Source organism: Medicago sativa, chromosome 3 (assembly GCF_051527215.1).
Source record: "Medicago sativa cultivar Bolivia chromosome 3, Bolivia_mono, whole genome shotgun sequence".
Classification (NCBI taxonomy): domain Eukaryota; kingdom Viridiplantae; phylum Streptophyta; class Magnoliopsida; order Fabales; family Fabaceae; genus Medicago; species Medicago sativa.
The window spans coordinates 20383801-20446292 of record NC_140751.1 but is presented as its reverse complement, the minus strand read 5'-3'; the positions used below and the strand labels follow the sequence as shown (position 1 = coordinate 20446292).

At 35.2% G+C, this 62492-nt stretch overlaps 4 protein-coding genes, 2 long non-coding RNA genes and 1 other non-coding gene across 10 annotated transcripts; 3 read left to right on the top strand and 4 right to left on the bottom strand.

Moving 5' to 3' along the window:
• Nucleotides 1–6879: 6879 nt before the first annotated feature.
• On the top strand, nt 6880–7221 carry LOC146936277 (uncharacterized). Its single transcript, XM_085749184.1, has one exon. The coding sequence runs from the start codon at nt 6880–6882 to the stop codon at nt 7219–7221; it is 342 nt and encodes a 113-aa protein (XP_085605310.1).
• A 13749-nt stretch (nt 7222–20970) lies between these two features.
• Nucleotides 20971–23301, bottom strand: LOC146936276 (uncharacterized). The gene is made up of 2 exons (XR_015030526.1): nt 21323–23301; nt 20971–21278 (listed from the first exon to the last, which is right to left on the bottom strand). It is a non-coding gene; the product is annotated as an uncharacterized LOC146936276 (long non-coding RNA).
• Nucleotides 23302–32819: 9518 nt separating this feature from the next.
• Nucleotides 32820–35150, bottom strand: LOC146936275 (uncharacterized). Its single transcript, XR_015030527.1, has 2 exons — nt 33172–35150; nt 32820–33127 (listed from the first exon to the last, which is right to left on the bottom strand). It is a non-coding gene; the product is annotated as an uncharacterized LOC146936275 (long non-coding RNA).
• Nucleotides 35151–36100: 950 nt separating this feature from the next.
• On the bottom strand, nt 36101–41188 carry LOC146936273 (uncharacterized). The gene has a single exon (XM_085751211.1). The coding sequence runs from the start codon at nt 39296–39298 to the stop codon at nt 36116–36118; it is 3183 nt and encodes a 1060-aa protein (XP_085607337.1). The 5' UTR covers nt 39299–41188; the 3' UTR covers nt 36101–36115.
• LOC146936274 (small nucleolar RNA R71) lies at nt 38685–38791 on the top strand. Its single transcript, XR_015033681.1, has one exon. It is a non-coding gene; the product is annotated as a small nucleolar RNA R71 (small nucleolar RNA).
• A 7035-nt stretch (nt 41189–48223) lies between the features above and the next one.
• Nucleotides 48224–52751, top strand: LOC146936272 (uncharacterized). 2 transcript variants are annotated; one of them, XM_085751207.1, is made up of 5 exons: nt 48224–48299; nt 49207–49356; nt 49800–49868; nt 49999–50105; nt 51275–52751. In XM_085751207.1, the coding sequence occupies exons 2-5, from the start codon at nt 49209–49211 to the stop codon at nt 52529–52531; spliced, it is 1581 nt and encodes a 526-aa protein (XP_085607333.1). In that variant the 5' UTR covers nt 48224–48299; nt 49207–49208; the 3' UTR covers nt 52532–52751. The 2 variants fall into 2 exon arrangements, with proteins under 2 accessions (XP_085607333.1, XP_085607332.1); XM_085751206.1 differs by having other exon boundaries at nt 48224–48304; nt 49205–49356.
• A 643-nt stretch (nt 52752–53394) lies between these two features.
• LOC146936271 (uncharacterized) lies at nt 53395–58550 on the bottom strand. Of its 3 annotated transcripts, none has more exons than XM_085751209.1 (5): nt 58423–58550; nt 58041–58068; nt 56562–57895; nt 54956–55377; nt 53395–54215 (listed from the first exon to the last, which is right to left on the bottom strand). In XM_085751209.1, the coding sequence occupies exons 3-5, from the start codon at nt 57463–57465 to the stop codon at nt 53532–53534; spliced, it is 2010 nt and encodes a 669-aa protein (XP_085607335.1). In that variant the 5' UTR covers nt 57466–57895; nt 58041–58068; nt 58423–58550; the 3' UTR covers nt 53395–53531. The 3 variants fall into 3 exon arrangements, with proteins under 3 accessions (XP_085607335.1, XP_085607336.1, XP_085607334.1); XM_085751210.1 differs by having other exon boundaries at nt 58041–58054; XM_085751208.1 differs by lacking the exon at nt 58041–58068.
• Between the last annotated feature and the right edge of the window lie 3942 nt (nt 58551–62492).

Here is a 62492-nt window from a genome sequence, read left to right as displayed (position 1 = left end):
GTAGATAGAAAAGTCGTGCTTTTTTCTTCTCTCTACTGTAGTACTACTTCATGGTCATGATTCATTGAATGTGATCAACTAGCTCATTCAACCACTGGCTTATAAAAGTCAATAAAAGATTTTTTCCAACAAAAGCATGGACTTTAAAATGGTTTTTTTTTGTTTTTATATCTTCTTTTGACAACATTGGTTATTCTTCTTCTTAATTAACTTGGAGAGTAAGAAAAGTTCTAAGCTTTTAATTTAGGATTAAATTTATTTATTTATTAGATAGTTAATCAACTTATATTTTTTTTCATCTCATTAATAAAACTATAGAATCTAAAAGTTTGATAATAGCAATAATGTATTTTATTTTAGTCAAAAGGAAGATTTATTAAATAAAAAGACTGAGATACAAACCGAATAATATTAGACCCGACCCAGTTACAACTTAAACAACGATACAATGATATAAATCAGACCTAGAGGATCAACTCTGATATATTCTAACTAAAATTCACTAATCACACCCGCAACATAGGGAACCTGCGTACGGGCGTGAAACCAGATTAAAAAAAATATGAAAAGTGAACATCTACGAAAAACAATTAGGGTTTAATTTCGATGAATGGATCAACCGCCAACACGGTATCAAAATCCAAGTGTCAACAACTTCCTAAACAAAGCAACATGCCTAAAAGCTCTTTCGAGCATGACGTACCAACGTGTAGGCAGACAAGACGACTTAAAACTTGCAGATCTCAACAAATCTGGAAACACCAGAGAGTCGAAAAAACAATAGGTTTCAAACATACATGTAAGAACTCAGATCGAGAGAGATGAGCCTAATATGTTAGTAACCAGACCCTTTCGGGTTAACAGAACCATATCCCTTCAGTTTTTTTAAACCAAACCACATCAAAAAGAGGCCAAAAGTTTTCAACCACCCGATCTCTTATCACGAACATCAGGAACATAAACGAAAAACATACTAGACGCCGGTGACGAACATCCGGTTACACACAAACACCACCAGCGACCCAAACAAACACAAACCACCAGCCTCAACAGGACTCCACCTACCGACTAACTCTTCGGCGCGAACTAGAACCACACCAAAACGTAGGCGCACAAACCCGGAATCGAAAACACATCAAAAAAACGTCAGAGATCCTATGAAAGCAAATAGCCCACCAGTAACAGAGGACGAACGAACAGAAAGAGCGGACGCGATGTAAGTAAAGTATGGTTAAAAATTGTTCCACCAAATATAATTTACTTTGTTTATCATAATATTTAAATTGTTTTTTGTTGACAGAATCATAATATTTAATTTGTACTTTAAAAAAAATTGCATATTATCTATATGTAACTTATGTAACTATTTCTTACTTTGCAAACATAGTATGTTCCTCCTCAAGGTATCAAGTTTGATTCTTTCTAGTATCAATTTAGATGAACTAATTTAGCACTCTAAAATGTAATTAATTAGCATTCTAAAATTATAAATAGTATAAGAGAAACAAATGTTTTAGATTAAATGTGAAACATGAGAAGAGTACAGTTTAGAAGAAGAAATCAAACACAATTCAGAAGAAGAAATCAAAGAAGAACCAAGAACCACATAAAAAACAAGTGAACACAACTACATAAAAGGGTGTTGGTAGTTGGGGAAATTAAGGGTATTGGGTTGGTTGGGTGATTAAGACAATTTCTAGGAGACTGCGGTTGCTGTTCTAGCTAAACAAATGCCCTGTCTCTGGTCTTTTTCTATGGTTCTCAATATCATGACATTATTGTGTGATGTAATGCCTTAGCTAAACTTTTGTTTTGCCGAGTAAATACCGAATCATTCAAAATTTATAGATATTTTCCTTTCAAAATTGTACTATTGATTAATGAATTAAAAATTTTGTTTTTAGAGCACATGTTAAGGAATACAAAAATAGAAATATTCTCTCAAGTTTGTGCATTCTATTTATTACATATTCAAAAATTAAATTCAATATACACATTTCAACAAAATAAAATTACTATATTTGATTCATTGACTTGTACCTTAAGGCACAAGTTAGTTTTTCCCTTAAAAATGAAAGGTCTTAACATGTGCTCTTAAGTCATTTTCAAAACAAATAATTGGTAGTCTTTATCTATTTTTTTAAGAAATTAAACTAGTCCATCTAAAATAGTCATTGTATGTTAGTTACGTGTCTTTAGCTTTGTTGTAATCAACCCTACAATTTTTCTTATTTTCATATATTTTTACCATCATCAATAAAATAAACTTTTATGTTTTCTCCCTGTATTTTTTGAAAAAATAAAAAAGTTTTCTTTCTATTTTCGTCCAAAATAATAATAATGAATATATATATATATATATATATATATATATATATATATATATATATATATATATATATATATATATATATATATATATATATGTCTACGACAGATCATCACCTATCAAAATCAATTTGTGTCTAATGATATAACTAGTAACTACTAGTCTTCCAATATCACTCATAAGTTCATTTAACCTGTGACTACAATTTCCTCAATTTCGAACGAGAGTCAAAAAGGGATTTTTTGTCGTGTTGAGTGAAAGTCGTTTTTTTGTTTTTATTGTGACTGAAAGATGATATACATTTAATATTTCTTTTGAAAGATACATTGAATATTTTTTTTGATTACTTCATGATCATGATAGATTGAATGTTTCGATTAAAAATGATAGATTGAATGTGTGATCACTGTCTTGTTGGCCCACTGGCTGATAAGAGTAAATAAAAGTTTTTTTTAACAAAAACTTACCTGAATTCAAAAACATTGTGAAGAAAATATGTGTAAATAATCATATTTAGGGTACGTTTGGATCCATGGAAACAGAAGGGAAAGAAAGGGTATGGAAAGAAAGTGAGTGGATACAGTACTTTTCCACTGTTTGGCAGGACAAAGAAAGGGTAGGGAAAGAAAGTTTTGAGGTGGGACCCACACTCAAAAACTTTCCACAGCTGCAAGGACGGAAACAAGGGAAATGAACCAACTTTATGGAAAAATGACCAAAATAGCCCTGATATTACATGTTATTTACATTATGCCATTTTTTAGAATTAACGTGTGCTGTGCATGCATAGTACATTATAGAATTACGATTTTGACACGTGTGCTGTGCATAGTACATTAACGATAAATACTTAAATTGTTTTTTGAGAGAATTGTTATATCTAAATTAAAATATATTTAAATGTGTAGATACAATATTTAATTTAAAATGTAGCCAAAACATTTTAAGGATACAATTGTCTTTTTAGAAATATACACATCACTCTTTCCTTTCACTTTCTATTCCACTTTCTTTTATACCAAACAACCAAAACAATCCTCTCACTTTCCTCACTCTTTCTTTCCTCATATAATCTTTCCTCACTCTTTCTTTCCTTTCACTTTCTTTGAGCATCCAAACAGACCCTTAATGTTATAAGTACTTTTGGATCTACCATCTCAATATTCAATGGTTCATAACCACTTTTTAACAAGGTTGGATAAAACAATGAGTAACAGTGTAAATATTCTAAGATTTAAAAATCAATTTGTAACAAACAAAAATTTAAAGAACCAATTTGTACTAGAAAAAATAAAAATTATACATCTAATTTAAAAGATGGCACAAGACATTTGACCAAAACAGTAATACAAGAAAAATTCCAAGCTTCAACTTTAATTTAGGATTTAACTTGTTTATTATTTAAGTGCATTAAAGGGACCATCTCATCCCTTCAAAACAAAGTACCACCTCATCTATATGATCTCATTGATTAAATTTAGAAATTTAAACAATTCTTTTTTTTTTTTTAACTCGGAGTTGATATTAACTTTCGAAAAAGTATATTAATTTATTTTTGTTCATCATAATATTTATTGCTTCAAAAATGACTGTCTATCAAACATATATATATATATATATATATATATATATATATATATATATATATATATATATATATATATATATATAGGTGACTCTTCTTATTTTGCAAACAAGCACTGCTAAATCAATCTAATGGAATTATATACGTTTAACAATGGGTTTGCTTTTATTTTATAAACCTTTAGTTTGTTCATGATACCTGAGTTTAGGAACTCAAATACTAGTTTTATATGGAGAGTTGGAACGAATTGCCTACCTTCATGCTCTAGATTAGTTAACAAAGTGGTCAATATCGACGCCCAATGTATGTGTTGTAACCGATGTCTGCAGACAATAGAGTTCTTGTTGCTACATTGTGAAAAAATATGCAAATTTGGCAGCATCTGAGGCTATGGGATCATATTCAGCCCTAACGGCGCAGCTTGTTACATGTTTGCTTTCTATTCATGTGTAAGTAATTCTTGATATAAATCCAAAATTAAAATTGTTTAGTTCACTTTCATGTTAATGTATACCAACAAAAATCATATAACGCTAAAAGTCTTTTGTATTTTGATTGTTTTATCGAAAGTGGAGCAGCATATGTTTGCGATAGCAAGTTTGAGTATATGGAGGAGTAGGAATGCATCGGTTTGGGAAAATATGACCGAGAGTGCAGCTAGAGTAATTTATTGGCAAAAATGGCTATGATGCTTGTCTACAACCCCCTGTTTAGAATGGTGAGACGTGGCAGCGACCTCCGCACGGGTTCATTAGGTGCAATATTGACGCGTCTTTTCTAAGTAACACAATACGGTTGGAACTGGGATTTGCTTAAGGAACGAGTATGAGATGTTTATGGGAGCAAAGACTTTGTAGTTGCATCCTATTTTGAATATTAATGAGGGTGGGGCTTCGGACTTATTAGCAGCAATCAAATGGATGCGAGAATTAGAGTTCAAGCAAACTATCTTTACTCTGGATTTGAGAGTGTTGTAGACTCTTTGGACTAGCCAATTGATTGTAGAACCAAGGTAGGTTCTATTTTAAGTAAATGTCAGGGGCGTCCCTGAGGGGGTGCAAACAGCTCAAACGAGCTGGGCCTCCCTCAAGGATGGGCCTCAATTTTTTTATACCCAGTAGTAATAGTGTCTCCAATAAAAAAATAATATTGCTTTTTAGGCCCCCTTAATATCTCCATTCCAGCAACTTCCATTCCAATCATAGATGGCTGGAAAAAGACTTCTAGGCAACGGTCCATTAGGAAGTTCATAGTTTTTCTACTCTAGAAGCATTAGTTTTGCCACATTATCTACTCTAGATAATTATCACCAAATTGACCTCTTAATAATCTTACATGTCTAACCTCACCAAATATACAATACGAAGAGTTGATTGATGAATTTGCTTCAGTAAATACACGTAGGAAGTCTCTTTTTGGTGCGAATGAAGACTCTTTTTGAAGGTATTCGCCTAAACTCGTTTTATATTATCTATTGCTCTTTTAAAAAAAATACTTTTGATTTTATCACTGGCCTCTTTTCATTCCCTGAGCCGAGCCTCCGAATTCTCAGGGACGGCCCTGGTAAATGTCGAAGTACTTTATCTTATAATTCTGTAACAACTTTAATGTTGAGTTTTCTAGAAGAGATATTAACACGATTGCGCACAACCTTGTCAAAGTAGTTATATACAACGTCAGATATCAACTTTAGTTTGACATTCCCCTTTATGTTGATCTTTTGATTTTTAATGAAAAACGTTAGTTTTCTGTTGTCAATACAAAAAGAATTTAAATATAAACACTCAATGTTGCTCCCACTGCCTCATATTAAATGTGACTTTAACTTATGCATATACTTTAAAAAAATTATAAAGTGTAATCTCTCCGGTTTTAAACATAAACGAAAGTCAAAATGTATTTAACCTAAATTAAAATTAAATACATTTTAACTTTAGTTTATATTTAAAACCGAAATAGTACTTATTTTTATGATAAACTGAGATTCATCGATAAAATTACTCTTATATTAATAATGTAGCTAGCAGAGTAGTTAGATATAGAATGAGATTAAAAAAAAATGAGTATTAGGGAAAAATAATAATTAATTGATATTATTAGTTTTATAAAATAATATATAAATAGTATTAGAAAAGTAAATATTTTAACTTCCTCTAAAAAAGAAAGTAAATATTTTAACTAGAGTCATGAAGGGGAGGGTTACAATTTAGAAGAAGAAATCAACGAAGAAACCAGAACCACACAAAAAACAAGTGAATAGAGGGTGTAGGTGATTGGACGAAATTAAGGGTGTTGGAATGATTCAAAGGTTATGACTTATGACAATTTCTAAGGTCTCAAAAATTCTACGAGGCTGCAGTTATCTTTGGTCTATGGTTCTCAATATCAGGAATGCCTTCTAAACATTTTTTGTGGGGGTAAAATTTTTGACAGGGAGAATCATTTAAAATTGGGTTAAATAATTTTTAGCAGTCATTTAAATGGGTTTTGGTTTATCCCCTGTAAAAAAATTAGATTTCTCTTTGTAGTTTAAAGATTTTTTCGTTTCGAACACTCAATAGATATGAATGTCCATATTGGTGTGGCATGTTGACTGTGCAGTAACTAATGAAGTGGCATGTTGATTTGACTTTTTTTTTATTTCTGTTCCATTTATTTTTTCCACCAGTATTTTTTACTAATTAACATTTATTTTGAAAAGACAAAAATATGTTGGAATGATGAATAGGGAACGAGTGTTAGAAGGATATATTCGTGAAGGGGTTGGTGAGGGTGTTGGGAATTGGTTTGGGGATAACATTAGGCGGGTGGTGGGCGATGGTAGAAACACTTTATTCTGGCACGATATATGGTGGTGGTGGTGGTGGGGGGGGGGGGGGGGGGGGGGGGGGGGGATACTCCTTTGAGACTTAAATTCCCTCGCCTATATGATTTGGCTTTGAATAAAGAGTGCACGGTGGAGGAGATGGAGAGGTTAGGTTGGGATGTTGGGAGGAGGGCGTGGGTGTGGAGGCGCCGCTTATTGGCGTGGGAGGAGGAGAGTGTGGGGGAGTGCTCTGTTATGCTTCTCAACGTTGTTTTGCAGGAAACAGTTCAGGATACATGGCGGTGGCTTCTCGACCCTATTCACGGTTACTCGGTTCGGGGAGCTTATCACTTTATCACTACTTCAGGGGCAGCTGTTGACAGACATTTAGTTGATGACGTTTGGCATAAGACTATTCCTTCAAAGGTGTCGTTGTTTGTGTGGCGTCTCCTTCGAGACAGATTGCCTACCAAAGATAATTTGGCAATGCGAAGCAACTGACACGGGGTGTACAGCAGCATGCGGCAACACGGAAACAACAAAACATTTGTTTTTGGGTTGTGATATTTACAGTTCTCTTTGGTTTTTAGTGTTACATTGGTTAGGGATTTCATCGGTTTTTGCGGATGAGCTTCGACATCATTTTTTGCAGTTTATGCATATGGCTGGTTTGCCTAGATTTACACATCATTATTTCAGAGTAATTTGGTTTGCTTCTGTTTGGGTGATTTGGAAGGAAAGGAACAACCGCGTGTTCAATAATGTGGCATCTATCCCTTCTATTCTCCTGGAAAAGGTCAAGCTAAATTCATTCTTATGGTTGAAATCTCAAAAGGCAGTTTTTAGTTACAGTTATCATGATTAGTGGAAACATCCGCTCTTGTGCATGGGTGTCCACTAGATTATTTTTGTCTTTGGTTGGTGTTTTTTGTTAGCCTTTGCTATGTAAATACTGTTGGGTGTTTCACTATTTGCACACCTTGTGCAGGGTGATTCATCGTTGTTAATATATATCATTTTAGTTTGTTCAAAAAAAAAGGATATATTATCAGAACACCATGAACATGATGAACAACTTGATGAAAACGATGACAGTGTTTATGGATTTGTGATGAACACGGTGAACAACTTGATGATTTATAGGTTTGTGTTTTTTGTTGGAAGAAAATGATGAATTTTATTAACTCTTTTAAAGTAATCAAAAGGATTTTTTGCAATACCAACAAAAAAATATTCTTTGTAATGCTTTTTTAAATAAATTTTAGTAAACAAAAGTCATCTTGACGCTAAAAAAATTTAAAAAAAAATGAGATGTAGCTTAATTACACACGTGTATTTAAAAATTGATAAAGAAATTAATTTACACAGTCAACATGTCACATCAGTGTTTATGCACATTCATATGTCTCGAGGATCCAAAACGAAAGAATCTTCAAATTATAAGGGGAATCTAAAAAAATATTGTAGGGGATAAACCAAAACTCGTCAAAATGACAAGGGTACACATTATTTATCCCTTCAAAATTTAAGGATAAATTCAAAACTAAAACTGCAATCAAATGATTTTAGTTGCTTCATAGATTTTTTTAAAAAAAAAATATATGTTAATTCTCCGATTTTCGAAGGAAGAAGTACTTAATAATACAGAGTTTAGCCAAGATGTAAATAAAATTTGACGAAGAATTATTTAACCCAATAATCGTACTTAGGTTTTCTTGGCAATTCCTTTGTTCTTCTCAACAATTCAACATTTGCTAGAATTTATTAATCACTTGATCCCAATTGTTTGGTTATTCAAAAAATTTTTTTTTTTTTGAATAAATAATAATAGGAAATATATTAATACTTTACAAATAATTATTGTTATTTATTGTTGTAATTTTTGAATTAGATTTTTGGGACATCCATTGATATTTTAAATAAATAACTAGCATGTAAATTGACACTACGTTGTTTTATATAAGTAATTTAAGTTAATTTTTTTTGAATAATTATTTAAAATAATAAATAGCTCCACTGTATAAAAAGAGATAAAATTATAAATAAATAGTTTAAATGAATGAAAAAAATGTTATACCAAAATTTGGTATCTCTTTTATGTAGATATTAAAAAAAGAATTGTTCCCGTAAGCATAACTCAGTTGGAGGGGACAATACATTGTTATATGCAAGGGCTCATGTTCGAACCCCGAACACTCCACTCATTTACCTAAAAAGTGAACTTTAGTAACTAGGCTACTTAACAAAAAAAAAAAATTAATTAAATAAAGAATGATAAAACTAAAAGGACAAAATAAATCAATACTTGATATCAACTTCGTCTCACATATGAAAATGTCAAGACTAATTTAGGATCACGAGAAAATTTTGGAGGGTCAAAGTGAGTCTCTATTCTAAAATTTAAAACAGAGAAATTAAAATAAAAATAACAACCATTTTCCAATGTGTTTCTAAATTCAATTAATGGATTGTGTAGCATACAAATAAATCTAAGAAACATCAAAACAAATAACATAAGATAGAATCAATCAGCAATTTTTTCTCAAAAGTGGCCAAAGTCTAATTTCAGTAAACAACTAAATTTATTCATTTTGATAATATGAAATGACCTAAAATGTAAACAACTTAAATGCTGATAAGAAACTAGTTATTACAAAGTTTCATATTGTTTTGAATTGATTCACAAACTGCTTGATTCGATTAACAAATAGAATCATTTCAAATTTTTATCGAACCTTGGCAAATACATGTGATATATATTTATTATTATTATTTTAAGCAAAAGGAATGCAGATGGAGAACCAACTGTAACACCTAGATAAATATATATAAAAGGAAACAAGTACAAAAGGAGAAGGGGACCGGGACAAACCACTATAAAGTGATAAAAGTTAAACCAAAACTAGGAGGCCAACACCAAACTCGAAAAAGAGAAGATAACAAGAAAATAAAAATTAAAGAAACCAAAAGAAAAATAAAAAGAGCAAGAAAAGTAACGAACTCAGAGAAAATCTTCAAGTCAATTAGGTAACCTACCCCTATAGTTGGTATTGTGAACCTGAAAACCCTTATTCAAATTCTTTTTTCTGGCCTTTGAAACCACTTCAGTGAAGGGCTCCTTCGTAGCAGCTGCACAATTCCTCAGATAACTGATAGCAGTCGCTCTCTCTTATTCATTGGTATAGAACTGAGGACCAATGTTTATAGCTTCATTTCCCTTCTAAACACATTGCCTCAAAATTTTCAAGTCGTGAGCGACGTAGGGATTTGATTTGTCATCAGTTACAATATCATTCAATTTTTTCACTGCATCACTCAATTTTGTCATTACATCACTCCATGAATCAACCAAGCGTGTATTAGGATAATACTCCCTTTGTTGTTCACTGTTAGCTGAACCAAATAAGTTGGATCCAAAGACATCATGAATAGCCATTTTACAGTGTTGTTCAGTAGAAACACTCAAATTCTCATTATCGTTCACACCCATGTCTCATGGATGCAAGTTATCAATACTTAAACCTTCCCCATCAACAAAGGTGGTATATATTAATTAAAGAAAAGATAAAACACAACTTTGATCTTTCCTTGACACCGATTTCAATCCTATGACTAGACGATTGGAATGGCATATGGCTTAACCAATCGTCCAGTGGGTGAAATTGGCAGAAATAAAATACAATTAATATATTATTACTTTTAAATTAAAATATCAATTTTTAATATATTAGATAAATCATACACAATTTATTTTCTCTCATTCTCAATAATTAAACACAACTCTTGGAGTCACGCACTTCACTCCTAAACAACAACATCAACTACTTGTATGAACCACCGATATATCTTACAAAGAACACACGATCTCCCTCATTCTTTTGATGTTAAATATGACTTTTGAAGTCATCCATTTCAATCACAAACAACATGTTGATGAAGTAATTTTTGCATCAAACAAGATAAGTATTTGTGTATCGTCTCCACAGGGAATAGTGTGTTATCAATGATAGTTTAACATCGATTATCATTCAAAGTATTAAGAGTACTTGTTTGTTTGAATTGAAATGTATCTAGCTAAACTAATTGCAAAAAGTAAAAGTTGAGATAAATAAGGATTGAAACTTGTTAGGAGTAGCGTTCCTTAACCAAGCGTCACACGTAACCTAATTGATCCATATGAATTCTAGCTTCATAAGCAACATTATCACAATCAATTCTAAACTATCCTTCGTGTCCAAAGTGATATAATTATTTCTAAGTTATCGTTTAAACATTCGTGTCCAAATTCCTTAAACGATAACAAAGTCGATCGGATAACCTAATCGACCGTGTCCAGCCTGGTTAAGTTATACGAAAGCATTTAGCTCTTGATTATGGTGATTATCGCAAGATTAACAAAGATGTCAAGTAAGTTAACCTAAGATATATTGCTATTCTAGCTCAAGATTCAAGAGTTTGTGTCCAAATCATCTTTGAATCTCATTGAAAGCATTAACACAAGAATAACAACAATATTGAATATAAATTGCTAGAATCATATATTGCAAGATAAAAAGGATTACATGTTTAGCAAGATCAAGTACCTCTCATCCCAACAAAGGGTATTTAGCTACTCATCATCATGGAAGCCATGCAAGGATGGATTGAAAAGGAAGGATTCATTACACTTGTGATGTCTCAACAAAGTATTAAGATCCAACTTCCAAAACCAATCTTACTCAATGAAGAACTACCTTACTTCTCTCTATGAAAATATCTAAACTAAAACCTAAGAGAAGCTAAGAAAATATCAAGCTAAGATATGACAAGACTCTCTCCAAAGAGTAGCAAGTGGCTATATAAAGACTTCTGCCCTGCCTGAACTCGCAGATGCGAGCTACATCACTCGCAGATGCGAGTTGCTTGCCTGGACCAATGATACGCTGTCACGTCATAACTGAGGGGATCAAACCGCCCTAACTCGCAGTTGCGAGTAAGGGAGCTCGCAGTTGCGAGTTGCTCGCATCTGCTACTCGCAGTTGCGAGTGTGAGTGCGAGTTCCTTCTCTCCTGGATCAGCTTCTGCCCAAATAGTACTTTTTCATGATTTTGATCTTAAATCAATGTCTTGAGGCTAATTCCTGCACAAAAGGATAGAGTAATGATAAGTAAAGCGTAATAAGGCATTTAACGCTTATTTCTCGGCTTTTCCTTCGATATCTTGTAAAACAAGTAACAAAAAGTGTATGAAATATAACATGAAAATAACACTTTTTAGCACTTATCAAACTCTCCCCAACTTAACTCTTTGTTTGTCCTCAAACAAAAGATTGAAAATCAAACAAGTTAATAACAAGACACAAGTACAAAAGGCTTTGAAAACATCTTCAGATGAATGATTTAAAAGTGAATGCGCGGGCAAGTCTAAGTTTCCAACTAATCTAAAATTCTACTACTAACATGAGATGAGTCCTAAGTACAAAGTTCATGTCAAACATTTCAAAACAATAATATATTTATTTACGAACCACACCTAACACACTTCTATGAAAGTAGATAAACAATTGAAATCAAATGAATGAGGGTTATGAACACACATCCGGCAATCAAGTTAACATTCCAATCAAGTTATGTGTCCATCCAAAAATCGTTTCAAAAGGCATAAAAACATGGATCAAAAGGTCTTTGAGGGTTATAACTTGGCTTGGCTACAAAAGAAATGTCATATGTGGGGCAATTGAAATCAAAAAGCCTATCAAAGAGGAACATTCCTTGTATCAACCATTAAAATTCACAATCTTTCCTACCAATCATTACAAACCCTTGGTGCTTAAACATGAGGCACTTTGATCTTGACAACTTATTTTCTTTTTGGATTTTTCTTTCTTTTTCTCTTTTTCTTTTCATGTACACATTGCTTTTCTTTTCTTTTTTGTATTTACAACAACATGTTGTCTTGATCAAAGATAAATTTACACCATAGTACTTGACATAAGATTTACATCTACCTTCTCTCCCCAACTTGAATCAATCAAATACCCTAATTGAATGTTCCTCTACTCTAAGGCAAAAGGGACAAATAATATTGAAATTTGCGGGTTCAATAATTAAAAACATATCAGAGTCCTAAAGTGCGTCAAGAATGAACTGAATTTTGAAAAATTTAAAGGCAACTTCATCAAGCATTGTGCTTATGAATTGACAGTTCATAATTGATGACTCCGATTCATTTGGCTCAAGTGGGTTAGCAAGTACTCGCTCTTCTCACAAGGTAGGCTATTTGTGGTCAAGTAAGTTTCACTCATAAACAAAAAGGTGCCTTGATCACTTCCATGCCTTCACACAATTTAAAACAATTATTGGATTTAACATAACACAAACGAGTTAAACAATGAAAGCCGGTCTCCTTGCATATGTACAAATATTTGAGGTTTCCTCACTTTAGGCTAGTACTACGTGGTTCACAAATAAATAAATTATTGTAAAGAACTAAATGAAATGAAATTTACGCAAAGTACTCGTTCCATATTCGAGTAAAAACCTAGAAAAACTGGAAACTTGTACCTTGGCTTTGCGCTTTAATCACAACTATGAATTGTTATCAATCATCTGAGATTTGAAATTAAGCAAAAGTGATACGCAAGAAACTTCCACAATTTTTAAATTAAAACCAAATGAAGTACTCGAAACATGCTAACACATTATTATTCTACAAAATAAAATTAAACCATACTAATATAAATACGAACTTAATAATACTAATTAAAACGAAATAAAAGTTACCAAACATCAATAACCGAGATACTTAACAAAGTAGCAAAATACGAGTACATGTGCTAAAATAAAAACCAACAGAATATTGTTCACAAAGTAGCAAAAAGAAATAACAACTAAGGAAGACAGCAAGAATTGACTGAAAGCTTAATAAAAAAAAAATCATTCAAAAAGAACTAGCTTTCAAGTCTTTTCTTCCTCCTCAAGACTGCATGCCATCATCATCAGACCCATGGGGGGTTGACGTAGCACTGTGGACCATCTCTGGATCATCCTGCTCATTATCACCACCTAGATCATCAACATGCATATCTGAAGAACCACCCCCTCCATAGACAAATGGCCTGTCCCCAGGCCAAGCACAATAAGCCTGAAAAGCCTCTGGCAAAGGAACCTGATGGTCTGCTAACTGCGGGTAACCGGCATGTAGCTGCATCCGGTACAAAGAATCATGCAATGAAGTCATCGCCCTCTTGTTAGCATCGAGGTAGTCCCCGGCAACGGCGCCATTTTGATGAAGTAATTTTTGCATCAAACAAGATAAGTATTTGTGTATCGTCTCCACAGGGAATAGTGCGTTATCAATGACAGTTTAACATCGATTATCATTCAAAGTATTAAGAGTACTTGTTTGTTTGAATTGAAATGTATCTAGCTAAACTAATTGCAAAAAGTAAAAGTTGAGATAAATAAGGATTGAAACTTGTTAGGAGTAGCGTTCCTTAACCAAGCGTCACACGTAACCTAATTGATCCATATGAATTCTAGCTTCATAAGCAACATTATCACAATCAATTCTAAACTATCCTTCGTGTCCAAAGTGATATAATTATTTCTAAGTTATCGTTTAAACATTCGTGTCCAAATTCCTTAAACGATAACAAAGTCGATCGGATAACCTAATCGACCGTGTCCAGCCTGGTTAAGTTATACGAAAGCATTTAGCTCTTGATTATGGTGATTATCGCAAGATTAACAAAGATGTCAAGTAAGTTAACCTAAGATATATTGCTATTCTAGCTCAAGATTCAAGAGTTTGTGTCCAAATCATCTTTGAATCTCATTGAAAGCATTAACACAAGAATAACAACAATATTGAATATAAATTGCTAGAATCATATATTGCAAGATAAAAAGGATTACATGTTTAGCAAGATCAAGTACCTCTCATCCCAACAAAGGGTATTTAGCTACTCATCATCATGGAAGCCATGCAAGGATGGATTGAAAAGGAAGGATTCATTACACTTGTGATGTCTCAACAAAGTATTAAGATCTAACTTCCAAAACCAATCTTACTCAATGAAGAACTACCTTACTTCTCTCTATGAAAATATCTAAACTAAAACCTAAGAGAAACTAAGAAAATATCAAGCTAAGATATGACAAGACTCTCTCCAAAGAGTAGCAAGTGGCTATATAAAGACTTCTGCCCTGCCTGAACTCGCAGATGCGAGCTACATCACTCGCAGATGCGAGTTGCTTGCCTGGACCAATGATACGCTGTCACGTCATAACTGAGGGGATCAAACCGCCCTAACTCGCAGTTGCGAGTAAGGGAGCTCGCAGTTGCGAGTTGCTCGCATCTGCTACTCGCAGTTGCGAGTGTGAGTGCGAGTTCCTTCTCTCCTGGATCAGCTTCTGCCTAAATAGTACTTTTTCATGATTTTGATCTTAAATCAATGTCTTGAGGCTAATTCCTGCACAAAAGGATAGAGTAATGATAAGTAAAGCGTAATAAGGCATTTAACGCTTATTTCTCGGCTTTTCCTTCGATATCTGATATCCTCCGCAAGTGCACGGAAATATCGGTTTTAGTATAAAAGATGTCGAATCCCACAGAGACCAATGTCAAGTACCGTTATCTATTGTCACGTTGTTTATCTAAGGCGATGCTAATTAATTTGGTTGCAATATTGGGAAGAAAAAAAAAACAGTTTTAATTAATTTTAATGACAAGAGCCCGGAATATAATTCGCGTCGACCGTAAGTACTTGTTAAGTTATATTTTATTATTGTAACAGGACAATATTTTCTTGCGTAAAAAGAATTAAATTAAAGGGGTCGCCAGCTTTCGCATGTACGACACCGAATTTTGACTTTGTAATCTATTCGACCGCTTTCGCGTGTACGCCTTACAACTTCAAAACTCTGTTTGAAAACTAATTAATTTACGCGCGAAAAGTTATTTTTAGTAGAAATTTTAATTTAAAGGTACCGTCGGCTTTCGCGCGCCCGGTACCATATTTTAAACTCACAAGCGCCAGCTTTCGCGTGTACGACCATAAGTTTAAAATAGCCTTTTTGAAAATTAGAAATTTCTAAATTAATTAAAGAAAACGCTTTCGCTGTATTTCAAAATCAATTCCTAAAAATTCTACGGTCAGATACAGGTTTCACTCTTTCGATATGAAATCGGTATCCCTTTATTTCAACTTTCGCTGTAAATATTAATCGTTAAAAATCAGAATTTTCAGACTTAAAAATAATTCCTGTTACAATTTATAATCATACAATTTAACAGAGTACCATTGATACGACGTTCATCACATTCCGGACTCTATAAAAATCTACTCACACATAGTTATATTAAACATACAAGGTGTTAATTTATTCATACTAAAAGCAAATAATTTATACCTGTTAAAATCTGGCCACTTTAATTGAGTATAAATTCCCTCGAACAATTCTATGCAGACTGCATATTTTAGTACCGTACTGCAAAATAATGGACTAAACAAACAAATAATAACTAGGCACAAACACGGTGAGATGCTTGTACCTACAGTAGCCAAACAGAAAATATATAGTACCCAAGTAAATGGAGAAACATATATATAGAGAGAGAGTACGGCGCACACCAGGCAGCAGGCAGCAAGCAATTATTAAATGGAATTGAAACCGAACAGTGATTCAAGCAATGAAAATATATGGATAATAGGACAATAACAATTCTCCATTAAAGTAGATATGCACAGCACACACATATAGAGTAATTGGGATTGGAATATTAAGTAGCAGCCCTTGAAATGAAGGGAATGACAACAGTGGTAATGGAAATTATATGTGCTTATACGGTTGAATTGAAATTGCAAATGAACAAAGTACTCAAAGCTTTAAATTACAATAAACAACAAATTGTATTCTCCAATTTGTAAAAGCTAGAGCTGAATCATAAACTAGGAGCTAAACAACATGAAGCTCTCCTCTTTTTCTTGTGCGTTCCTTGTTCTTTTTATAGAGTCCAAGTCTTTTTTTTTTTTTTCTTTTGGAGCAGCAGACAAGAAAGCTGAAAAAATGGAATGTTTTGCTGCACAATTTAGGGAAATGTTTCTTGGCTGATCTGTCTTGGGTTGGGTGTGACATCAGCATGATGTCATCACTAACTCAAGTTGCTCTTTTCACCTCCTTCTTGATTCTTTTACTTTTAACACCCTTGTTACCTGAAACACAACGAAATACTAACCAGAAGACATACAAAACATAATAAACGACCCTAAAATAAATAAAAATTAAATTATTTAGACAATGTATTTTGCGTGTTATCAAACTCCCCCACACTTGAATCATTGCTTGTCCTCAAGCAATTTACTTGCAAAGCTGACATTCGACAGTAAGATAACAATTACCTGATCAAGTGATAGTACCCAAAAGTTCAACACCATACTAGCTAAAGATGAGCTAGTTTGACTTGTACACATCCACCAATTCACAACTCCACGCAACAATATAAAAATGGTTCACACACAGTCGACATGCAATCTACATATTACCATATGCTTGAAAAGTTTCTAAACGTCAATCAAAATCAATATCAATGCACACTTTGAGGTCTTTAAGGGTTATAACGGGGCTTAGGTGAAGGTGGGATAATATTTGGATAAGTAGGCTACACAAGATTTGAGTTAGGCATTCCTACGGAAGTTAAGCACAAAATTCAATCCATCATTCAATCACCTTTTGGAACAACAATACTTGCAAAGGTACTAGAGAATACTTGTAACTTTTGGGACAATCGAGTTTAAAGTTACTCGGATTTTCAATGTTTTGTCCCTTTTTTTCATTCTATTTTTTTTTTTTTGATACACCATTTGTGTGTATTTTTTTATGATAATGTTCTTTCTTTGTTCTCTAGTACCCCCACCCCAAACTTAATTAATAGCAACCCTAAACTTATTGTTTAGCAACATTTTACAATGCCTAACTCAGAAAAACAATATGGGACAAGTCCTAAAAGTCTCTAAGCTTGTAATGTAGTTTGTCACCGAACAAAAAGTTCTAAACCTACCGGCTCAATTTGGCTAAGAAAAGGATAAAATATAACAATTAAAATCAGGGTAGGCTTCAAAAAAGCTCACATGACCAAGCACTTTTGCCTCAGTGTGCTAATGACAAAGATCAATCAACAGTAGAGAAAAATTGCAAGTTCTAGAAATGTAAATGCATGGAACACTCTATATAAGTAAATTGGAAAAATAAAATTTGGCCATGAACCTTACAGTTATGATATCTGGGAGTTGTGACTACCTATCTTTAACTGCCGTACACTTCGCCTTTGAAATCACAAGTCACTCCTCCTTTTGAACTTTTGGAATATCACTTGAACAAACATTTGTTACTAAACTGGAAAAAGTCAAGTAAACAAGCAAATTCACCAATAATAAACAAGTTCAAGAACACGGGAGAATTAGACAACATAGCAATAACTACACTTTTTTTTTTTTTTTTGACTCGATAATTAAGACTTAGACTGTTAAGGTGGGAAATTCCTCCCCCACACTTAAAACTGACATTGACCTCAATGGAAATAAATAAAAATAAAAGAGAAGGAAAGATACTACCTAGCAGATCAATCATTGTCTTGGTCACCTGGGGGCATCCCATGATGCTAGATCATCCATATATCCTTGTCAATTCTGACTGATCTTTTTATTCTTAAAAACAAAATAAACACAAAAATAAAATAAATAAAAACTATGGGTTGCCTCCCACGCATCGCTTCCTTTAACGTCGGTAGCTCGACGCCTTACTCAGCTTTCAGGGTTTTGTCAAGGCGTATTGAACGCCTTTCTCAACATCCTCTCCAGAGGTGTAATGTTTTAAAATCTGGCCATTCACAGTAAATGGGCCGGTGGATTCACTCCACACTTCGACTGCACCAGAAGGCGTTACTTTTTTCACTTGAAACGGCCCGGACCAACGAGAGCGGAGCTTTCCAGGGAATAATTTCAACCTGGAGTTAAACAGTAATACAAGCTCCCCTTCTCTAAATTCTCTCCTGATTATACGCCTATCATGCCATTTTTTTGTTCTTTCTTTGTAAATTTTGGCATTCTCATAGGCATCTAATCTTAGCTCTTCCAACTCATTCAACTCTAACACCCTTTTTCCCCCGGCAGATTTGTAATCCATGTTAAGGGTTTTAATAGCCCAATATGCTTTATGCTCAAGTTCCACCGGAAGATGGCAAGACTTCCCATAGACTAATTTGAAAGGGGTGGTCCCAATAGGCGTCTTGTAGGCAGTTCTATAAGCCCAGAGTGCATCATTAAGTTTAGCGGCCCAATCCTTCCTAGAAGTTGAGACAGTTTTCTCAAGGATGGTCTTAATTTCTCGGTTAGAGACTTCCACTTGGCCGCTTGTTTGTGGATGATACGGGGTTGCAACTCTGTGCCGCACTCCATACTTTGTCATGAGGTTCTCGAATATTTTTGATATAAAGTGAGATCCACCATCACTGATGACAAGCCTAGGGACACCAAATCTTGGGAATATGACATTTCTGAACATCTTAACCACTACTTTTGCATCATTAGTGGGAGAGGCAATGGCCTCGATCCATTTTGACACATAGTCAACAGCAACAAGTATGTATTTATTTCCCATCGATGTTGGAAAAGGACCCATAAAATCTATTCCCCATACGTCAAAGACTTCCACTTCCAAGATGTATTTTTGGGGCATTTCATGTCTCCCGGAGATGTTTCCAGTGCGCTGGCAACGATCACATTTCATAGTGAAAATATGAACATCTCGAAACATGGTGGGCCAGAAAAGGCCAGCTTGAAGGATCTTTGCAACAGTTTTAGACTTACTCATATGTCCTCCACATGGTGAAGAGTGGCAGTGGGTCATGACACTTTCTATCTCCTCTTCTGGGATACATCGACGGAAGATACCGTCAACACCTCTCTTAAATAAAAGGGGGTCATCCCAGTAGTATTGCTTAAGGTCATGGAAAAACTTTTTCTTTTGTTGATAGGTCAGATCGAGGGGCAGAACTCCAGCAGCTAGGTAGTTGATGATATCAGCGTACCATGGAACTGTAGTTTTACCCAAAGCTAATGCCTCATCTGGCTCCTTTTTTATGTCTGGACTTCCTTCCTCTAGGAAGTCTACAAGATGACCATATATAGGTGCCTTGGCTCTAACAAATGCCACCAACCTATCATAAGGGAAATGGTCATTTATGGGCAATTCTTCCACTTTACCATCATTGATCCTTGACAAGTGATCCGCTACTACATTCTCTGTTCCCTTTTTATCTCGGATCTCCATGTCGAACTCTTGGAGCAGTAGTATCCACCGAATAAGTCTCGGCTGTTATACCCTAATTTTGGACCTAAAAATACTTGTCCAATTCTTCTTTTCTTGCATTATAAGTCATCTGATATGTCTCTGATCAATTGCATCTTTCTCTGCATTTTGTTTCAATGTTACTTGCAAAATTCATGAAAAAGGGTATTTTAGTCATTTCCTGCATTCAATTCATTTTAATCTTTGAAAATTGTTTGAGTCTTTTAAATTGGTTTGTATAAGCCCTTGTTTCAATCTCATGTCAAAATTCATTTCAAAAATATCAGTTAAGTCATTTTTTAGTCAGTATAGCCCCTAGGGGCATTTTAGTCATTTCCTGTGTTAAAATTTCTTTCAATCTTTTAAAATTTTGTTTGAGTCCTTTCAAGTAGTGTGAATAAGTCCTTATTTCAATTCTATGTCAAAATCCATTTTAAAAATTGCATTTAAAGTCATTTCGAGTCAATTTTGCCCCTAGGGGCATTTTAGTCTTTTCACGTGTTAAAACCCTGTTTAAATTCTAAAAATTGTCTCTGAGTCTTTTAATTCGCTTGTATAAACTCTTGCTTTAATCCCTTGTTAAAAAATCATTTTAAAATTGCATTTGAGTCGTTTTTAGTCGTTTTAGTCCCTAGGGGCGTTTTGGTCATTTCACATAAAAAACTCTTGTCTGCTTCGTTGTTTTTAATCGTCTCGCTTTACGTTAATTTTCAATTTACTTTTTTCAATTCAATTTTAGTTTTAATTTTCATTTTGGTCCTCGTACTTTTGTTATTTACATTTTAATCCTTTTTAAGTGTGTTAAGTCCAAGTGCCACGTGTCCAAATGTTATTGGTCTTTAAAAGTTTGTTACAAGTCAAGTCCACATGTCATTGTCTCATTGGTCCATACATTCCTTTCATCCCCTATATAAGTCAAAGGTCCAAGTCAAAGTCTCACACAATTGATTATTCAATCATTTTACACAAAAATCATAAAAAAATCAATTTCTTCCTTTTCCCTCTTCTCCCAAACCGTACCAACCTTCTTCTTCCTCCACCATAACAAACTTTCTCATCATCCATAACCACCACTTCCTCCACCATAACAAACAACCTCCATCATCCACTTTAACCAACCTAAACCACCTCCAACCACCACAATCTCCACCCTAACTAACTTTTTTTCTTCTTTTCTTCACTTTCTCTCTCTAACAACCACCACAACTTCATCTTCAACCTCACTTCAACCTCCATAACCACCACCTTCAACCTCCATAACCACCACCTTCAACCTCCACAACCACCCTAACAACCTTCAATCTTCACCAATTCACTAATATCCATCATCATCAATCTCCAATTCATTGATTCATCCGCACAAATTCGCAAAGAACAAGCTCATCACAATCGGTTCACTATCAAGCCTTCACAAATACACAAGTTTCGTAGAAATTTGATGGAGAAAAGATATCCAGAGTTGTCTGAAGAGATTCTTTCGGATGAGAAATGGTTACCACTTCTTGATTACTTAAGCACCTTTGGAATTAAGGAATCACAATTCATCCAAATTTACGAGAGGCACATGTCATCATTTCAAATTAATGTATGTTCTGCACAGGAAAGGATAGATTACTTAATGAGTCTTGGGGTTAAGCATAAAGATATAAGAAGAATCCTTTTGAGGCAACCACAACTTCTAGAATGCACGGTGGAGAACAATTTGAAGACTCACGTTGCTTTCTTAATGGGTTTGGGCTCTGTGAGTTGATTTCCTGTGTTCTTTTTCTTGCTATTCTATACCTACTAATTGCTAATTGAACCTCTGTTACATTCAAAATTCATGATAAAAATTGCAAAAAAATTCTAGTAGTTTCTTGACGCATTTTTGATAAATTTTGATGTATCTTGCATGTTAAATCTTGATCACAACATGTGAAAAATATTTTGGTCTTTTATTAATTCCATGTGTTGACTTTTTGTTCAAATCTTGATAAGAATTTCTAAAGTCTTGTGAAGTTGTTGTGATCAATTTTTGGCATTTGATACTTGTTTTTGGAATGCAATTACATGTGGAAACTTGCTTCAAAAATATATGTGTTCGTGTTTTGTTAATTTGTGCACTTTTTGTTATGTTTTTTGTGAAAATTGTGATGTGATTTTATTCTTGAATTTTGATGCATAAATGTGGTCTTGAATATGTAATTTTTGGAGTGATTTTGTCCTTTATTTTTTGGTGTATACTTGTTGTTTTGTTTGTGTGGATTTTGTGGATCCTTTATGTTGTGAATAATGTGAAATATGCTTGAGAAATAAAAGTGCATAAAGAACTTGAAAACCTTATAAATTTTGACATGGTTAAATTCTTTGATTCTCATGTTTTTCGTCTTGAAACAAGTCATTCAAAATTTCTCCAATATTATGAGAATCAAGGCTTTAATCTTGTTTTATTTTCGCATTAAATTTCAAGTTCTTTTATCACTCTTTGTCAAGCTTGTTGGTTTACTTTTCTTGCAAGTTACAATAGCTTTACTATGCATTTTGACACTAGTTTCTATTTCATTTGTGTTACTAACCCCTTTTGTTTCATGTCTCATTTCCATAGCATTTCATATCATACTTTCATCTCTTATTTCTTGCACTATATTTTCGTACACTTTAAAATTCATGCAAAAGTTAGAATGTAAAGCCTAGGGATTTTGTACTTTACTTTTATGCAATTTTAAATTCTTGCAAGACCATAGCATGTAATTAGGGCATGATGTAAAGGACAATGGACTCTAATAATGTACACCGACACAAGCACCGACACATGCACACACATCACTATAATATAGCTAGAATATGCATGTTTAGATGTATGTTTAGGATTGTATGTTTAGATGAATGCCTAGGACTTATACTTAGAAAAAACCAATTTTCCAAACAAATGTGAACAACTTCACTCAAATCTTTCCCAAATAAACCTTGGGATCCAACATCCCATTGAATTTTCCTTTTATTTTCTTAACCAAAAATCCAATGAAAATAATCATACTTTGACTTGCTTTTGCAAATGACTAATTCAACCTCACAATTTTCCAATCTCATGCCCTTGAGGCCTCTTTCTATTCTTCAAACTCCATTTTCAAACTTAAAATCAACCAACAAAAACAAAAACATTTTTTGAGAGAGAACTACGGTGGATTTGATCCCTTAATCGGGTACGTAGGCAAGGAACAAAATTCCTTCAATTCAACTAAAATAAAAATCCAAAAACATTCTTCTCCCTCCAATTCTTCACTTAGTAACTTTTAGGTGTAAATAACATTTTCAAATAGCATTTAAAAATAAAGCGCGCGCGTAGAAATTAAAGACGGTTCCTATAGGTTACTATAGTCGTTATGGGTGCCTAACACCTTCCCGTAGCGAAAACAACTCCCGGACCTCGATTCTCAAGGGTTTTGCTTACTTTTTCCCTTCCCAAGAAAAAATAAGATATCACCGGTTTAAAAGGTTCAAATGTAATCAATGTTTGACACCCGAAAACCAAGATAAAACAGCTGGCGACTTCACTGGGGAGATTCGAGAGTTACGCCTAGTCTTTATTTCCACGCTTGCGCTTGTATTTTTACTTGCTTATTTTACTTGCTTTCCTATGTGAATAAGTGTTTAATTTCTTGCAAACGTGTGGGGTGAGAATATCAAAAGTCCTGCACCCGGGCTGAGTGAACTTAGGATTTAGGAGGGATATAATCGACAATTCATTCCGGGGGTTGCCTCGTGTTTTGGATTACGCGATCAATCCCACATAGCTGAGGCATTTTGGGGGTGATGTTGTCGGCGCGAGTTGTCGCGTTTAGGCACTTTGCTTCTAATTGTTCTATGACGCTATGAACCGTAGATAACCAAACCCATCCATGGCCATTTTCTAGGACGTAGTGCGGAGACTAAACCGAGTGTTGTCTCGAGTTTTAGTCGTCACGCGATACTACACTCAAGTTAGACCTTCCACGGATAATCTTGGAGCGAGTGTTGTCTCGTGACACCATGATATACGTCGGAGAGGTTGCAACTTGGGAACCTTTTTAGAACCCGGTTACTATTATCCTAAAACCCTAGTTTCACCGGACACCGTGTCCACCCATGACTCCTCGACTTTGAACTTCAACCCACCATGTTTTCTCCGAACTTGAACATAATCATGCATTCATGCATACATGCATACATGCATAAACCTTTTTCCATGCATTTATCGGAGGACTTAGACAAGTCATCTTTTGAATATCACGGATGTGAACGCCAAGTGATACCATCTCAACTAAACTTTTAGTTTTGATCAAGATTTTCAAATAAAACCGTGTTTCTCCGTGATGTTCACAACCACTTTGACAAGTCTTCCGACAAAAAAAGAGTCTTTTCGCATTTGCATATCATGCATCATATGCATCATTCATCGGTCACAAATGGCTTCCCGTGCTCATTGTCTACCTGGTTTTGTCCGCCGCAGTCTGAAAAGTGGCTCGTGTTCGCAAAGTCTACCAACCAGATAGAGTTTATCAGACAAGATTGTACAAGAGAAGAAACATGGTTAACCTTGAGGAAGAGAATGCCAGCCCCTCGGGCCAGCCCATTAAAGAGTCTAATCTGGACGAGGTTTTGAGGCTCATCAAGAAGAGCGATTATAAGATTGTTGACCAGCTGCTGCAAACCCCGTCAAAGATGTCCATCTTGTCTCTGCTCATGAGCTCAGAGGCTCACAGGAAGGTGTTGATGAAGATACTGGAGTAGGCCTATGTTGATCATGAAGTCTCTGTGGAGCAATTCAATGGAATAGTGGGTAATATTACCGCTTGCAATAGCTTGGGATTCGGTGACGATGAACTTTCTGAAGCGGGGAAGCACCATAACTTGGCTCTACATATCTCGGTGCACTGCAAGACTGATATGATATCCAACGTGTTGGTGGACACTGGATCATCGTTGAATGTAATGCCTGAGTCCACACTAAGGCAATTGAGTCATCATGGAATTTCTCTGAGGGGTAGCAGCTATCTGGTTAAAGCTTTCGACGGATCTCGCAAAGATGTTCTTGGGGAAGTAGACTTGCCAATTACCATTGGTCCCGAGACATTTCAGATTACTTTCCAAGTCATGGACATCAATGCTTCGTACAGCTGTCTCCTTGGAAGACCGTGGATCCACGACGCTGGAGCGGTAACTTCCACTTTGCATCAGAAGCTCAAGTTCATGAGGAATGGTAAGATTGTCACTGTGCATGGTGAGGAAGCATATCTAGTTAGCCAGGTATCATCGTTCTCTTGTGTTGAAGCAGGGTCCGCTGAAGGGACGTCGTTTCAAGGATTGACTGTTGAGGGTGCAGAGCCCCGGAGGGCTGGTGCTAGCATGGCTTCACTAAAGGACGCCCAGAAGGCTGTTCAAGCAGGGCAAGCTGCTGGCTGGGGCAAAGTGATTCAGATTCTGGAAAACAAGCGTAAAGAGGGCCTTGGATTCTCCCCGACATCTGCTGTTTCAAAGGGAACCTTCTACAGTGCTGGGTTCATCAATGCTATTACTGAAGATGCTGCTGAAGGTGGTTATGTGCCTGCCTTTGTTATACCAGGAGGCACTGTGAGGAATTGGGAAGCCATTGATGTTCCTTTAGTCATGCATGCTTCCATGTAATGTGTCTTGTTGCTCATGTTTTCTTGTTTTCAAAATAACAATCCTTTCGCTCTGCCCAAGGCGAAAGTGATGTCATTGTAAGGGCGTGTTTGTTTCGGCATTTCCGTTATCAATAAAAGTTGTCGTTTTTCTCACGACTCTCTGTTTTTTTACTTTTTAGTGCCTTTTTCTTGGAAATAATGGTAATGCCAGAAAAAACCAAAACATCTGTATTTTTCTTATTAATTTCAAAAATCTGCATGAAAAACCTTTTCTAAAATCATCCCAATTATATTATGCAGATTGAACCACAATAAACCCGTTGAACACAGTGACCCTATGGTTCCTCCAAATTTTGAATCCCCTGTATATGAAGCTGAAGATGAGGATGATGATGATGAAGAGATACCGTATGAGATCACTCGACTGCTTGAGCAAGAAAGAAGAGCCATTCAGCCTCACCAGGAAGAGATTGAGCTTATCAACCTGGGTACTGAAGAGAACAAACGAGAGATCAAGATTGGTGCTGCACTTGAGCCAGAAGTGAAAAAGAAGATTACTCAGCTTCTCCATGATTACCCAGATGTCTTTGCATGGTCCTATGAAGATATGCCGGGACTAGATCCCAAGATTGTGGAACATCGGATACCGACAAGACCTGAATGTCCTCCTGTCAAACAGAAATTGAGAAGGTCTCGTCCAGACATGGCTCTTAAGATCAAGGCTGAGGTGCAGAAGCAAATTGATGCAGGTTTCCTCATGACAGCTGAATACCCTGAGTGGATTGCCAACATCATACCAGTGCCAAAGAAAGATGGGAAAGTTCGAATGTGTGTTGATTACAGAGATCTGAACAAAGCCAGTCCAAAAGATAACTTCCCACTACCTCATATTGATGTGCTTGTTGACAGCACTACTCAATCCAAAGTGTTCTCCTTTATGGATGGTTTCTCTGGTTATAATCAAATACGAATGTCTCCTGAAGATAGAGAAAAGACGTCCTTCATCACTCCGTGGGGAACGTTCTGTTACAAAGTGATGCCGTTCGGCTTGATAAATGTTGGTGCTACCTATCAAAGAGGTATGACAACTCTGTTTCATGATATGATTCACAAAGAGATTGAAGTATATGTTGATGATATGATTGTGAAGTCAAGCGATGAAGAGCAGCATGTTGTGTATATGAAAAAGATGTTTGAAAGACTAAGAAAGTACAAGCTGCGGTTGAATCCTAACAAGTGCACATTTGGTGTAAGATCTGGAAAGTTGCTAGGCTTCATTGTCAGCCAAAGAGGCATTGAAGTTGATCCTGACAAAGTTCGAGCCATCAGAGAGATGCCGGCCCCTCAAACTGAGAAGCAAGTCAGAGGTTTCCTCGGACGTCTGAATTATATTTCAAGATTTATATCTCACATGACTACTACTTGTGGTCCAATTTTCAAATTGCTCAGAAAGAATCAGCCTGTTGTATGGAATGATGAATGCCAGGAAGCTTTTGATAGCATTAAAGAATACTTGTTAGAGCCACCTATCCTTGTCCCACCAGTGGAAGGAAGGCCTTTGATTATGTATCTGTCAGTGTTGGATGATTCAGTGGGTTGTGTTCTCGGTCAACAAGATGAGACTGGTAAGAAAGAGCATGCTGTCTACTATCTGAGCAAGAAGTTCACCGACTGTGAGACTCGGTACACAATGCTTGAAAAGACCTGTTGTGCTTTAGCTTGGGCTGCCAATCGCCTGCGTCATTATATGGTGAATCATACAACTTGGTTGATATCCCGAATGGATCCAATCAAGTACATCTTTGAGAAGCCTGTTGTTACTGGAAAGATTGCGCGTTGGCAGATGTTGTTATCTGAATATGATATTGTGTACAAAGCTCAGAAAGCAATCAAAGGAAGTGTCCTTGCTGAGCATCTTGCTTGTCAGCCTCTTGATGATTACCAGCCAATTAAGTTTGATTTCCCTGATGAAGAGATTATGTACTTGAAAGCGAAAGACTGTGAAGAACCACTGATCAATGAAGGGCCGGACCCCAATGGCAAATGGGGATTGGTGTTTGATGGTGCTGTTAATGCTTATGGTAAAGGAATTGGGGCAATCATTGTAACTCCACAAGGGCACCACATTCCTTTCACCGCTCGAATAACTTTTGAATGCACAAACAATATAGCTGAATATGAAGCATGCATCTTGGGCATTGAGGAAGCTCTTGACCTGAGAATCAAGCACCTTGACATCTATGGAGACTCTGCACTTGTTATTAATCAGATAAAGGGTGAGTGGGAGACTCATCATGAGAAGCTGATTCCTTACTGTGACTATGCAAGACGTCTGTTGACATACTTTACAAAGGTTGAGCTGCACCACATCCCTCGGGATGAAAATCAAATGGCTGACGCTCTTGCTACTTTGTCTTCTATGTTTCGTGTCAATCACTGGAATGATGTGCCCGTGGTCAAGGTGCAGCGTCTTGATAGACCCGCTCATGTGTTTACTATTGAAGATATGCCAGATCGGGCTGATGAAGATGTGAATGATAAAAAGCCTTGGTATTATAACATCAAGCAATTCTTGCAGAATCGTGAATATCCACCTGGTGCTTCTAACAGAGATAAAAAGACCTTGAGACGGTGGGCTAGCAGATTCTTTCTGGACGGAGAAATCCTATACAAGAGGAACTATGACATGGTCTTGTTGAGATGTGTCGACAAACAAGAAGCTGAGAAGTTGATGCATGATGTACATGACGGTACCTTTGGGACCCATGCTTCGGGCCACACCATGTCAAGAAAACTGTTAAGAGCCGGCTATTACTGGATAACCATGGAGCGTGATTGCCACAAACATGCTAAGAGATGCCACAAGTGTCAAATTTATGCTGACAAGATCCATGTGCCTCCACATGCTCTCAATGTTATATCTTCCCCATGGCCTTTCTCTATGTGGGGCATTGACATGATCGGGAGAATTGAACCAAAGGCTTCCAATGGACATCGTTTCATTCTAGTGGCAATTGACTACTTCACCAAATGGGTTGAAGCTGCTTCCTATGCAAATGTAACCAAGCAAGTGGTTGTCAAGTTTATCAAGAATAACATCATTTGTCGATATGGTGTTCCCAACAAGATCATCACTGACAATGGTTCCAATCTGAACAATAGCATGATGCAAACTTTATGTGAAGAATTCAAGATTGAACATCACAACTCTTCTCCTTATAGACCTCAGATGAATTAACTGAGGCTGAATGGTGTCAAAGTCGTTACGATCAATTGAATCTGATTGAAGAGAAACGTATGGATGCTATGGCTCATGGACAGTTGTATCAAGTGCGAATGAAGAATGCTTTTGACAAGAAAGTCCGACCTCGAGAATTCAAGGAAGGCGAACTTGTATTGAAAAGAAGAATAAGTCAGCAACCCAACCCAAGGGGCAAGTGGACACCTAACTATGAAGGTCCTTATGTCGTCAAGAAGGCTTTCTCTGGTGGTGCTTTGATTCTCACACACATGGATGGTGTTGAGCTTCCAAATCCTGTTAATGCCGATATAGTCAATAAATACTTTGTCTAAAAAGAAAAGAACAGCGTGGTAGGTCGAAAACCCGAAAGGGCGGCCTAGGCAAAAATGCGCTTCCCGGTGGATCGAAAACCCGAAAGGGCGATCCAGGCAAAATTAGGGACAAAAAAAATGAATATGAAAAAGCTCGCTGAGATTGTACGCAACTCAGGCAAGAATGAGCGCCTCGATGAGCCGAAAACCCGAAAGGGCGGTTCATGCAAAAAATGAGGTTGATAAAAGACAAGTAACTATATCTGGCAAATCACCATCACCCCTTGGGGCATCTGCAACTGTCAATGATCGTCTTCATCAGAGGCTTCTGTACTTGTGAATTCAAAATTTCTATGAAACGTAGCGGTCATCGTGTTCAATGTATCACCAACCAATAAAATTACCATTTTCCAAGCTTTGCAAATCCGTGAAGTCATGCCTTTGGCTGACTTTCACTCTTCTACATCAATTTGAGCCTGTGCTTTTGTTTGAAACTCTGTTTTCTTTCTACTTTCAATGCTATATACAAATATGTTCTTTCTATTTGATAATGTCAATGTCTGAAACAAACATCTTTGAAAATTGAAAAATCTTTTCCTGTCTATTTTGAAAACAAACCTGAGCAACAGGGTACACTTCAATGAAACATGCATGAATGAAGGAGTATCAATGTCTATTTCAATACATGTTACAAGCAGGTTACTCCCCAGGATGATCTGTGGTCAATGGCAAGAATGAAAAAACAGAATGAAAATGAAAATGAAAAAATGAAAAATGAAAATAAAAAGCTCGCTAAGTTGAAAACCCGAAAGGGCGGCTTAGGCAAAAATGAGCACCCCGCTGATTGACAACCTATGAAGGCAATTCAGGCAAAAATGGGGCAACGAAAAGAATTTATTCCCCGGTGAATCGAAAACCCGAAAGGGCGGTTCTGGCAAAAGTGGGATTGAAAAATGAAAAGAATGAAAAGAATATAAAAGCGTTGACCACAGATGCGAACATCCAATGTTTACCCAGCACTGACACGCCTAGCAACGGCGACCTGTATCCCAGAACCTTCCAAGGGTCCCTCCTTTACAAGTTTTACTGCCCTCAGCCATGGTTTCGATACGTCTCTCAACGACGGTCTCTCCAAAGAGGTTTTCCCCTGTGAATATGTTGCAGCACGAGCCACTACGTGCCCAATCTTCCAATGTCTTGTCTGCCTTTGTGAAATTTCTCTGCCAAATTGCCAACCAATCATGCATTTCAAGCATTCATACATGCATAATCATGCATTTTATGTGCTCATACATCCAATAGTCTTGCTATACCATACATACATGTTGCATATCCAAATGCCAATGTCAATGTCAATGTCAATGTCAATGTCAATGTTAATGTCAAATGCTAATGTCAATGTCAATGCCAATGTTAAAAACCAATGTCAATGTCAATGTTAATGTCAAATGCCAATGCCAATGTCAATGTCAATGTCAATGTCAATGTCAAATGCTAATGTCAAATGTCAATGTCAATGTTAATGTCAAATGTCAATGCCAATGCCAATGTCAATGTCAATGTCAATGTCAATGTCAAATGCTAATGTCAAATGTCAATGTCAATGTTAATGTCAAATGTCAATGCCAATGTCAATGTCAATGTCAATGTTAATATCCAATGCCAATGTCAATGCCAATGTCAATGTCAATGTCAATGTCAATGTCAATGTCAATGTCAATGCCAATGTCAATGTCAATGTCAATGCTGATGTCAATTTCAACTGTCAATTCAGTTCAAATCAATGTCAATTTACTTTTGGGCCAACAAAAATGGTCATGTCTATTTCCAAATCAAGTCAATGACAATTTACCCTCAATTGGTATCTTGTTAAACCAGACTTTCAATTTGTATCTTGTTACTGGTCAAGTGGCAAGTTCGATCCAAAGAACAGCTTGTACCCGTGTCTTGTTTGTATTTCCTCGGTCAAGTGGCAAGTTCGATCCAAAGAACAGCTTGTACCCGTTTCTTGTTTATATTTCCGGTCAAGTGGCAAGTTCGATCCAAAGAACAGCTTGTACCTATCTTTTGTTTGTATTTCCGGTCAAGTGGCAAGTTCGATCCAAAGAACAGCTTGTACCCGTTTCTTGTTTGTATTTCCTCGGTCAAGTGGCAAGTTCGATCCAAAGAACAGCTTGTACCTGTCTCTTGTTTGTATCTCTCGGTCAAGTGGCAAGTTCGATCCAAAGAACAGCTTGTACCCGTCTCTTGTTTGTATCTCTCGGTCAAGTGGCAAGTTCGATCCAAAGAACAGCTTGTACCTGTCTAGTTGTTGCCCGTTCTTTCTACCTTGATGTCTATAAATCCCTTGGTGGTGTGACACAGCCCGTAGATTCCGGTTCGATTGTCTTGCATTCATAAATGAAATGTTGCATGGCATTCGTGTTTGTTTGAAAATCTGAAAGTGTATTTTGTTGCCCGTTCTTTCTACCTTGATGTCTATAAATCCCTTGGTGGTGTGACACAGCCCGTAGATTCCGGTTCGATTGTCTTGCATTCATAAATGAAATGTTGCATGGCATTCATGTTTTTGAAAATCTGAAAACGTATTTTTATGTCCAAAAGCAGTGCAAATGTTAATATTTAAGTATCTTCGTCCCGTCAATTCTAAGACTTCGTCTCTTGACTCCCCGGACAAAGAAACTTAAATAGGGGCAGCTGTTATACCCTAATTTTGGACCTAAAAATACTTGTCCAATTCTTCTTTTCTTGCATTATAAGTCATCTGATATGTCTCTGATCAATTGCATCTTTCTCTGCATTTTGTTTCAATGTTACTTGCAAAATTCATGAAAAAGGGTATTTTAGTCATTTCCTGCATTCAATTCATTTTAATCTTTGAAAATTGTTTGAGTCTTTTAAATTGGTTTGTATAAGCCCTTGTTTCAATCTCATGTCAAAATTCATTTCAAAAATATCAGTTAAGTCATTTTTTAGTCAGTATAGCCCCTAGGGGCATTTTAGTCATTTCCTGTGTTAAAATTTCTTTCAATCTTTTAAAATTTTGTTTGAGTCCTTTCAAGTAGTGTGAATAAGTCCTTATTTCAATTCTATGTCAAAATCCATTTTAAAAATTGCATTTAAAGTCATTTCGAGTCAATTTTGCCCCTAGGGGCATTTTAGTCTTTTCACGTGTTAAAACCCTGTTTAAATTCTAAAAATTGTCTCTGAGTCTTTTAATTCGCTTGTATAAACTCTTGCTTTAATCCCTTGTTAAAAAATCATTTTAAAATTGCATTTGAGTCGTTTTTAGTCGTTTTAGTCCCTAGGGGCGTTTTGGTCATTTCACATAAAAAACTCTTGTCTGCTTCGTTGTTTTTAATCGTCTCGCTTTACGTTAATTTTCAATTTACTTTTTTCAATTCAATTTTAGTTTTAATTTTCATTTTGGTCCTCGTACTTTTGTTATTTACATTTTAATCCTTTTTAAGTGTGTTAAGTCCAAGTGCCACGTGTCCAAATGTTATTGGTCTTTAAAAGTTTGTTACAAGTCAAGTCCACATGTCATTGTCTCATTGGTCCATACATTCCTTTCATCCCCTATATAAGTCAAAGGTCCAAGTCAAAGTCTCACACAATTGATTATTCAATCATTTTACACAAAAATCATAAAAAAATCAATTTCTTCCTTTTCCCTCTTCTCCCAAACCGTACCAACCTTCTTCTTCCTCCACCATAACAAACTTTCTCATCATCCATAACCACCACTTCCTCCACCATAACAAACAACCTCCATCATCCACTTTAACCAACCTAAACCACCTCCAACCACCACAATCTCCACCCTAACTAACTTTTTTTCTTCTTTTCTTCACTTTCTCTCTCTAACAACCACCACAACTTCATCTTCAACCTCACTTCAACCTCCATAACCACCACCTTCAACCTCCATAACCACCACCTTCAACCTCCACAACCACCCTAACAACCTTCAATCTTCACCAATTCACTAATATCCATCATCATCAATCTCCAATTCATTGATTCATCCGCACAAATTCGCAAAGAACAAGCTCATCACAATCGGTTCACTATCAAGCCTTCACAAATACACAAGTTTCGTAGAAATTTGATGGAGAAAAGATATCCAGAGTTGTCTGAAGAGATTCTTTCGGATGAGAAATGGTTACCACTTCTTGATTACTTAAGCACCTTTGGAATTAAGGAATCACAATTCATCCAAATTTACGAGAGGCACATGTCATCATTTCAAATTAATGTATGTTCTGCACAGGAAAGGATAGATTACTTAATGAGTCTTGGGGTTAAGCATAAAGATATAAGAAGAATCCTTTTGAGGCAACCACAACTTCTAGAATGCACGGTGGAGAACAATTTGAAGACTCACGTTGCTTTCTTAATGGGTTTGGGCTCTGTGAGTTGATTTCCTGTGTTCTTTTTCTTGCTATTCTATACCTACTAATTGCTAATTGAACCTCTGTTACATTCAAAATTCATGATAAAAATTGCAAAAAAATTCTAGTAGTTTCTTGACGCATTTTTGATAAATTTTGATGTATCTTGCATGTTAAATCTTGATCACAACATGTGAAAAATATTTTGGTCTTTTATTAATTCCATGTGTTGACTTTTTGTTCAAATCTTGATAAGAATTTCTAAAGTCTTGTGAAGTTGTTGTGATCAATTTTTGGCATTTGATACTTGTTTTTGGAATGCAATTACATGTGGAAACTTGCTTCAAAAATATATGTGTTCGTGTTTTGTTAATTTGTGCACTTTTTGTTATGTTTTTTGTGAAAATTGTGATGTGATTTTATTCTTGAATTTTGATGCATAAATGTGGTCTTGAATATGTAATTTTTGGAGTGATTTTGTCCTTTATTTTTTGGTGTATACTTGTTGTTTTGTTTGTGTGGATTTTGTGGATCCTTTATGTTGTGAATAATGTGAAATATGCTTGAGAAATAAAAGTGCATAAAGAACTTGAAAACCTTATAAATTTTGACATGGTTAAATTCTTTGATTCTCATGTTTTTCGTCTTGAAACAAGTCATTCAAAATTTCTCCAATATTATGAGAATCAAGGCTTTAATCTTGTTTTATTTTCGCATTAAATTTCAAGTTCTTTTATCACTCTTTGTCAAGCTTGTTGGTTTACTTTTCTTGCAAGTTACAATAGCTTTACTATGCATTTTGACACTAGTTTCTATTTCATTTGTGTTACTAACCCCTTTTGTTTCATGTCTCATTTCCATAGCATTTCATATCATACTTTCATCTCTTATTTCTTGCACTATATTTTCGTACACTTTAAAATTCATGCAAAAGTTAGAATGTAAAGCCTAGGGATTTTGTACTTTACTTTTATGCAATTTTAAATTCTTGCAAGACCATAGCATGTAATTAGGGCATGATGTAAAGGACAATGGACTCTAATAATGTACACCGACACAAGCACCGACACATGCACACACATCACTATAATATAGCTAGAATATGCATGTTTAGATGTATGTTTAGGATTGTATGTTTAGATGAATGCCTAGGACTTATACTTAGAAAAAACCAATTTTCCAAACAAATGTGAACAACTTCACTCAAATCTTTCCCAAATAAACCTTGGGATCCAACATCCCATTGAATTTTCCTTTTATTTTCTTAACCAAAAATCCAATGAAAATAATCATACTTTGACTTGCTTTTGCAAATGACTAATTCAACCTCACAATTTTCCAATCTCATGCCCTTGAGGCCTCTTTCTATTCTTCAAACTCCATTTTCAAACTTAAAATCAACCAACAAAAACAAAAACATTTTTTGAGAGAGAACTACGGTGGATTTGATCCCTTAATCGGGTACGTAGGCAAGGAACAAAATTCCTTCAATTCAACTAAAATAAAAATCCAAAAACATTCTTCTCCCTCCAATTCTTCACTTAGTAACTTTTAGGTGTAAATAACATTTTCAAATAGCATTTAAAAATAAAGCGCGCGCGTAGAAATTAAAGACGGTTCCTATAGGTTACTATAGTCGTTATGGGTGCCTAACACCTTCCCGTAGCGAAAACAACTCCCGGACCTCGATTCTCAAGGGTTTTGCTTACTTTTTCCCTTCCCAAGAAAAAATAAGATATCACCGGTTTAAAAGGTTCAAATGTAATCAATGTTTGACACCCGAAAACCAAGATAAAACATCGGCTTTGCATCTTTCTTGCTTAGTAGGTACCTGATAGCTGCATGGTCTGTATAAATGATAATCTTCGATCCCACTAGGTAGGAACGAAATTTATCAATTGCGAAGACAATGGCTAGAAGCTCCTTTTCGGTCGTGGCATAATTAATCTGAGCTTCGTCAAGTGTCCTACTAGCATAATAGATTGCATGTAATTTCTTATCTTTTCGCTGTCCTAAAACAGCACCTACTGCATAATCACTAGCGTCACACATGATCTCAAAGGGTTGGCTCCAATCTGGAGGTTGCATTATTGGGGCAGAGATCAATGCACGTTTCAGCAGTTGGAAAGACTCAAGGCATTGTTCATCAAAAATGAACTCAGCATCTTTCATCAGAAGGCCAGTCAATGGCTTGGTGATTTTTGAGAAGTCTTTGATGAACCGCCGGTAGAAACCAGCGTGTCCCAAAAAGCTTCGGACCTCTCTTACAGTTGTGGGAGGTTGCAAATTCTCAATAACTTCAATTTTTGCTTTGTCAACCTCGATCCCTCTGTTGGACACCACATGGCCAAGGACTATGCCTTCATTTACCATAAAGTGGCACTTTTCCCAGTTTAACACGAGGTTGACCTTTACACACCTCTCCAATACTTTCTCCAAGTTGGCTAAACAGTTTTGAAAACTCGAACCGCACACAAAAAAATCATCCATGAAAACTTCAAAACTCGAAGTCGGCAAAGATTGCCATCATGCATCTCTGAAAAGTTGCAGGTGCGTTGCACAGTCCGAAAGGCATTCGCCGATAGGCAAATGTACCATAGGGGCATGTGAAAGTAGTTTTCTCTTGGTCATCCGGGTGGATTGGTATTTGAAAGAATCCCGAATAACCGTCCAGGTAGCAAAAATATGAGTGCTTAGCTAAACGCTCAAGCATCTGGTCTATGAACGGGAGAGGAAAATGATCTTTTCTGGTTGCTTTGTTTAACTTTCTATAATCAATGCACATTCTCCATCCTGTTACTGTGCGTTTGGCGACTGAGTCTCCTTTATCATTCTGCACCACAGTCATGCCACCTTTCTTTGGCACCACGTGCACCGGACTAACCCACTTGCTATCAGATATAGGATAGATAATCCCGGCATCAAGAAGCTTTATTATTTCTTTCTTTACCACTTCGCTCATGTTAGGATTTAATCTCCTCTGATGCTCTCTAGAGGTTTTAGAATCCTCTTCCAGCATAATCCTGTGCATACATACAGAGGGACTGATTCCCGTAAGATCATTAATTGTGTAACCTATTGCTTTGGGATATCTTCTTAATACATCAAGGAGTTTCTTTGTTTCCTCTTTTCCTAGGTCAGCATTAACTATTACTGGGTGATTCAATTCACTGTCTAAAAACTCATATCTAAGGCTTTGGGGAAGTTCTTTGAGCTCTATCTTTGGTTGCTCTGGTTCAGGCATCGGGTCAGGAGTAAGGTTGAGGCATTCTAGTAGTTGAGAAATCTCATCCTCGTTTTCCTTTACTTCCTCTGTCGAAGTCGCAACGATCATCTCAGTTGGTGGAGCCTCCGATGACAGTTCCTTGATGCATTCATCAATTATGTCAACAAAGCAACATGTGTCATTTATGGCAGGGCATTTCATGAATTTAGACAGTATGAACTCAATCTTTTCTTCGCCAACCTCAAAGGTAAGCTTTCCTCTCTTTACATCAATAATAGCACCAGCAGTGGCTAGAAAGGGTCTTCCTAGGAGCATTGGGGTGTGAGAGTCTTCACTTATGTCCATGACAACAAAGTCAGTGGGAATGTACAACTGACCGATTCTTAAAGGAACGTCTTCCAGTATTCCAACTGGGTATTTTATGGAACGGTCAGCTAATTGTAAGGACATTTTGGTTGGTTTCAACTCTCCTAGATTTAGCCTCTTACAAATAGACAGGGGTATCAGACTCACGCTAGCACCTAAATCACACAAAGCTTTATCGATGATATGGTTACCGATGACGCAAGGAATTGAAAAACTCCCTGGATCTTTTAGCTTTGGCGGCATCTTATTTTGGATGATGGCGCTGCACTCCTCAGTGAGTGCTACAGTACCATCTTCATCGATCTTCCTCTTGTTAGTCAGTATTTCCTTTAAAAACTTAGCATAGGAAGGCATTTGAGTTATCGCCTCCGAGAAAGGAATACTGAGGTGAAGCGTCTTTAGAAGCTCTACGAACTTCTTAAACTGACCTTCTGTTTTAGATTTTGTGAGTCTTTGAGGGTAAGGGATTGGAGGTTTGTATGGAGGAGGGGGTTCATAAGGTTTTTCCTTTTCATTCTCCACTACCACCTTAGGCTTGGATGTTTGCCCATGGTCAACGGGTTCACTCTCAATGTTTTTGTCAGGGACTATACCTTTTCCTTTGTTTTCGGCTCTAACTCTCACAGCAATGGGATCTTCTAACTCTGTCCCGCTTCGCAGCGTTATAGCGTTAGCGTGTCCCTTGGGGTTTGGTTGCGGTTGGCCTGGAAATGTTCCGGCTGGGGCAGCTGTAGTTGCCTGTTGTTGGGCCACTTGGGATATCTGCGTTTCTAGCATTTTGTTATGGGTGGCCATAGCATCAACTTTGTTAGCCAACTGCTTAATCAGTTCATTGGTATGAATGTTTTGATTCATGAACTCTTTATTTTGTTGAGTTTGAGCCAAAACGAAGTTTTCCATCATAAGTTCCAGGTTTGACTTTTTTTGAGCAGCAGGAGCAACATGGGCTCCTCTTTGGCCTTGAAAACCAGGTGGATTTGTTGGTGCAGGACTGGGCGCAAAGGTAGGATTGTTATTCTTGTAGGAAAAGTTAGGGTGGTTTCTCAATCCAGGGTTGTACATGTTAGAGTACGGGTTACCTTGCGCATAGTTTACGTGATTAGTTTCAGCTAGCAGTTGACACTCGGCAGCGATGTGTCCAAGGACTCCACAAATTTCACAATTTGGAGTTACAGCAGCAGCAGTAACTGGTGGCGTGAGGGACAGGTTGTCAAGCTTATGGTACAACGCATCTACTCTAGCATTCATGTGGTCAAGGTTGCTAACTTCGTACATTCCTGCTTTGGGTTGTGTTTTATCCCCTTGAGCGCGTTCGCTCCCCCACTGGTAATGATTTTGCGCCATGTCTTCAATAAGGGCATAGGCGTCATTAAATGGTTTGTTCATGAGAGCACCTCCTGCAGCGGCATCAAGGGTCATTCTTGTGTTATACAATAGACCATTGTAGAAGGTATGAATTATGAGCCACTTTTCTAGTCCATGGTGTGGGCAAGCTCTCATTAATTCCTTGTATCTTTCCCATGCTTCGAAAAGCGATTCACCATCTGTCTGCCTAAAGCAGGTGATTTGGTTCCTGAGTTGAGCTGTTTTGCTTGGCGGAAAGTATCTAGCTAGGAACGCCTTCTTAAGCTCATTCCATGTTGTAATGGAATTGGACGGTAGGGATTGTAGCCACGCTCTGGCTCGGTCCCTTAGGGAGAATGGGAATAGGCGTAAACGAATGGCTTCAGGGTCGACGCCATTCGCCTTTAGCGTATCTAAGAACTGTACGAAGACAGAAAGGTGCAAGTTCGGATCCTCCGTCGGGTTTCCGGAAAATTTGTTCTGCTGTACTATTTGCAGCAGAGAAGGTTTGAGTTCGAAATTGTTCGCCGCAATCGCGGGACGTACAATGCTCGTATGAGGCTCCTCATCAGAGGGCACATCGAATTCTTTCAGTGGCCGGTTATCGTTGTTGTTGTCTCCCATTTCTGATTGAGTCTCAGACTGCGACGGGGTATGAGAGAACAATCGGCGTCTAGCTCGAAAGTAGCGCTCGATTTCGTCAATGTAGCCGACTAGATTTCCAGCACTTCGAGTTTTTCGCATGCAAAGTTTTTTTTTTTTTTTTTAAAAAGAAAAACAAATAAAAAAAAAATGCCTTAGTCTATACGGTGTGACAACGGAGTTACGATATTGCCTAAATTGGTCCCCGGCAACGGCGCCAAAAAACTTGATATCCTCCGCAAGTGCACGGAAATATCGGTTTTAGTATAAAAGATGTCGAATCCCACAGAGACCAATGTCAAGTACCGTTATCTATTGTCACGTTGTTTATCTAAGGCGATGCTAATTAATTTGGTTGCAATATTGGGAAGAAAAAAAAAACAGTTTTAATTAATTTTAATGACAAGAGCCCGGAATATAATTCGCGTCGACCGTAAGTACTTGTTAAGTTATATTTTATTATTGTAACAGGACAATATTTTCTTGCGTAAAAAGAATTAAATTAAAGGGGTCGCCAGCTTTCGCATGTACGACACCGAATTTTGACTTTGTAATCTATTCGACCGCTTTCGCGTGTACGCCTTACAACTTCAAAACTCTGTTTGAAAACTAATTAATTTACGCGCGAAAAGTTATTTTTAGTAGAAATTTTAATTTAAAGGTACCGTCGGCTTTCGCGCGCCCGGTACCATATTTTAAACTCACAAGCGCCAGCTTTCGCGTGTACGACCATAAGTTTAAAATAGCCTTTTTGAAAATTAGAAATTTCTAAATTAATTAAAGAAAACGCTTTTGCTGTATTTCAAAATCAATTCCTAAAAATTCTACGGTCAGATACAGGTTTCACTCTTTCGATATGAAATCGGTATCCCTTTATTTCAACTTTCGCTGTAAATATTAATCGTTAAAAATCAGAATTTTCAGACTTAAAAATAATTCCTGTTACAATTTATAATCATACAATTTAACAGAGTACCATTGATACGACGTTCATCACATTCCGGACTCTATAAAAATCTACTCACACATAGTTATATTAAACATACAAGGTGTTAATTTATTCATACTAAAAGCAAATAATTTATACCTGTTAAAATCTGGCCACTTTAATTGAGTATAAATTCCCTCGAACAATTCTATGCAGACTGCATATTTTAGTACCGTACTGCAAAATAATGGACTAAACAAACAAATAATAACTAGGCACAAACACGGTGAGATGCTTGTACCTACAGTAGCCAAACAGAAAATATATAGTACCCAAGTAAATGGAGAAACATATATATAGAGAGAGAGTACGGCGCACACCAGGCAGCAGGCAGCAAGCAATTATTAAATGGAATTGAAACCGAACAGTGATTCAAGCAATGAAAATATATGGATAATAGGACAATAACAATTCTCCATTAAAGTAGATATGCACAGCACACACATATAGAGTAATTGGGATTGGAATATTAAGTAGCAGCCCTTGAAATGAAGGGAATGACAACAGTGGTAATGGAAATTATATGTGCTTATACGGTTGAATTGAAATTGCAAATGAACAAAGTACTCAAAGCTTTAAATTACAATAAACAACAAATTGTATTCTCCAATTTGTAAAAGCTAGAGCTGAATCATAAACTAGGAGCTAAACAACATGAAGCTCTCCTCTTTTTCTTGTGCGTTCCTTGTTCTTTTTATAGAGTCCAAGTCTTTTTTTTTTTTTTCTTTTGGAGCAGCAGACAAGAAAGCTGAAAAAATGGAATGTTTTGCTGCACAATTTAGGGGAATGTTTCTTGGCTGATCTGTCTTGGGTTGGGTGTGACATCAGCATGATGTCATCACTAACTCAAGTTGCTCTTTTCACCTCCTTCTTGATTCTTTTACTTTTAACACCCTTGTTACCTGAAACACAACGAAATACTAACCAGAAGACATACAAAACATAATAAACGACCCTAAAATAAATAAAAATTAAATTATTTAGACAATGTATTTTGCGTGTTATCAATATCTTGTAAAACAAGTAACAAAAAGTGTATGAAATATAACATGAAAATAACACTTTTTAGCACTTATCACATGTCACCAACTATAAATGCAAGAACTATCGATACATATCTCTCTTATTCTTCATATATTAACTATGAATCTTTAAACCATGCATGTCATGTGAGAATAAATATTATATATGTTAAAAATACAAAGTGGTTATAAAATTTAACTTCTATTATATTTATGTATTATTTATTTATTATCAGTCTAATACTTAAAAAATTATAAATAATCACAATTTTTTTATCATGTTCTATCTAAACAAATTATAAATTACATCCTTAACATTTTTAAATTAGACGAAGAAAATCAACAACAATAATTAAATATTTGGTCTCAAAAATAAAATTCATCTTTTTTTTTTTGTATTTTCTTCTTCTTTTTCTAGCTTTCTTCTTTTTGTTCAAATGCATAAAATAAAAAATATTTTTACGAAACACTATTACCAAAAAATTGTCACCCCTCTAACTATTAAGATAAATTGTTCTAACAAGTGTAACATCTATGTAAATATTTACACATAATATATGTATGTACTACCAAAAAATTGTCACCCCTCTTACGTATATGGCCCTGGGACGGGGTCGTGTATATTCCAACTCCAGCAAGGCTTTCGCCTGAGGTCTCGATTTTTTTTTTTTTTTTTTTATAATTAATATATGAAAAATGCTAACAAATGTCTAGTAACAAAATCTTGAAAGGTATGTAAACCATTATTTTAAAAGGTTAAACAAATTCCTGTTTTAGATTTTTTTAGGACATTTGTTAGCATGACTCTTATTATACATGTATATATAAATGAGTAAAAAAATATATGCATAGATGTTTGTTGAGCGGAAATATATGCATATACAAAAGTTGCTAAAAATCCTTAAAAAAAAAAAAGTTTCTAAAATATTTGTCAAAAAAAAAAGTTTCTAAAATATTTATTCTCATAAAATATGGTCAGTTGTAACCAAAAAAACTATATAATACGGTCGGTAGCTAAATGTAACCAAAAAAACTATATAATATGGTCGGTAGCTAAATATTTATTGATATGACTATTGAGTATTTGAGTTTTTTTTTTTTTTGAAGAAATCAAAATGGAATATTATTAAACCACAAAGCTATCCCTCAGGCACAAGGTGTGCCAGATAGATAGACAATAATTACATCAAAGTTGTACGGTATAGAAGATAGACAACATATGACCACTAACCATTACCCAGACAATGAAAAGGGTTTTGGCTCCAATCATGGAATTTGTAATGAAAAGACACAGAATAAGCTTTAAACCATGAGTAGGATAGAAGCTTAATATTTTCTAATAGCTAATGCATAGTGCTTTCTGTGCCTCTAAAAAGTCTAGCATTCCTTTCCTTCCAAATTACCCAGATGCTTGCAAACCATAGTAAGTGCATAAGAGAACATCTAGATAAAGCAACACCTGAAGAAGTATGAAACTGAAGATAGTGGTCTGAAACTGTTGAAGGGTTTACCGAAGAAACACCTAACCAATGCCGGAGAAGATACCAAACCTGCCCAAACACATCACAATGTAAAAAAAGATGATCCGCCGATTCGGTCGAGCCGCATCCAGAAACGCATCCCCGAACATCTTGAATGATATTCCTTCGAAACAAATTATCCTTTGTGCATATTTTCATTGCATTTTAAATTTCTAAAACTATGAAGTATAAAACTTAAGCATTTTACTCTATTTTTTTCTTCATTTTAAATTCTTTAGCCTTTCTCTTAAGTTTTCCTCATCTTCACATTATTTTAAACACTTAAGTAAGGTAAGGGCGGTCTCCCCATATTGGCTATGCAGGCCACCACTACGACCATGTGTTTAGTTGGTGTCAATTAATGATTAATGTGAGCCTAAATTGTGAAACTCGACGTCATGTTGAGGCTTATAATGTTGCACATGCACGTGTGGTATAGGGTCAATCACCTGTGAGGAGTTGACTCTTCATCGTTATGAGGCATGGCAACAAAACTCATACCCGTGGTTACCCACCCGAACCAAACCCAATTTGACGGGTTTTCCCCGTTTTGACTGGGTTTGGGTATGGGTTTGGGTTTTCCCCGATTTCAAAACACGGGTATGGGACGGGTAACGGGTATATAGGTACCCACCCCGAACCCATACCCAAACCCGTCCCGTATGCATAAAACTATTTTATGTTGATATGTCATGTTATTTTATTTGATAATTGTCGTGTTATGAAAACTACCATTGATATTTAAAGGAGCAACTAAATCAATCGGTCTAACAAATGTTAAAGTGAACATATTGTTGGATAATGCGTTACAATATTTCTCTAGGGGTTGCAAAAAATCTTCTATTTTTTATTAAAAAAAATTTATTCAATGCGGGGACGGGGATGGGGCGGGGATACCCGAACCCGTTGGGGACGGGGATGGGGTTCAATTTCCCATCCCCGTTGGGTATGGGTAGGGTAACAGGTAAGTATATGAGAATCGGGTATGGGGACGGGGAATGTAAAACCCGTCCCCACCCCGCCCCATTGCCATGCCTAGTTATGTGTTCGCTGCATGCACGTGTGGTATAGGGTCAATCACCTGTTAGGAGTTGACTCTTCATCGTTATGAGTTCGCTGCCTACATTCAATTTAGGAGAATTAACTGGAACACGCTTTATGCATATAGAGTTTTGTTGTGGTACGGTTTATTGAGTTTATGCCAACCAAAATCGTTAGTCATATTTGTAAAAAATATTGATAAAACATTTTTGAAGCATGTCATCAAACACCTATATCCCAAAATAAATATATAATTTCTTTTGTGTTATTTCAATTCTTAAATTACTACATTGCAGTAATACTTAATTTAACTACATTCACGGTAAAAACATCATTCTAATTTATCAACAATTACCTAAACAACCTTCTAATTCACAAATCACAATCATATTACAAAACTTCAAAAACCCTAACATAATAACCAATTTAACAAATCCTAACATATAAATTTCACATTGTATTATTTTAAAAGATTTTGAACATTGACTTGTTGCTTGAGTTTGAAGATTTTCGATGGGGTTTGATTTATTGGAGTAGGGAGGGAAAATGTATGTTTGAAATAAAAGCAATTGTGATTTGTGTTTTCTAATTATTGCATATATGAACATCAGAAAATTTGGAACTACTGTTCGCGACTAAAGGGTTCATAACTTTAGGTGGAGATATTTTCAGAAGTTTGAGGTGCATGTGAGCAATCCTATATGCTTAAAGAGCAATTTTCTTAGGTTAGATAATTAGATCATTCCTAACCCCGTAATCATACTAGTGGACTAATAGTCAAAGAAACTAGACGAATGACTTATTACATCACAAACTAAACTCAAATCCAATATAGATAGGTGATTGATCATCTCTTTATATGGTCAAATCTGTCAAAACACACTATCAAAAGTTAGCTTCTCATTGGATCCTGTGTTTCCAAAGGGTTGGATGAACAATCACCTAATAAACAAACAAGTAGAATACAAAATTTAGGTTAAGTGTATTTGCATACCTTATAAGCTAAATCTGATGACTTCCTCCACAACAATTAGAGTTGGGTTATTTAACATGTGTTTGGAACTACGTTTACCTTCCCTTTTTTTTTTTTAATAAGCTACGTTTATCTTCCTAATCACACGTTTGTGGGCTTTCGGCTCTCGACTCACATTATCCTTGAAGCTGCAATTCTTAACTTTTACGGCGAGCAAAATTGATTCTTAATTTCATGCCATATAGTTTATTTTTATTGACAGTAATTACACACCCAAAAGAAATTTTGGTGTAAACTAATGAGCCCGTTTGTTGTAGCTTTTTTAAGAAAAAAGTCACTTTTTTTAAACAAATAATCACTTTTAAGAGTTTTGCATCCGTTTGTTACAGATTTTTAAAAAAATCAGAATCTAAAAAAAATCTAAAAACAGCTTCAAATGAGAAGCTGTTAAGAGCAGCTTTTTAAAAAATATGATTTAAAAGATTGAACTAATGTTGTAACAAAAAATCCCTTTTATATAGTTGTATCCAAACAAACTAGATTATTTGTTTAAAAAAAGTGATTTTTGTTACGGTAAACAAACGTAAAATAGATTCTGATTTTTCACAAAATCTCTAAAATATAATCTCTAAATTATTTTATGTGAAAATAATTGAAATTACAATTTTAGATAGTCTTAACATACACAATTTTTTTGACAAGAAAAAAAAACATACACAATTTTTTTAGTGCAGTGATAGATATTCATTTGAAATTAATCGAATCAAAACTAAAAAATGGTATGTTTTTTTGACAAAAAATGGTATATTTGAAATTCTAAAAAACGCATCATATTAATTGAAAATATAACTAATTAAAATAAGTTCATTCACACGTATCCAAACATAAACCGTTTTACATTCAACTAACTTTTACCTAAAATAAGTTCATTCAAAATCAATTTTGATTACTGTAGAACCAAATATGTACTTAATCAAAAAAAAATCCAGACCAAATATGTACTTAAACAAAAAAAAAAATCCAGACACTATATAACTATATTTATATGGGTCTTGCTAACCAGTGCCCTCAAGGCAATGGTTAAAAAATCTACAAATAGAAACTTTGATTTGGAAATATAAGATATTACTTTTGATCAAATAATAATTACACAACTTTTTCATCAAAACTTACTTGTTTTGGATGTTTAACCAATGCCCTTAGGGCACTGGTTAGCATTATCCTATTTATATTTATATCTATCTCTCACTTGTTTTTTATCTTATACCAGTTACACATATTACAAAGTGAAAAGTTTGCTCTTTGTCAGGATGATTTCCACAAGTATTTTGGCATAAAAAATAGGGTCATGTTAACTTGTGCCCTAAGGGCACAAGTTAAGAAACTAAAAATGGAATTAAAAAATAACTTTTGTATTGAAAAGACAAAATTTCAAACTTTTAATATATTGAATGCACAATTTCCAAGAAAAAATTTCTATATTTAGTTTCTAAACTTGTGCCTCAAGGGCACAAGTTATCATTTCCCTAAAAAAATAATATTTTTCTTTGCATTATGTAGTTTAGTGACTAAAATTTCATCTTTAAAACGAATAAATAATGAAATCAGAGTTTGAATTTTAACCGCAACATATTGTAATATATGTATCAACTAAGTGCTTGTTTGGTCTTGCGGCTACGACAACCAAACGTACGTAGAAAACCACATCAACGTAGAAGCTAGATTTTGCTGCTTCTGATTATCTTTTGATGCTTCTGATTATCACAGTTGAACATGCATTGAGATGCGAGAAAGAGTTGGTAAACGTGCATCCAAACACATGCTAAAACGACCATGCGACTACGACAACCAAATGTACATCGAAAACCACATCAATGTAGAGGCTGAATTTTGTTGCTTCTGATTATCACGGTGGAACATGCATTGGGTCGAGAAAAGTGTGTTAAACGTGCATCCAAACACATGCTAAAATGATTATACAAATTCTCACAAAAATAATTAATCTTTGGCTTAAAAGCGATTTTGGTCCCTTAACTATTTATTTGGTATCGTTTTGGTCCCTTAACTTAAAAAAAGATTGTTTGAGTACTTTATCTTTATCTCTGTTACCTGTTTTGTCCCCTTCTGTTAAAAAAATTCAAAAAAAACGTTAGGGTTTATATTATTCATCTTCTTCCTTCTCCTTCCATCATCTTCTTCATGATCTTCATCATCAACAACACAACAACCCAAAAAAAAAACTTTTTCATGATCATCTCCGTCAAATTTATAAACATAATCAATTTCATAACTCAATCAACAACCAATTTGTTCACTAAAAAAAATCACTTTAATTTACCAAACAATAATTTTTTTAAAACATTCATCATCTTCATCAAATAAACCCAGAAAAATTCCAAAAAAAATCATCATCTAACTTCACCAACTTCAATATGAAACCTATAAAAATAAAATAAAAACTCAAGAAACCAATAATCCTCATCATCAAATCAGCAAATCCTTCAATTTTTCCTCTTATATGTTGAATCTCAAACTCAAAGCCTCCTTCTTTAAATAATCATTTGTTGAATCTCAAACCCAAATCTTCAATTTTCCGACTTCTCTCTCTTCCCTGCAATTCTTCACCGAACTCTCTCCCAACCAATCTTCTCTCTCACGCCAGCCGCCGTCTTCTCTCTCCCCTTTCTCTTCCATTCTTTTGTTTCTTTTCGATCTCCCACTCTCCCTCTCGTGCCAGTCTCCCTTTTTGTCTCTGTCTCCCTCCCTCGCTTAACTCTCTCTTCCCTGCAATTTTTTGTGAATGGTTTATGGGTTTAAAGGATAAAAAAAGGGATTTTTATAATCAAATTTCTGGGTTGTGTTGTTGTTGTTGGTTCGAGAATGGATTGTTAGGTGAAGGTTAGGATTTGGTTGTACGGTTGCAAGAGAATGAATTTTTGGACATGGAAAGGTTTGAAGAGGGTTAAGAAATTTTCTGGAATTTATGGGTTTTGCTGATGAATGGAGATGATGAAAGTGATATGAATGTTAACAGGTTAAGAATTCTGGGTTTTCTGGGTACTTTTTATCAGGTTTTGATGAATATGATGAAGGTATTGATGAACATAAAAAAGATGAAGAAAAAAAAAACGGTAATAAAATTTCCAGAGCCAATGCCAAAACGACACGTGTACCACACTTAACGTTTTTTATTAAACCTAACGTAAACATAACGGAAGGGACCAAAAATTGTAACGAAAATTAAATTAAAGTATTCAAACAATCATTTTTTTAGTTAAGGGACCAAAGCGATACCAAATAAATAGTTAAGGGACCAAAAGCGCATTTAAGCCTTAATCCTTTTAATTTTTGACAAATATACCCTCCACGTACAGTCATTTTTGAGCCTCATCCAAGGGCTATAATTTGCTACCCCTTGTACGAATCAAAGGTTGTTATCAATTTCACGCTTTCTTAAACCCCTTCGATTCTTAAACCCTTCTGCAAAATTTCGCTAGGGTTTATAGACAGAAGAGAAAACAAGCGAAAATTCTCTTCAGCTAAGAACAACAAATTCAAGGTTACGTTCTCTTCCACCAATCTTTTTTTCATTTCTTGTCTTTTATTATAGCTTCTATTTCTTTGTATCATGAATTTTTGTTATGTTCTTTGTTTATTACTTGAATTTGTCTTCGTTTTATCATAAACCCAAAAGAAAAAAATGAATGAAAAATGCTAAATTTTATTTTATTTTAGATTTTATATTATTTTGTTTATATTTTCTTTTCTGGGTTGTGCGGAAAATTTGGTTTTATTGATGTTTGTGGGTATAAGATGATCTGTTTTAATTTTATTTTTTTGTTTGTGAATATATGAATCACTGACACTTCAAAAACGGTGATAATTTCAAAGAAAAAAAATGAATTAATTAAATGGAATCACATGTGTTGTGTCGTGCCGGACACTGGACACGCCTTTGATCAGAGGTGTAGGTGCTGTAGAGGTTTATATTGTGTTTGATTGTGATGAATGAGCTGAATGAGTTTTTTCGTTGGATCAAGATTCTTTCCATTGGACGAAAATGAGGAAATAATTTGGAGATCTTGATCATTGAACTCTACGTTATCAATGGTCAAGATCGTCCATTCCCATTTTTCGTTATATTTGTTCTCCATTACTTTAATTTTGTCTTTGATCATAATTATTACTCTTTCTGGTTCCCCAAACAAAACCAGAAAGAGTGGATAAAAAATGTTTTAACTTTTTCTCTTTGTCCATTACTTTAATTTTGTCTTCGATAATAATAACTTTTTCCTTCAGGGATGAAATGTTCGATTTTTTTATTTTATTAGGATTTTATATTATTTTGTTTGTATTTCTTTCTGGATTGTGTGAAAATTCTGCTTTTACTGATGTTTGGGCGGGTATAGATTATCTGTTTTAATTTTTGTGTGTATATATTGTATTCTGAATGTGATGGGTTTCAGGAATGGCTTTCTTTGGTAGAGTTGGGAGTTTATTAAGGAATGCAGCAAATACGAAGATCACTTCTGAGTTGAAGTTACGTTCTTCCCCATCTGTTTTCCAAGCCATACGGTGCTTCTCGGGTACTCCCAATACCAAGCTGTTTGTAGGAGGTGAGTTTTAATTACAATCTACTCTAATTTGCAAACACATGATGTCTATTTTTCATATATATTGAAAATTAGGACCTTTGTTGGGGGTTCTCACAGTTCAAGTTATGAAGCTATGAAGCACCGACGCAACACATTCACCAGACATTGGCACTAACCCGTAGACACTGATAAATAATTTTAGACAATAGAAGTGATTGAACGTAACTATATGTGTTGGTATTGAACACTTACACGTGCCAAACACCAAACACGTCTTCAATTTGAATTGCCGGTGCTACATAGCTGTGTAGTCAATTTCTTGTAAAACCACGATAGGTCTGCTATGATAAATCCATATTGGGTTTGCCCCTGTTTTAAACCCTGTCATGCCAAGATAGGATCTTTATGGTTGAAAATGCTAATAATTATTAAAAATGAATTCATGCAAATTCATGTGTTTGCAGGTATTTCGTATGATACTGATGAACAAAGTTTGAGCGATGCTTTTTCAAGATATGGCCAAGTTCTTGACGGTGAGTTGTCAGATTATCTGTTTTCTTTTTCCCTTCTAGGGGGGATTCAGTTGAGAGGCTGTTTAAACTAAAGTCACTTGTGTTAATTGAATTCAATATTGATTGCTGTTTAATCTCGTTGTTTTTATAGCAAGGATAATTATGGATCGCGAAACTGGTAGGTCCAAAGGATTTGGCTTTGTTACTTACAATACTGTTGAGGAGGCATCAAGTGCCATTCAGGCCTTGGATGGACAGGTAAGGAAGATTATTATTTTTAGTATTATTAGTAATGAACTGCAGAATGATTGCATACACGTACATGATTATCAGTATATTACTATACGTACGAGTTGTATATCGGTTCGATACAAAATTGAACTCAATCAATATGAATCTCTAGTGTGTTTTTGGACATGTCAGTGAATCATGATTCATTATGTTGAATCCCGATTAACTATAATGAATCCCAATTGATTCCAATGAACATTGTGTAAGCTTAGCGTAGTCAGCCACTTCTTTTTTTGTCAACTTTGTATAGTTAGTCACTTTTCTTTTGTTATTTGATTTCAACTAGAATTTAGCTATATCACATGTTTTTACTTAAAAATATCATTTTTATTAGTAATATATCTTACGATTCATAATAAGATTCGATTCACAATTTGGAAAATAGTTTTTCCGATTCACGATATGTTTCTCAATTCGATAACCATGTACACATACAAATGCTGAAACTACATAGGTAAGCCATTGAATGAAGTTTGTGAGCTGTACTTAAGTGCAACTTTCGTGTGCTTTTACAGTTAGTGCTTGTGTCTGAATTTGTTGAGTGTTATTGCTTTTTTGTCCCTTGTCCTTATAATTGTCGAGCTTTTACTTATGTGTCTAATCATCCAGGTTACTGCTACTGTCAATATTAGTTTGGGTTTGATTATGATAATTTTCATGAATTAGTGTTGTCTAATTATTTTGAACTGTAAGATTACATATTATTATTATTTAAATAATTAATCATTATATGGTAAACAAACATGTGTGATATAGAATTTCCCAGTACTGCCTATATAATTAATCATAGTGGATACCATAATAGATAAAGAGAATATCATGCCATCATCCTTGTCGTTGCATGCTGTTATTGTTCCTTCATTTGATAGGCTCATCTGTGAGAAGATATCCATGTGGTCTCCAGTTAAAATTGTCATTATCAGGAACTTTTAACACGTCTACATGTTGTGTTTTACTTGCAAACCTTCAGTAACTTAACTGTGATGATATAAACTAGTTTACAACTTCACAAGTGATACCTGTCATCTTACAAACTTTTTTTTTATACTTCATGTTAATTTAATTGGCATTTGTAACAACGGACAATATTACTTTTACCTTTCTTATTTATTTATGAATGTAATTTTTGTTTTCAGGATCTGCATGGTCGCCGAGTTGGTGTAAATTTTGCCAATGAAAGACCCCGTGGTGGTTTTGATGGACCTTATGGTGGTGGAGGTGGTGGTGGATATTCAGGTGGTTATGGTAACTCTTCATACGGTGGTGGGTATGGTAATGCTGCTGGCTATAGTGGTAATGCTGCTGGAGGTTATGGCGGAGGTGGTTATGGAAACACTTACAATGATGGAACTACCAGTGGTGGTTATGGTGGAAACGATGCAAATTATGGTGCGGCTGTAGGCGGTGGTGAAAGCAATGCTGTTAACTATGGTAGTGCTCCTGGTGTTGGTGGTTATGGAAACAATGCAAATTATGGTGCGGCTGTAGGCGGTGGTGAAAGCAATGCTGTTAACTATGGTAGTGCTCCTGGTGTTGGTGGTTATGGAAACAATGCAAATTATGGTGCGGCTGTAGGCGGTGGTGAAAGCAATGCTGTTAACTATGGTAGTGCTCCTGGTGTTGGTGGTTATGGAAACAATGCAAATTATGGTGCGGCTGTAGGCGGTGGTGAAAGCAATGCTGTTAACTATGGTAGTGCTCCTGGTGTTGGTGGTTATGGAAACAATGCAAATTATGGTGCGGCTGTAGGCGGTGGTGAAAGCAATGCTGTTAACTATGGTAGTGCTCCTGGTGTTGGTGGTTATGGTAACAATGTGAATTATGGTGCTGCTGATACTGCTAACTATGGCAGTGCTCCTGGTGTTGGTGGTTACGGTGGTGGTAACAGTGCAAATTATGGTGCGGCTGTAGGTGGTGGAGAAAGCAATTCTGTTAACTACGGTAGTGCTCCTGTTGCTGGTGTTTACGGTGGTGCTAACAATGCAAATTATGGTACTGCTGTAGGTGCTAGAGAAAGCAATTCTGTTAACTATGGTAGTGCACCTGGTGTTGGTGGTTATGGTGGTGGTAACAGTGCCAATTACAGTGGTGGAGAAAGCAATTCTGTTAACTATGGTATTGCTCCTGGTGCTGGTGGTTATGGTGCTGCTGCTGGATTTGGCAAGAGTGATAACCATTATAGTACTGGTGGTGTTGGTGGGGGTCCCAGCAATGGTTTCTCCCATAATCAATACCCTGGAAGTGCAACAGGGTATAGCAGTGGCAGTTCAGCTCCCGGGAGCAGCTTTGCTGGTGGATATGATAGAACTGGAGGACTTGGATACGGTGAAAGTGGTCAAGAAGATTGCAAGAACGATGATCATGAAGTTGATGCTTTTGCTAAACGGGCTTGACGAAATCTCGGAAAATAAATATTAGCATTTTATCAAAATTAGGTGGACTTGTTCTGATATAATCTTCAAGCATGTATAATCTATCAGCAATATAGAGCTGGAAAGAAACATTATCCTCTTAGCCACGTTCTTTCCTTTTGTCATGAATCGGGAATATAATTTTTGTTTTACATGCTTTAAGTTGATCTGTGATTCAACCAAATTGAGATCCTTAGTTGCAGTTTTTGAGTTCTCCTGGTTATAGCAAGAAATTAAAATAATGAATTCCAGTAGATAGATTGGTATACCCTTCAAGAAAATGTTTCTGTCTGAAAACTTCCACTGAATTTGTTAATTCCACTGAAGGTTCTCAGTAATTTGATAATCTATCAGTAAATTTTATACAGTTGTCCTTAATTTTTCAATTTGTTTTTTTCCCATTCAGTTTTCAAATGGTGGTAATTATAATCATGTATATTGTCAATCATGTTAAGTTTCTTCCTCAAGCAATTTAGAAATTCTGTTGCTTTGAAAAACCAAATGGAATCAAAGCCGATTGAACATTAAACCAATTTTTAGTATGGTTCAGTTTGAATGCAGTTTTGTCTGGCTTGAGTGGTTTAAGGTGACTGAACCATGGTCCAGAAGTCTTGCCGCTTCAATGTCTGGTTAGTTTTTAAGATATCTCGCTGCTTCAATGTCTGGTTATTTTTTAAGACATCGATTTTCAGGACAAGGGTAGTAGAAGGTCCAAATAATTCATTTCCAAGCAAACATGGATAATGTTGCTCATTCATTCCAGTTTCCTTTTGTTTGTACAAAATTCATTCTAGTTTCTTGATGAAATGATAATAAAACATGTTTGAAAAGTAAAGCAAAGTAAATCAGTAAAAAGAAGTTACTATAATCAAGACAAGATAACCTTGCAAGCATGATGTAAATTTTGAAACAAGGGTAACTTTACTGTATTTAATAAGTATTACTCATTTTCTATTCCTACATTCCTAAAAACTAGATGATATCAATGTTGTTGTTCATCTTCATCCATAGAATACAATATCTTCTTTGCATTTTGAAAAAGAGGAGAACCTTTCTTGGTTCTTTCAACAATTTGCCTTATCAATAGCCTCTCCACCTCCTCATTATCACAATCAAAACTTTCATCTCCACTAACATTCAATTCACTAGAGCTTTGCCCTTCCAACATTGTCGCGAAATCGTATTCAAAAACTGTTGCATTCCAATCATGTGAAAGCGGACCTTCTTTGTCGTCACTATCATGAATGATGGCTGATGGTGAATTGTCTTCGGAATCATTCATATTTATTAATTCTTCATAGGTTTCATTGTATGCTTCAAGAGCTTCGCCTGATAGATTGAGAATTAAGGGTTGGGACATAGTGTCGCAATCTTTATGAGTCATCATTAAGTTTCCTCTAGTGGGAGAAGATTCCTTTTGGAAACTAACATCATGTTCAGATTCCAAAGACTTTACTTTCATCTGGCTATTTTCAAGAGCTGTCTCAAGCTCCTTCACTCGTGTTTCGAGTTGGTTTTGTATGACTTCGTGCAAACGTAAACTCAGTTCATGTGGCGAAACTGCATAGTTGGCAGGAAGAGGTGTGATGACATTGGCATCTGCTCCATTGACCGTGTCAGCTCGAAACTCACCTTGCGCAAAATCTGCTACGAACTCCGGGTCAATCTACAAAAATTTGCACGATTAACACCCATTGTCACACTTAAGAATTGTTAATTTGAACCAAAAGAAGCATTGGAACAAAATATGAGATGTAACTTCACACCGGAAAAAGAATTTTTTTATGGCTTTCAAAGTAAACATATGTGCTAGAACTTCAAAGCAAAATAAGGCATGAAATATTGGACAAAGAAAGCTAACATTAGTATCTATAGCTGTGAAACTTTCAGTTACTGCCACAATTCCAATTTCTACTAGAAGTAGAACAAATAAGTATATGTACGGATTGATAGTGAGTTTGGCAGAATCACAGTGTCACTGTGATTTTGACAAAAGCTACACATTTGAGCTGCAACAATATCACGGTTGCACAGTGATTTCACCAAATTCACCATCAATCCAAACATGCACTAAATTATATGAATGCTGCAACTAGAATCAGAAAGAATGGATGGCCAACAATCCATTTTTTCATATCACATAACTAGGTTATCCTTTGCAGTTGCACTCTCTGTTAAGGTGAAATCTTGAGTAATATGAACTCTATATATAAGGCATATAAATCAGAAAGGGCCATTTTCATTCCTTTCTATGAAATTTCTATCATTGTCAAGACAGAAAATGTGAAATTTCCCTAAACCCTAAACAAAGAAAAACTAAGAAATAAACTAAAAAAACATATTTCAAGACAGTGTTTTGTGCCGAAGACTTGTGTAGTCACCAGAAAACGTAACAGTTATGCTTACCTCAACAAGCTCGGATAATTTCCTGTCCAAGCTTGACGCATTCATGTCCAACCCTAATCTCTCAAGTTCTGCTTCAAGCTCAGCTTCAATTTTGCTCATAGACTCTGAACTCTGTTGTTCCTTTTTATCATATGATTCTTTGCATTCTACTCTGGGAGAGCTATCAATATGCTTTTCAGGGGAAAATTCATGTAGCTCCTTACCATTGAAGGAATGATCACATGTATCTTGTGAACCATAATTTTCATTTTGTAACTCCTTCACTGTCATCGAATCTTTCATATCGAGTTCGTCTTGTAGATCTTGAACCAAGTTCTCATTCTGCTTCAACAGTTCTCTTATCTTGACTATTTCTCTTTTATTTGCCATGTTGGAAGTTATTATCCCAAGAGAAATCCCAAGACTGAAGAGAAACGCCGGATCTGATAATTACGGGCGTGTTAATAAGCAATACTATCAGAGTAAAACATATTCTATAGCAGAAGTCAAGTATAAATTCACATCGAGTCATTGAGTAAATAGTCACTTTGGTCCCTAAATGTTTGAGGCAGTATCACTATGAATGCATCAAAATTACAAAAGAATTCCTGAATGTATCTTTCGTTAGTAATTTGATACACAAAACTGATTAATGAAAGACACGTCCAAGAACCAAACTAACTAACGAAAAAACACATCGAGGACCAAACTGACTATCAAGAGCACATGCGAGGATGTTTTTGTAATTTTGATTAACTCAAGGACTATAGTGATTTCGCTTGACACATTCAAGACATCTATAGAGAAACTAAGAGCTATAATATCTTAAAAATATTGAAGGACCTAAACCAGTTAAAACGCAAAACGCTTTTTCATAACTCATAATATGAGTCTACTTATCTGAGATCAGTGAATTGTATAGAAATATCAAATATCTATATTTTTATCACATACCTGTGAGCAAAAGTAACCAAGATTTCATTACAATTTTTCTTCTCATAATACAAGAAGAGACTAACTAAATATAGAATGAAAAGAATGCTATGGCATTGGAAGACTAATAATTTCCTCAAGAATAACAGGTGTGTTTGTTAGATGTATGCTAGAATTGCTTACAGTTACAATTAGAGTATGCATAGCAACTAGTCTAGTCTTGTAATAGAAACTCATAACTAACTCTTAGAATTAGCTATAACTAAGAATTAGTTATAACTAAGAGTTAGTTATGACAGATGCGTGCCAGCTATATTTAAGCTGTTTAGTTACTGGCAGTTGCCAGTCAGAATTAGCTTTGCACCTGCTATTGCAGGTCACCACCCTGCTACTAGAAATGCAGGTAGTTTACCTGATTGTAACAGAAGTCGCATTTATGAAATCAAATATCAGAGTTTTCTCTCAATTCTAACAGTGTTACTCTCAACACAAAAGAAAGAGTTCTAAAAAAGGTTTTGAATTGCAGTCCGCAACGGCAATCGCAGTTGCAATATAACGGATTTTTAGGTCTCCGCAACGGCATCGCAACCGCGTTAGCCTCATTTTCCAGCAATATAAAGGTTTGCAAGTACATGAACAAACATTTCAAACACAACATAGGCTAAAGAAGTTTTGTTTAAATCAGAAACTATACCATATTGAGTGAGTTTTCCACTAAACAAGTCATCAGAAAAGCTTGACCTTCGACTTCGTCCATCAACTGCATAAAGTTTCATCTTCTTGGTATCATTTAAAGATCCAATTTTGGGCAAGGAAGGAACCCCTCCAACTACATTTTTGTGTTTTTCTCGACCAGCTTTATGCAGCTTATAATCCTTACTTCCAGTCAATGCACTGATCAAACTACAATTTTCTCTATTCAGTATTCGGCTACCATTGCTAACACGAAATAACCTTGTTGTAGATGGTGATGAAAGAGGACTAAAGACATATTCTTCCATTTTGGCATGCTCTTTATATAGCTGAGCCATGAAACAACTTTCTAAGGAATTTAATGGTCTACTAACATGCTCGGGAAAACGTTTCGTCGAGAGAAAGGATTTGTGACTGAAAGAGTTGTGGATAGGAATCACTTTGGCAGAAAACTCAGGACGAAAGAACCCATGATTGCCAAAACTACTCGTATTTTGCTCATTTCCATCTGCACCATCCTTAAAATTATCATCATATGGTGATAATGGCACTGCTAAGTTCGATATCGATAGAAAATCACTCTCATTATAATTCTGAAAATGTCTTATTTTTTCACAATTGAACCCTCTATAAGAAGCCACATCTCCTGTTGAAGGACCATCCAAGGAACTCGCATCAGAGAATATCTCATCCGAACCCCTTCTATCTAAAAAAACATCTTTTCCCTTTTCACGTCTCCGGGGTTGTTTGCGGGAGGTTAAGGGGCTGCTAAAGGACTCGGCTTTCTCAAAATTCGAATCCTCTGAAGACAAATGATAAGAGGTATCACCATTTTCCAAATTCTTTTTCCAATATTTAGCTAAATAACCAGCTCCAGTAAAAGCAGCTGCAAGCCACAAATCCATTTTTACCGTCACTCTCACATCCACTAACTCTGTTGTCAATCGTGGATCGAGGAAAATAGCAGTCTGTTCAAATTCCCCTATGCTACAGTACTACAGCGCTTCTATAGCCGGTAATTGACAACAGTTTGTTAACACATATCACGAAACAATAACAGTTCGTTGAAATTCCGCTATGCTATTGTTCCACTAAAGCCGCTATATGACAACACTGCACTAACCAAACTCTACACTACAAGTTACCCTCTTTCTTTCAATTATCAACACCAAGCAACCAAGAGAAGAACTTTCCATGAATCAGTAAAAAAGCCCTTCAATTAAATCACTTCCATGCCAAACATATATTTAGCCAATTAAATCAAACCCCTTCAATTCACCACTCTAACCATCAAAATCTACTCTTCAAATGGTAGCAAAATGAAACCAACAAAACCTGAAGAAAAAGAAATAATCAAACAACTAAGAACAACCTAACCATAAATAAGGAACAAGAAGAAATCAAAAACATAAATTCTTGCCATCGGAAGAACCCGAATTCGATCCTCAGTTGGAATAATTTTTGGTCGAACTTCACTTACCTTCCGATCGAACTCTGGATTACAAATTCTTGCAAATTTCAGAAGATGAAATCAACAATGCCAGACACAAACATTCCAAGAACAACAAACAATCAACTTAGTGAATTAAGAACAAAAAACAAAAACACCCCAAAAAACTAAAACTACTCAAAGGAATCAAATTTCACTATGAAAGTAAAAACCTCACTACAAAACCCTTTTCTGAGAAAAACCCATTTGCCAAAAACAATCAAAACTAATAACCCAGCATTTTCTTCTTACAATAACACATAAAAAAATTATCTTTCTTGCTACTAATTTTCTGACATTGAAGAAAACAAGGACAAAATATAAAAATATAAAAAAAAATTGAAATTAACAGAAAAGAAAAGAAAAAGCTTACTTTTTGAGAATTCCTTAGTATCCGTGAAACGAAATCTAGGATACACGAAGTATTGTCGAATCTCGGAGGTTGTTGTTTACACCGTTATCTTCAATGTTTGTCTGCAACAACGTGTTTTCACGGATGAACAAAAATTAACGTTTGTTATATCGAAGAAATAATAAATGTTTGTTTTTTGTTTTTTTGTGAAGAAATTCAAATGTTTTATTTTTATTTTTTATTTTTCTCTCTCCTGTTTTATAGGGTTCACTGTATCACTGAAATCTCATCCACTTTTTTGGTTTGTGTCTGTCATGTCATAAAAATCTTTGTATACTTTTTTTTTTTAAGAAAAAATATTTGTATATTTAGAAAATATTATTTAAATTGATAAAGGGAAATCCAATTTGGCTGGTATGTGCATATTTTCTATGGGCTAATTTATACTAGAGGGCTAAAATATGGTATTGGTCCCTGCAAAATATGTCAGTTTTGGTTTTAGTCCCTGCAAATTTTTTTTATAGTTTTTGGTCCCTGCAAAAATAGGTCAGTTTTTGTTTTAGTCACTGCAAATTTTTTTTTATAGCTTTTGGTCCTTGCAAAAAATTTTGTTTTTGGAAATAGTCCCTAACCCCAGTTATGTGATGATTTGTCACTTTTATAAATTAAAAAAATAATTATTGTATCTGTTTTATTATTATTTTTTAATAAAAAAATAATTATTGTATCTGTTTTATTATTATTATAAATTAAAAAAATAATTATTGTTATATAAATTATAAAAAATAATATTCTTTTTATTAAGTAAGCACATATGCCACATATGCACAAAAGTGACAAATCATCACATAATTGGGGTCAAGGACTATTTCCAAAAACAAAATTTTTTGCAGGGACCAAAAACTATAAAAAAAAAATTTGCAGGGACTAAAACAACACTTGCCTATTTTTGCAGGGACCAAAAACTATAAAAAAAAATTGCAGGGACTAAAACCAAAACTGACCTATTTTTGCAGGGACCAAAAACTATAAAAAAAATTGCAGGGACTAAAACCAAAACTGGCCTATTTTGCAGGGACCAATACCATATTTTAGCCATACGAGAGTTATACTTTTATTTTAAATGATTTTTTTAAGGAACTTTTACTTTAAATGGAGTACTCCCTCCGGTCTCAAATATAAGAAAAAATTCCTTTTTTAGGTTCATAGAATAATTAATGTATTTGCTTTACAATGTAGGCCAGATACATTAACTACTCAATGAACCTAAAAAAAGAATTTTTTCTTATATTTGAGACCGGAGGGAGTATCTATTAAGTATCGGATCTTAAATAGTGAAGACCTCACCATTAGAGATGATCTCACAAGTGTATCGTGAGATTGAACATTTTGAATTAATCGGTACTTGTGTCGAAGAATATCGAGTTTTAAAAAAAAAATATAATAAACAAAAGGAACGGAAAATATACTACAGTAGTAATTGATTGATATTAATTAAAGTGTCTTTTTGGTGTTTTTATTCAAAGTATTTGATTTTTATGGTTACATCGGATCTGTGTTTTTTTTTTTACAATTTAAAGAATTTGATTGGTTGTGAGAGACAAAAAGGAAAAATAATTATGAAAAGAAAAAGAAAAATATAATCAAACTTTTTTTATTGAACTCAAATGATTAATAAATTTCATCAATGATCGATTATTGACAGCAATTGAATTCGTTTTATGTGTTGAACAATTATTGATCAGACTTATAATAGTGTTGTTTCTATTAATCTATTTGAAGAATTGTTGATCATTAAATATGAACATCTCTCTTAATTAATTAAATTTAAATTAGGTAATTAAATTTATTAGTTTACTATATTAATAATCCAATTCAATTATAGAATGCAATCCAAATAAATTAGTTTGTTTCTTATCAAAATCATTTTTTAATTTGAAGTTATTAATCAATTAAGTATTTTTTTTGGGATTATTTTCCTTATGATTTGATTGTATCCCTCCACAAGCAGACCCTAAAACTTGAGAATTTTGAAATTATAGGACTGGTTTCATGAGTGGGTACATTAGAACCACAACCGTAAGTAAGTCTTACGTTATATAATTCAATATCATTTTATTTGTTACATATTTTTTAAATTTGACCGTCGGATGCTAATTTTATATCATATAGATCATCTATGCAAAATTTATGCAAATCTAAAATCATTTAATATGTTATTGAGATCCATCAAGATTAACTGTTTATGCGCTTTTATTGTACATCGTTAATCTTAGTGAATTTCAATAACATATCAAATTACTTAAGATTTGCTCAAAACTTTTCATAAATGATCTATACGATATAAATTTACCATCCGACAGTCAAATTTAAAATATATGTAACGGGTAAAATGATGTTAAGTGTTGGTGTAACATTACATTAGTGTAATTTGATATCTCCTCTATGTGTGTTTGTGTGAAGTGAGGTAAAAATACTAATAATATGTAAAGACCGGAGTTCGAACCCCAAACACCCCGCTTTTTTTTTTTTTTGTGGTTGCCGGGATTCGAACATCAAACCTTGCATATTTTATACATTGTCCATATCAACTGAGCTAAGCTCACGAGGACACATCCTGCTTATTCAACTTAAAAGAAAGTGAATTCTTAGCCACTCGTCTCCTTAACAAAAAAAATACTAATAAGCCGTATTTGTTCATTTTAATGGGTAATTACTTGTGCTTTGTATTAGGACAACTTTTACTTGTATATGTATTCATAATAATTAGGACTTTTGTCCAACTTATTATGGATATTTTTTTCTATGAACCAAATGAATGAGTTTAATTAGTATCCCTATCAGGAATGACTTTAGCTGTATATACAAGTAAGGTTTACCAAATTGGGGTTTCTTCATCTACTCCTTGTATTCATTCTAACAATATTTCATATTGGCACGCCATACCGATGTGTTAATCAAGCTTATCACTCCAAAATAAAACATTTGGCCATAAACTATCACTTTGTATGTGCCTTGGTCTTTCAAACCAAACTTGAAGTCTCTCATTTTCCTTCGAATCACCAACTAGCTATAACATAATCATCAAGCCCACAATTTTCGAAAGTTCAAGATTAATGTTGAATCCATCTCCATGTTGTAGGGGCGTGGTGAAGTAATAATATCCTCCCATATAAATCTCATTCATGGATATGCATTGTAACAAACCCTTGGTTCACAAAAAATGCTACCTATAAATAAGATTGATGTGTTTCATTGAATATTGGACATTATTACATCTAAAAGTATGAATACAAGGACTTAGGTATCCCACATTGACAGATAATTTTTTTTATGTGATCTTTAAGTCGTTAAGTTCTTCCACCTAATAGACTAGTACTTTGGATTGAGTTTTTCTCACGTACGTAAGTCCTAACTTATATTTAAATTTATGAGACGACCAATTGTTTGTGAATTGTGATAGTTATATCAGCCCAAGATCTTTTTTCTCTTTCTAGATTATCTTTGTCAATTTAAAGCTTTGTGATCAATATTTTCTTTTTGATTTTCATATATCTATCTAAGAGTTATTATGTTATCATTACTCGTTTGTTTCTATACAAACTTTAAGAAAAGGTTAGATTATTGATCGTAACAACCAAAGAAAGGTAGAGAGTGACAGACCACCGGTCATGCATGTGCCTTAATTCCAGCCGCAATTGATTTCTTTCTATATATGCACATATGTCACACACCTAAAAAAAAAATCATGTTACGCTTAAATTTATTTAAAGGTCAATTTTATAAGCAATGAAACAAATCTGGGGAATTAGTCACTTTAGTCCCTGAATGGGAGAGATTCGTCACTTTAGTCCCTGAATGAAGAGAAATTGCAAAACAATCCCTGCATGGTCAATTTCATGGACTAAAGTGACTAACGGAGTCTACATTCAGGGACTAAATTGACTAACGAAGTTTGAATTCAGGGACTAAATTGACTAACAAAATCTACATTCAGGGACTATTTTGCAATTTATCTGCATTCAGGGACTAAAGTGACGAATCCCTTCCGATTCAGGGACTAAAGTGACTAATTCCCCAACAAATCTTGC

What these genes read in the sequence shown, in the direction of transcription:
- LOC146936277 (XM_085749184.1), top strand. Translation starts at nt 6,880, where the DNA reads ATGGAGAGGTTAGGTTGGGATGTTGGGAGGAGGGCGTGGGTGTGGAGG.
- LOC146936273 (XM_085751211.1), bottom strand. Translation starts at nt 39,298, where the DNA reads ATGCGAAAAACTCGAAGTGCTGGAAATCTAGTCGGCTACATTGACGAA.
- LOC146936272 (XM_085751207.1), top strand. Translation starts at nt 49,209, where the DNA reads ATGGCTTTCTTTGGTAGAGTTGGGAGTTTATTAAGGAATGCAGCAAAT. An exon ending in TACCAAGCTGTTTGTAGGAG is followed by an intron (nt 49,357 to 49,799) that starts GTGAGTTTTAAT and finishes ATGTGTTTGCAG; the next exon opens with GTATTTCGTATGATACTGAT. An exon ending in ATATGGCCAAGTTCTTGACG is followed by an intron (nt 49,869 to 49,998) that starts GTGAGTTGTCAG and finishes TTGTTTTTATAG; the next exon opens with CAAGGATAATTATGGATCGC.
- LOC146936271 (XM_085751209.1), bottom strand. Translation starts at nt 57,465, where the DNA reads ATGGATTTGTGGCTTGCAGCTGCTTTTACTGGAGCTGGTTATTTAGCT. An exon ending in TGGAAAACTCACTCAATATG is followed by an intron (nt 55,378 to 56,561) that starts GTATAGTTTCTG and finishes CGTAATTATCAG; the next exon opens with ATCCGGCGTTTCTCTTCAGT. An exon ending in AATTATCCGAGCTTGTTGAG is followed by an intron (nt 54,216 to 54,955) that starts GTAAGCATAACT and finishes AAATTTTTGTAG; the next exon opens with ATTGACCCGGAGTTCGTAGC.